At 43.5% G+C, this 72,089-nt stretch overlaps 1 protein-coding gene across 2 annotated transcripts; it reads left to right on the top strand.

Moving 5' to 3' along the window:
* The first annotated feature begins 42,075 nt into the window (after positions 1–42,075).
* LOC116953613 (uncharacterized) lies at positions 42,076–67,894 on the top strand. 2 transcript variants are annotated; one of them, XM_032973978.2, is made up of 9 exons: positions 42,076–42,276; positions 43,265–43,443; positions 52,480–52,596; positions 56,102–56,224; positions 57,068–57,274; positions 59,356–59,435; positions 62,655–62,872; positions 65,153–65,294; positions 67,709–67,894. In XM_032973978.2, exons 1-9 carry the CDS (start codon positions 42,128–42,130, stop codon positions 67,811–67,813), a joined length of 1,320 nt encoding a protein of 439 aa, XP_032829869.2. In that variant the 5' UTR covers positions 42,076–42,127; the 3' UTR covers positions 67,814–67,894. The 2 variants fall into 2 exon arrangements, with proteins under 2 accessions (XP_032829869.2, XP_075930156.1); XM_076074041.1 differs by lacking the exons at positions 42,076–42,276; positions 43,265–43,443 and adding an exon at positions 47,286–47,407.
* Positions 67,895–72,089: the final 4,195 nt, after the last annotated feature.

Raw genomic sequence — 72,089 nt, 5'->3', positions numbered from 1 at the left:
GAGAACGGCGAGGGATGACAGCGCTGAGCTGGTGCGTGTGAACTATAAGCTGTCCTCTGGGGGCTGCATATCAGCTGTGAGGACTTGCGATTGAGCTCCATTGGCCGCAGCGTTGAATAATTGAGGGACGTCGCTGCTACGTCGCACTTCGCTTGCGCTTTCGCGGGAGCTGGCGCTATCAAGTGTTTGCTCATTCGTTATTTGTGAAATTTGCATTCGGTGTAACGTTACTGCCAATGTTAACCGCGGTGATGGCATTCGTGACAGGAATAATTAATCGCCGACGGGCTTTTATTGTTCATTTTAGCGCACGATGTCTATGAGTGGACAAAAGTCGTCGGGGGTTGACAATGTCGAGGCGCCAATGACTATAAGCATGACAAGGACGAGACGGAATGAACTACTCCGAACGAAGACAACAAGGTCTATCACAATGCATGATTCACACTTGAACTTTTGGTGAGGTCACGTAATGAATCATGATATTGGCTGCGAAAAACCTACGTGTAACGTTATGAGGGACATCCCTGCACGGAGGTAGACGAACACGGTAATTGGCTATACGTGTATGTTACTAAAATTGACCGAGTTCACCGATTGGCTGGCCTTACAGTATTTGGGAAGTTGGGGAGGGAATTGCTTACCTATCACACCAACATTTAATAATAGAGAGCAGATTGAATTTTGATGTAAAGCTTTCATGACTGCAGTAATTCATATTCTTAGCTCTTTCGGTAAAAGTCACGTTCGAAAGAAGTTTCGGTTTGCAAACCGCCACTTCTTTCAAATGTTTCTTGCCGTTGATTTTCACACCTGATGACGACCGTTTGTGTTATGGTCGAAACGTCGTGAGAATTTTTTTTATTGTTTTATATATATTTTATTATTTTATTGTTTCCCTTCAACGTGACTTTACCGAAAGAGCTAAGAATAAGAGAGCAGATTGCTTTTTTTGACTGCTTGTGTCGACTAGACTGACGATGACCAAAACAAGAAACGTTCACTAAACTAGCACTGATTGCTATAAAACACCGCTGAGCTGTTCCCCTCTCTGTGGCAATGCTCCTTCTCCTTCATTCCCAGCATCTGTTTTTCAACAAATGACACAACTAGACGGCTTTATAATTAATCTTCGAAATGCATTCGGCATACACAGTTTTCTTGCATTAAAAAGGTCACGTGGTGCCGTGGTACGGTTTGTTAGAATACTGCTCTGTGAACATGACGACTTGATACACTTTGGTTTTTTGGTTCTAACCAGTGTAAAAAAGGCACCTGATGAAGGAAGCTTGTGTTGCCTCCGAAACGTCGTGATTTAATATAGTTGTTTTCATTTATTTTATTTTTTTGCCTACATAACTTTACCGAAAAAAACAAAGAGTATGAATCCTTGCAGTCACGAAAGCTTCAAATCTAGAATGGCGACTTGAGTTCGATTTCCAGCCAAAGCTAAAGTCGGTGGCCATGGTGAAGAGATGTTATTTACCTCGCCTGTTATGCAGGAGGTAGTGGGTTCGATTCTGACCCTGACGCCTGGATATTTGTAATGTGCATGTCTCTCTCCCCGTGGTCATGCCCAGTTTTCTCCAGGTCCTCTGGGTTTTCCCTCCACATTTAGAAGCAACTGTTTAGCGTATTTGGCTACGCTATACATTTTTAACCTGATAAGCCACATCGTTGAGCTGTCATTTGTGGCCAGTCGGCCTTACCTGGTAAAACAGAAATAGTTTCGTTTAGTTTTATGTTAGGTGGTGAGCAATATTTGAACCGGTGATGCCCCTTCCCCCACAACTCTTCACCAAACCACGTGGTGAAGAATGGACAAAAATTATTGCAAGGCCTGAGGAGGCCTTTGTCCGGTAAAGGACGAACAAAGGCCCGAGGATGATCATGACCATTAACATTAAAATATTAGGCAGCCAGAAATATTACAATTTACAATTATGTAATTATAAACTCTTGCATTGAAATGTAAAAAATGCAAATTAACATTAGTTTTGACCATCATAATACATTTTATTTTTACTTAGTAAGCTTGAGTGCCACAAAACATGGTGAACGATCAGCAGTGGTCACCCTCAGGACAGGCTGGCTCCCGCCATAGTAATATGGAATATACACTTCTAGCCAAGGGCTGCCAATAGAAATGAGCAGCACTACATTTTAATTTGAACAGGGGCACACTTTGCACTCAAAACTTAATCAGACCAAATAAAACTGATTTATATGCATTCACAAGAGTAAAAAAACGCTACACATAATCGTAAAACAATTGACTTAGTAATGTCAGAACGGTAAAGGCGCAGCCCTGCAATGGGTTACTCACGCCACTGCTGGCAGAAGGGCTTCCACGAGAAGGAGCTCTGCAGCATCCCGTTAAACTGACGTCTTTGGAGTACTCACACTTTGCCGCACCACACACAGGACCTGCCGATGGACTCACAATAATAATTACGTCAGATAATTATATTCTTGCGAATGGCAATATGTTCAGGCGCTAAATGCTGCTGTCGTAGTCTGATAGCCATGAAGAGGGCTTCAGGAGAAAGTTTGTGTGGTTTTGCTCTTCCATATGCATTATAGGAGTACAGACCAAGGTGGTTTACTATACGGTCTATAGTTTGAGTTGAATGGCCACAGTCGCATTGTGGTTTGTCTCTTTAAGTTTGCATTCATGAATGAGACGTGCGCATTGGCCGGCTCATATTCTGATACCAGCAGACCAGTGTCTTCGAGGAATGTCAAAGCCAGACGGTGCGATGTTTGGGTCTCGAATGAGGCGTTTATTCTGGACGTCCGCGTTGTTACACTCTATTCACCAGTGTTCTTCCAGATACGATGAAACATTCATTAAGCCACAGCTGCAGTCTGCACATAAGCCCTGTCATGTCGGGAACATGTTCAGCAAGGCCCACTGACTGCATGGAAAGTTTATACAATAGCAGAATGCTGTGGGTGCATACGATAGGGTGAGGCTACGAACAAGGAGTTAATATGAACCTTTAAAAAAAGTGCCGCAGATCTATTTTCACGGCAGACTCTGATGTCATGCCAATCTCTCAATGAGAGGAACAGGGGGCCTTGGAAGAGTTGAAGTAGCCAGAAGGAGTCACGGCACAGGAAGCCATGATTGGTTCCGGATCAGTGCAGAACGCTACCCGAAATTATAGCATCTGGTGTCGCCCACCCGCCCCTACAAATTGATCCATTAAATGCCGGCGCTTTGTGCTCTTTTTCCACCCCCGTGTTTAAAAATAGACAAGATGCCCTCCGGTGTTGCCCAATGTAATTATTTGAATATATTCTGTGACCTGACAGAAACAAAGATTTGTATTGTGGTGCCAAGGCGATTGGCAAGGAAGCGTTCCGCTCAGCCGCGCTATTTGCGGGAGCATTTTTTTTTTCTCAGAGACTAAATTTTGCCCCTGGGAACTTGGGTGGCCTTTGGGTCATCCTATTTTTACTTAAACGGTAAGGTAATTTCATTAGTGAAACAGATGACCACACAGCCGACTGCCCTTCCACAGCATTATACCTAATCATCCATTTGTCCATTAATGAGGGATGACTCTATTTAATCTTTCTCAGTGAATGTCTATTTTCTCTTTGCACAAAGCCATGTTACTTATCACGCTTTGAAAGAAGTTGTCTCTTCCCCGGGAACTGTGTCACAATTGTGTGCACAGACATCACGTTGTCATCAGACAAAGGAACGTCCGTTCGGAAACTTTTGCTGAAATCAGTGGAACATCACACCTTGTTGAAGGACATCACAGCTGAGCTTCTTATGAGCTCCATTTAATTTATTATTTGAAATGGGGATCAGAACTTTCCCACGTGCCCCGCTACAGAGTTGCTCGTCGCATGGCAGTAAAACTGGACTTTTGTCAAGTTAACTGAATTTTTTTTTAAAATCCATGTAATTAGGATATTTATGTGCAGTCATTGGTGGCTGGGCTAAAATTGAGAAATTGGTTAATTTCACCATTCGGTGGCTGAAACCCAGGTTCGAACCCAGGACCTCAGCAGTGACGGATCAGCGAGCCAAGCTTATTCGCATATTTATTTTAAAGAATGTCAATTATTTCTAAACGTTAAATAAAAATGCAATAAATGTGTAGCTTCAAACTAAACTTAAGATCAATACGTTACTCCTAATATAGGGTATTTAACGATGGTTTCCATTCTTATTATAGCTGGAGAACCAACAGCGGTTTAGCATACAAAGGTTACCTGCGTTTCTCAGGTCGGTCACAAATAACTGCAGAAAAAATGACATTAAATTCGATTTTCAACTTAGTTTGGCTAAATCTCACCGCTGAGAATTAACAACATTAGTTTTGACCATCATGTGATGGACAATCTCATAGCAGCTTGCGTGGGAAAGTGAGACACCCATCGTGTGAAGGATAACGAGGCCACTTTTTGTCCGGAGGCATTCTGTTGAATATCTCTTTCCACAGCCAGCGTGTGACACACAGAGTGCACTGCCGCGCGAGACTTGTCAATTGATTCTTTGTCCCATGGTACGATGCCGATAGCACAATTGAAATAATTTAGGTGAAGCGGGGGGGGGGGGGGGGGAAAGACAAAAATAGAAAACATAAATAATGAATTTGTACAATGAACCAATGTGGTTATTACGCATTGAGCATTGAGCCTTTCTTGGGAAAAGCCTTTCTGTGACACGTGCACTTACAGCGTGACTCAACTGAGTGACAGCACGCAACAGCGCATGTGACTGCACGGATCGCCCTCCGGGACTGCCAGACAGCGACATTTTGCTATTTCGCGATATAACATCACCGACGCCTCGGACCGTTATGGCACCGAGCCCAGAATGCAACCCTCGTGACCGAACACCCGAGACCAATTACGGCGCGGGTGAAAGTGTAAAGCCACCACCATGAGTGAATTCAAAGCGGCGCGACTTTCATGACACCACTGCTTAAAAATCACTCCCGAGTCATTGCCAACTCGTTCTTTTGATCAACTCGTATGGTTAAGAGGTCCGGGACGACTCCGTGTGCAGTCGGGCAGCCTTCGATCAACGTTTAAATTACCGTGCACCATTCCTAAGTAATTATTTGGCGTTGGAAATGTCCCAATGTGCTGTTACAACCGCACAGCGGAATTCTGTATGTGGCGGGCTGTATGTAGAGATTGGAAGCAGTGAAAAGTTTATGTGAGGGCAGGAACGTAGTAATTTCTTTGAAAAGAGACTTACTTGAGTGACTGGCTTCACAGTAAAGACTCGGGTCACACAAGGTTTCAGATTGTCTCACCTTCAATAGTGTTTGTTATTTAATTTCAGAGGTTTGTCACACAAGAGTACATATACCACGTGTTTAAAAATGCAAGAAAGACCGAGGCAAAAGTTCTGGCCACGTGGTGAAGATGCGACTGCCATAAATCTGACTCTGGAAACAACTCATAAAATTCTGACACGTTTGACACTAATTGTAAGACGTATGTAATGTGATTTAGCATAGCGAAGACAAATGGAATGGCCACTGAAGGAAACATGATGAATGTGAACTGTAAGCTGCAAGAAATGTAGACTTTAAGAAGGCAGGTTTGCCATGCCTCAGATTAACCTTCAGCAATCGTAAAAAAATATATACAAGTAGGATCTTTAGAAGCATAAAACATTTCGTGTTGAAGGCTGCTGTGAATATTCGAGGATCCTAGCAAGTCGCACTGAGATAACATTCTGCTTGGGAGCTGCTAACAATGACTAAATGGGATTTAAGTTGCACACACGATGGCTGTATGGTCCACAGGAAATTATGGAAATAAAGATACAATGAATGTTAACCATTTGCTCATTTATCAAAACCGTGAACAACCTCTAATGGACAGTGAAGTGTCCTCTCTTGACATGCAGCCAAACTCAGGGCTCTCTCAGGGCTAATTCTCACGCTCTCTGGGTCGCCGGAGTCTGCCCCATCGACTCATTAGTGCTCCTTTTGGCTTTCATAATCTATTCTAATGCGCCACGATGGCTAGGAGATGTTAACTACCTCGCCTGGTATACAGGAGGTTGTGGGTGCAATCCCGACCCTGACGCCTGCTGTATATTTGGAGTTTGCGTGTTCTCCCCATGGTCGTGTGGATTTTTCTCCGAGTCCTACAGTTTTTCCCTCCACGATAAGCCGCTTCGTTGAGCTCTCATTTGTGGCCAGGTCACTTCTGAAAAAGAGCTATACGGCTCAGTGGATCTTAACTGGTAGAATAAAAAAAATAGTTTGGTAATAAACTGTACATGCTTTATACTGCACGTATACACACAAAGGCACGTATAGCCGACACAGCCTGTTTGGGAAATAGCTCTAAACGAGCACCTATGAGGACCGGCCCAACCACCTTTGTTCCCCCCCAGTACTAATGTTTACACACCACACCAGGAACTCATTTAAATGTAGGAGAGGCCCAGATCAAATCCAGATCAGCAGATTCTTAAGTGAACTAATCTCTACGGTGCCACCTTAGTAGAGTATTAGCACATTGCACTGTGAACCTATCCGCCTGAGTTTAATTTCTGGCCACCTCAATCAAAGTGATATTGAAGCAGTCCTAGTTCTCTCCTTAACCAATTTACACTGACCAGCGTGGAGAAGTATGGTCAAACAACACACCTCGTAAGGAACATGATGCCGGTAGGCCTTTACCCAGAGACTGATTGACAATTATGATAGTGACTATTATTTTATATTTAAAATAGAGCGCATTATTTGACTGCACTCTGAAAAACACAATATCATAGACTTGATTTGATTTTGAAAGGCTGCTAAAATGCACTCCATGTATTTAACTTATTCAATGGAAGTGTACTGGACCTAGTTGAAAGACGAATTGAAGCCTGCAGTCCTTCCATTGCAACGCATGTATCCAGGGTGTAGTTACGCACAATGATGAGAAAATATACATTTGCATGTGCAAACTGCTGCAAAATTAGGATTCTATTAATTTTAGGGAAAAAATGTTGGTTTGCTTGTCTGTCATTTCACATATAACTCCAGAAGAAATATATTGTACAAGGATGAGTGATAAACCAAGAATCTGCACAAATAAGTATCCCCTTACCAAGATGCAATTGGGTATTGGGAGGTGGACAAAAATGTTTAATGAAACAAATAACTCAGCGCTCACCACCTCACTGCCATCTGCGAGTCGCAGAACAACGAATGTTCAGCGAACACCAGAGTGTAACGGTAGCTGTTTGGACAAGGGCGATACAGGGAGTGGGGATTGCATGCCACACATCATCCATCCACGGTGGTCAATGCTAGGATCACGATATCATTTTTTACAGGTACCGCCAACATTATAGGAACAAATCTTATTTAAATAGTTGATGGATGAGTTATTGCTTTATTCAAAAGAAGGAAATTAGAAATACAACAAATGTTAATTTTTAAAGTTTCTCGGTCACACGACTACTGCTAATACACCAAACTTCACCGCTAAAGAGCTAAGTCGAAAGATTGGCCATTCAAAACCTTTATTTATAACCAGCTGAGCACCCACCGAGGCGACATCTCGTATTCAAGCGAGGCCGGAGGAAAAAACAAAGGGGTGGGTTATAGGGCAGGCTGCAATATATAAATACACACAGCACACGGGTCAAAACGAACTACCATACCTGTGTTTTAAAAACACTCAGCCGTGCCGTGTTACATTTTATGACGCCCAAGGTCCCTCCGAGCATGTGCACTCAATTCTGTGGCGGCGTGAACCCTCCCTGCATGGATTTCCAGCAATTTTCCAGTTCTGAGCAGGGGCTCTTTCCTTGTTATTTATTTGTTCCTTATATTCGCGCGGCAGACAGAGGAGCCCCTGTTGCAAGTGAGCTCCGTAAACGTACACCGCACCGAGGGAAAGAGCCGGATTTTCCTGATACATTTTTTTTGTATAAAAAAAAATCTTGCGCTTGTGGGTTTCTGAGCACCACACAGGGGAGTAGAGGAACGAGACCTGGGCCTCTGTTCTCCCCAATCCCCCACCACCAGCCCTTCCCCAACAGCCACGGCATTTTTTTTTAAATGTTTCAGCGCGGCCCGCAGAGAATTGCGTATAAGGTGCTCGAATTGAACGCAGATGGCGCAGAGAGAGTGAGAGTTCAAGAACTCCTCTCGCACAATGAGGCAGTTTGTAATTTAGGCGCCTCTGTGCCGGCGAATGTATATTTCTGTTGCTTTATCTGAAGTGGATAACAACACCATCAGTGCAGAAAACAAGCCCCCTTGTTTAGGAGTTCAAAGCATTGCTTATTTAGTTACAATTACAACAACTAATTATGGGCAAGAAATAATAATTTAGGAACAACTTATACACCAAGGGCAAAAAATTGACTTCGGTCTGACTTCAACTTTCTTCCCCGTAACAAAGCTGTTGAATGACCGTAATTATCTGATTACATTTTTTACACCAAATTATCTAACTTTTCACCTGATAATTATGAAAACATGACGATAATAGTGGTGTAAGCCAACCCGTTACTGGTTTGATCGTTTCCCCTAGTGTGCACTTTCCGCCAGCCACTCCCTCTGCTCTCCTTTTCCTGTCATTTCCCGTTTCTCTCTCTCTCTATCTCTCTCTCTCTCTGCTCTATCTTGCCTTAGATTAGTGCATTGGCAATGGTGTGTCAATAACATTGTGGCCTTATAAGGAAACATTTATTACAGGTGAAGTTTCGGGCAATGGCCCTTCTTCATTGCATACATTTGTCCATATCACACGAGGAAATCCTCTGTAGCCTGCTTCTGATTTTCTACGTTTGCTTTGTTGAAAAAATGTTTTTTTTTTTTAAACCAGCGGTGTAAGCCAGCACTGGGAGCTACATTTGAGGTGGCCAAAACCTAACAAAGAGCATCGAAGGCCGAAGCAGCAAAAAAGGAATCCCACACACACTGGAGAGTAAAAAAATGCCCGCATTACACCCCGCTCGCTTCTCAGTCAAACGAAAAAAAAATAGTATAAAAATGTTGATGCGTGTAATTACATTAGGCAGAAAGGGATTGAATGTACTCTTACACCACGAGGGGCAAATCGTTGTCAGCTTGATAGAGTGGAGGGGCTTTGCTCTTTCGCAGTTGCACGAGTGCTCCCGAGGTGTGGCCACTGTGCACCAGCAAAACGTCCCAACGCGACCGCGTCTGCGTCAACACGTGGACACTGTGTACGAACGTAGCCAGCTCGTGTCCCTGGTACCAGTTGGATTTCTGAAGTGGTGTAAAATTGCAGCGGGGGGCATCTCAAGACGCGGAATGTTGCGTGGATATCGCTGTACGATTGTGGCAAGCTTGTCGGCGATAGACTAAACTTTAGATTTCTATCGCGTCTAAATGCGATTGCAGGGGCAGCTATGCCGAAGTGGCATAGCGCACTACACTATGAACCCCGTGGGTTCCGATTCCCAGCCACAATTAACACCACTGGATATTAGCAATGTCTCAAGCAGTCCTGGGAAATATCTGAAGTGCTCCTGGTCGAGGAAACACACGCACACACCCTTCACAAAAGTAACAAAAAGGTGCAGCCCTGCAACGTCTTGTTCACGCCACTGCAGGCAAGATCGGTCTGCGCTAGAAGGAGCTTTAGAAAACCTCCTATCGAGTATACTTTGGCCTACTTTCCAGGCTGGCCAGACATCTTGGAACACGTGTGAGTAGCCACAATTTATTCCACCACACAACACAACGTGACTTTTACCCGAAAGAACCAAGAATATGAATGACTGCAGTCACGAAAGCTTTAAATCAAAATTAGGTGGTGTACCCATCGATACTGCTGGTTGGACAGACTTTTGGGGAAATTTGAGAAAATTGTGCACTGTTTCAACCGCAGCGTTGGGAAATTTAACCAGAGACCTCGGGATTGCTCACCGTTACACGACGGCAAGTGCGCCCACATTCTCCTTTAAGAGCTGGAGGTAAAAGCTTTGTTGGAGACAAACACGTGCTTAAAATTTAAATAATGAACACACCAAACTTCATCCGTCTATAAACAAAAATAACACAAAATAATACAAAGCACCATGCTTAGGCATGTTATTCACATTCTTGGTTCTTTCGGTAAAGTCAAAAAATATAAAACATATTTTTTATTATTTTATTGTTCCCCTCCTACGTGACTTATGTTTTATATTTTCATTATTTTATTGTTTCCCTTCTACGTGACTTTACCGAAAGAACCAAGAATGTGAATCCCTGCAGTCACGAAAGCTTTAAATCATGTAATTCACGTGAAGATCAATTGAGATGTATTATGATAACATTTACTTTTTTTTTTACAATTGACCATTAATATTGTCAGCATATGATGTCACGTACTCTAAATGCATTTAAACAAATGTCGTGTGAAGGGAACAATTAAAACATGTGTTCATAACCCATTTGGCGAGAGATTATAGCTAAACGAAGTAATGCCAGTGTCGTATAATTACGAAGCAAAATGAAATGCCCTCTTGAGCCTCGATTGTCAGCTTTGATCACTCCCTGAACACTCATGATCTCATCAACCACAACAGCTAGCTATAAAATATGTAACCCGTGTGAATACACTTTCTGGAACTATTTAACTGCAGACCAAGGTGTTCCACAAATGGCAGGTATTGTGCCCCTTCCCGCATCTACACAAATTGTCTTCACCCATGCGCGATATTTAAAAAAGTCAGAATGGTTTTCCGCTCAATTGAACACCAGGGCCTGAGCCAGTGGTGTAGATTCCACATTCCTATGGTAGGAGAGAGGTTTCCTATAGGACGACCACTGTTGACTTAGATATATTTAGAGGAGAGTAGTTTACAGTGTTTGTCTGCTAAACATTTCCACGTGACAAGCCACTTCGTTGAGCTATCATTTGTGACCAGGTCGCTTCTAAAAAAAAGCTATATCGTTCAGTGGGCCTTACCTGGTAAAATAAAAAAAAAATTGCTACAAAAATAGTAAATTAGTGAGTAGTTATATAGTTTAGTTTTTAGACTTCCCAATATAGTGGTACTCAGTTCATCGAGTTAGCCTGGTAGTTCAAAAGTTAAATAAATATGCAGCCACTGCTGAGATCCTGGGGTCGAATCCAGGTTTCATCCACCCGTCATTAAATCAGGCTCTGAAGTGTGCTGAGTTGTTGGTCTCAGCCCATTAAAAAAAATACTAGGCACAAAAAAAACACGTTCAACTTGGATTTTAAACTAATTTGACTAAATGTCAACCCTGACAATGCAGAAATATGTTTGACTGCCATGTGTCATTTCTATGTAGCAGGGCATATGGGAATATACACAAAATAGAATACTTTTTTACTCATATTTTTTTGCCATTTGTCGGGATGAAAGGCTCCACAGGCCACGTCAGCCATGGCGGTTGACCATACTTCCCCACTCTGGTTCCTGAGGGTTGGTCTAGGGAGGGCCAGCTCAGATATCACTCACCACTGATGTTAGCCGTAGTCTGGAATTGCACTTACGGTACTAGGTGCATAGCCCATTACATCAAGTGCTGTGACACCATTACCCTGGAGGAAAGTGATACGTGTACAAGGGACCCGAAGTAGTTCTAAAACACGAAGGTCATTCACTGCTGTGGGAGAGTTCTGATGAGATACTTCGTCTAGTGACACGATGTCGAAAACACAATTGGAACACAATAATAATAATAGTGCAATGTGCCCCTGCACTCACGAGCCAGGATGTAGCTCAGGTGGCAGAACAGCAGGGCTCTACAATCATAAGGTCAAGAGTTCAATACTCAACCCATGTCAACTCAGCTCATCATCCATTATGGGGCTGATAAAATCAGAACCACCAGCTGACTACCATGTGGTGGTAGCTCAACAGTAACTGTTCTATGGACAAACTGGTCCCCACCATGGGAATGTGGATGTTTTTTTCTCCCATCAAAGCAGATGTAATATATAATGTAAAATGAGCATGATTGCCACTCATCCTGGCCATTAATAATGCAACTAAGCATTTACAGCCCAATCGAATGATCAACTGAGCTTATTTAAAGGCCACTCCATGCCTAGTCAGTCACGGGAGTTGTTTGACTATACTTCACCACCCTTGTCAGTGCGTATTAGTGAAGGAGGGGGGATCGGTTCAGACATCACTGATATTAGCCATGGCTGGGAATCTAACTCAAGACAGCCAGATTTATCCTGGTCATTAATACACGTCAATTCGCGCACCTGGCCACAATGTGTGTTGGCAGTGGTTTTAATGAACACGATCCAATGAAAGACTGAGTGCTCAACGCAGCTGTTAGGGGTAATGAAGTAAGGCTGATGTACGGTGGCACAGTGGGGCTTGTCGAATCTCTTTGCCAATGAAGGTCTCTTAAGCGGGCAGAGATCATGTTCAATGAAGCCACTGAGCAGAATTCCCAGGTGCTAATGGCTAAAATGGGCTTACGCAAATATCAATGGCAAATCTGCATTAATTCTGAAAAAACTCCAAATCATATGAATTTCGACTTAAAACTTTCGTGACTGCAGGAATTCATATTCTTGGTTCTTTCGGTAAAGTCACGTAGATAGAAAACAATCAAAAATAAAATAAACAACCCCACGACGTTTAGATCGCAACACAAGCGGTCTTGATGAAGACCACTTGTGATCGCAACACAAACGGTCTTGATGATTGAAACGTCGTGGGTTTTTTTAATTTACGTGACTTTACCGAAAGAACCAAGAATACATGTGAATTTCCACTAATTTATTTGTAAATTTCAAGTATGTTGCCCTATGATGTCACGCACCTTAACAATGATTGTAAGAATGCTTTTGTCGTCAAAGCTGCTCCCCATAGGGTTCGAAGTAAAGGTGTGACCCTGAAAATTGCTTGCCCGCATCACTGCCAGCATGAGGACCTCCACTCCAGGAAGCTCCAGATAACCCCTCTAGAGGGTATTTGGCCTACTCTTCCATGCTGGCGGAACGTCTTGAAAGAGGTGGGGCTACCTACACTCTACCCGATCACGTGACCTGCCGATTGACTATGGTGTACACAATTTTCACTTCTGGGTGGACAGATGTGGGGGAGAGAAGGGGAGCAAATTGAGAACCTTGCCCCTATTGTTTCAGCTGCCACACTGGGAGAGAGAATCGAAACTGCAGCCTACAGATTGCCAGTCTCGCGTGCGAACCATTACACCATGGCAAGATCCGCACTCTCTCCATACAACAGCTAAAAACTATTTTAAAAGTACAGCGTTGGATGTTTGTCTCTCTGGTTCCATGCAAATATAAGAATTCCAAAGATGTTTCCAAAATTTAGTGGAACTGCAACATAAACAATAAGAACAAGAGCTACATTATGATATTTTTGCATTATAATAACAAAATACTAACTAAATCTTGACACTCTTCTTCAGGAGAATATTGCACGAGGATGGTTAGCCAATTATTTTCACGAGTCTTTGGGTTCATGTGGAAGGAATCCAGAACACCTGGAGAATACCTGGAGAATACTCACCATGCATGCAACATGTTAACACTCAGATGTCTTTACAGAGAGATACAATAATCTATGTCTGTATACTGGCATATCTTAGCACCCTTAGAGCCCCATCTGAATACTAATCATGCTCAAACTTGAGATCTGAGAAGATCAGGCGCATGCATGATGAGTTTGTCATAGATGTTGAGATAATGAAGCGAAAGCTCAAAGGTGCACAAAGTATGGAGAGGCAGATGCTTGGAATTCTATCGCAGGTCCAGTGGAGATGGTCACAGCCAAGGGAGGCCATCATCCAACAGTGGATTGGCTCAGGGCTTTACACAAGAGCGCCTGTCTACCACTCGCCTCGGTGGGAACCAACTTCAGATTATGTTGTATCACTGATTGTGATGCTTTAACCGAGATTAATTAAATATGGATAGGAAACAATAAAAATACAACGCTCTTGCCAGGTATCATATTCCACAGAAAGGAAGGAAATTATGGGCCTCGCACATGCCGTGGAGGTAAGGCACTTTGGCACATTATTTCGTGCAAAAGATGACAAAATAGTCACTGTGTTCTAGTCGTTTGGCAATTTTTTGTTATTTTTGGCAAAATTTGTAAAAAAAAAAATTATGAATAAAAACAATACACCTCCTTCCCATATCCATCTCCCCACTAAACAAATAAAATTAATATTTTTACACGTACCATTGATGATGCAAGTGTTTATTTTGTCGCTGTTTATCGATATGTGCATCAGGCCATACACGTATATGTAAAAAGATAATTACGTACATTTTCGATGTATTTATGCAAATAAATGTATTTGGAAAATAGATTGCGTACCTTCAAATACAAGTGAAATATATATTCACATACAAAGGTCCATGATAGCTTGTTATTTTTTCTTCACATTTTCAGACTGAATGCATACCCGATCATGCTGACACCAAGCAAAGTTCAAGCTGGTTAGTTCTTGGGTGGGCAATTGCCAGAAGTTGTCAGTCCAGTAATGTATTTCTAAATATAATCTGTACAGTTGCATATGTGTGGATTGTCTGGTTTGCTCCCACATGCCAACCACTCATTAATGGTACTGAGAAAACATTATAAACAGAACTCTCATGAAATATGGTCTTGGGACTCAGTGAAGCTTTCCTGGATATAAAAAAAAACTATTATATTTATGTATACATGTAGAATTGTCTTAAACGAGCAACACAAAATTATTCTATTTTGCGGCCAGCTTAACAACTTTTAATGCCACTGTTTGGCAAAGAAAGAAATCTATACTTTTTTCAACAAAGAATATATTTTTTCCACACACTTGAAAAAACCCTTGTCCAACCTCCATTTAGCGCAGACGTTCTGGATGCCATTACACCTAACCGGTTTAATAATAGCCCCATGCAAGCAGAGTTCAAAACATGCAAGAAAAAGAGAAGCCAAAAAAAAACCCGGCAATGCTCGGAGAGCAAATGAAACGGTTAACAATTAACACATGGCAAATGAAGGCGGCAGTCATACTGCTAGCAGGGTGGAGGTCATATCTCTGCCCCAAGGAGAGTTTCCAACTTCCCGTCACGAGCCCTGGGTTCTCGTGTCGTTGTTTCACAAGGGCCCTATCTCTGGAGGGCCTGGGGGAGGAGATGGCCCAGCACGAGGGATCGTAACCTCGCCCACCCCGCTCGCCCTTGTTTATGGAAGAGGGCCTGACCTGGATCTGTTTGCTGTAGCGGAGCCAGAGGTCATCTGTGCCCAACCCTTCCTCCCCAAGCTCAACCCATTCGTTGAGCTCAGATTCAAATCTATCTCTTATGGATTTAGATGATCCCAATTGCAACTATCCTCAATGTATACGTAAATATGATAGAAAATAAATATAAATATATATAATAGCTTTTGATGAGTATTAGCAGTGGTGGATGAACATAGTGACCTGCAGGGCTGTGGGGTGGCCAGCAGATGAAAATATTAAAAGTGGGGTTTCTGATGATGTAACTTAATTTTTTACTATTTCATTTTCTCAGGCTATTTTTGTTTTTCCATAAAAACCCTCTGAAAAATAATCACAAGTCTCTCCTGGAAATATAAATGACTGCTATCTGGTAGTAGAATGTAAGGCTTTTGCAATTGGAAGGTTGTGGTCATAACCGACCCAGCCCTTCATGCTATCAGGGTTGACAAAATGAGTTTGACTATTGTCTATGGAAACATTCACCCCCCACCATCAGAATGTGGAATTTCCACCTCTAGCTCAGGGCTGCAAGCAGGAGATTAGCACCACCCATTCTCGACTGAGCAGAAAATCCCCTTGACATTTTTAAATGATTGTACATGCACAGCCCTTTGTCAATCCACTGCTTGATGATGGCCTAACCACACCGTGGTAATATTGTTCAATGCCAAAACAATAAAACTATAAAAACACACACTTCACGGTCTCTCTGGTTCCAGAAATATGGAATTCCACAGTAAAGGTGGATGCGTGACAAAATTGCTCGGGAAGCTCCTTAGACGCTAAAGCTGATATGCATAGTCTTGGGATTGTTGTGGGGTCTTTAGTGTCAACGGGCTGATGGACACTGGGTTTGGTCGTGCTCCTCGAAGCGTGGAAAATGTTAGATCCTGCCTCCCCACAACATAGCACCAGGGGGGTGGCATCCAGGACCAAATCAGGCGACCTTCGGTCACCCGGTCAACCTGTCACTCAAAGGCCAACACTCCTCCTTTGATCCAGAAGCCACTTATTTATTTATTGATTGACTTTTGTACCGATGGAACAATAGAATGGTGGCATTTAAAGAAGCCACCCACAATTACAATTATAATGCAGATGGGAAAAAAATAACTGAATCAAACTGATGTCAATGCCAAGCAAGAGGGTATCTTATATATAAGAGATGGCCGAAAGGTTTGAAGGGTTGTACAAATAAAATAAATATACGTCATGCTTGCTTGTAAAGCTGTAACACTTTGAAATCTGGCGAGAAATGTTTTACTACAACTAAGTCAATGATTGACGTGTAAGTGCATTTAGCTTTTAAAAGGTATATCAAGCTGCACAGCAATTTAATTTACCATATATAATTTAATGCAGACACACAGTGTCGCATCAGCAGAGTCAGACATTCTTCAACCAATACCAGTGAACCTGCTCGTGTAGATTATAGGCAAGGGCCGTCTCTGTTAAATATGGGTCCACTGCTAGATGAAGGCCTCCCTATGCAGTCACTGTAACTCATTGCCATGCAATATGACAATCCATTACAAATACTGCACGTGAGCTCATCTCATCACTCCATGTCCGCGGGGAAATGCTCTTGAGCATATTCCATTCTTGAATTCGATTATGTTACCAGTCTCGTCCATCGGCCATCATCCCTTCAAGCCATTGGGTGTTCTGCTCAATCCCACTTACTTTGCATAACAGTCAATGGCATCTATGATTTACATTACTCCCCTTGCAAATGTGCAAATTAAACAGTATTTATGAAATAAAAAAAAATCTGCAAAGCTGTTCAATTCACAATGAGCCACTGCACTTGATAATGTAATTAAGCATATCAAGAAAACATTAAAACAGCAGACATGCGCTCAATATGCATAGCGTGCCGTGGTGGTGAAACCTTAACTACCTTGCCTGGTATAGAAGAGGTTGTGGGTTTGATCCCAGCCCTGACGCCTGTATATTTAGAGTTTGCGCGTTCTCCCCCTGGTCGTGTGGATATTTCCATGGGTCCTCCAGTTTTTCCCCACAACATTTAGAAACATGCGTTTAGACGATTTTCCTGCTATACATGTCCACATGATGAACTGCTTCGTTGAACTCTCAAGATGTGGCCAGGTCGCTTCTGACAAAGAGCTACATAGCTCAGTGGGCCTCACCTAGTAAAATAAAAAATAGTCGTTATATATATTTTTTTACAACGCAATCACGTCGGCCATTGTGTGAGTTGAATATTTGCAATACTTGCAGCGTCTGCCTCTTCCTATCCCCAACCACCCCTCCCATTCCCACCCCGCACTCCCGCTCGGCACAGAACAGATCACCTTCCGGCAGAAACACGCGATGAGAGGACTTCCTCCAACTGCCCTTATCTCGCTGCTCATCGTGGAATGGCAAGAATGTCTGCCACCATTTGTACTAATTGGAGCTCAGCCTGCAGGGCCCTGGGTACATGGCAATAAGCCGCACTAATCGATGGTGTCAATAGCTCCTCCTCCTTGGGTAAAACACTGGGGAATGGAGACAACGTTCTCTCCTCTTCCACTATAACTACTCACGAATTTACTATTTTTGCAACAAATTTTTTTTTTATTGTACCAGGTAAGGCCCACGAAGCTATATAGCTCTTTTTCACAAGCGACCTGACCATAAATGATAGCCAAATTAAGTGGCTTATTGCGCGGAAAGTTATAGCAGCCAAATACTCTAAACGCATATTTCTAAATGTGGACGGGAAAATCAAGTGTCCATCATGACGTTGCCGACATAGGAGTATTATTGCGGTATTCTCAGGATTATAAAACACACCAGCACCCAGAATTGTGCTTGTCAATAAAGTTATCAACTAGGGAGGGCTTCATCCACGGTGGCGAGATGTTAACTTTTTTGCCTGGTATACAGGAGCTCGTGGGTTCAATCCCGACTCTGACGCCTGTATATTTGGAGTTTGCATGGTCACGTGGATTTTTCTCCGGCTCCTTCGGTTTTTCCCTCCACATATAGAATCGAAATGTGTTGAGAGTATTTGGCTGCTATACATTTCCGCACGATAAGCCACTTCGTTGAGCCATTGTTTGTAGCCAGGTCGCTTCTCAAAAAGAGCTACACAGTTCAGTGGGCCTTACCTAGATAAATAAAAAATATATAGTTTCATTTATGGTGAACGATGGGCTTTTTGGACAATGGTAATTCTTAAGAGGAGCAAGAAGGCATGGAGATGCATTTACTTTATTCTGTAGTGAGACATCATCTACCTATCCTTTCTCTCTGCTCTGAAGTACTGATATTGCTCAAAACATCAATGTAGTGCTTTATGCGTTTTTCTGTATTAAGGCAGCATTAGTTAACATGTGGTTGTTTATTTATTTACACGTCTTACAGATAACTGCCTATTGCAATCCATTATATATTTTCACATCATCAGAATTCACTAAGCAGTGACCATTTGGCGGGCACGAGCATGTGGCAAAGTGACAACCGGTTTGTGTAAGGGCTACTTCAGTGTTCCACCCATGGTTGCAGCTAATAAAAAGGGGTCCTTGCAAACAAACAAAAAAATAAAACGTCCAAAGGACGACCATCTGTCTCCCGTTGTTTTGAGAGTGCCACCTCTTCAGGGCTGGGTGGCATTCGCCTGCCAACAGTTTGGGAGGAGATCTGCTTGAGATAGCGATCACCAGCAGCTCATCCCTCCGCCAGGGCCTGGCAGACGAAACAGGGGCCACTTTAAGCGCTACAGGGAACGGGCCGGTGGCTCCAGCTTTAAGGAGAACTCCCTGGAGAGCCGCCACATCAAAGACCACCCACTAAAAGGTGACGGGAGAGCGCAAGCACCATTCTCGAGCGTGTGATTGTAGCTAAGATCACCACTCCAACCCGCGCACCGGGGACAATTTGTTATCAAGAGAGGCGACCAGGGCCCCTTTTTCCTGGCAAATCCTCAGCGTGAAGGGTTGAAAACAAACTGATTTTTTTTTTTATCTAGAGCCTCTTGCAAGAACAAAAGGATTTAAGTTCGTCAGGAAGTCCTTAGCTGGCCATTGAATCCAAGGAGGTTACAGGCATACCCGTCTAGGTAATAATTAATTCTTGCAAGATTGCATAGAACATTTAAACTGCTTATTGATTTACGGTAAAACCCGCTGTCAATCAGTATGCTGAGCACCTGGGCCGCGAAAGACATGTTTTATTTATTATTTGTCCCCAACATACCCCCATTGTATTGATGACACTGCCTCTAAGCGTTGAGTGAATGAGTCAAACACCAGATTTTAACCCTGAGGCACGAAGCTCGGATTTATGAGTACCGTATTGTAAATGAGGCTTTATGGTGGAACAATAGTTTTAATGACGACCCTTGCTGCTCGGCAGACTGGTTTACAGCCAGTTAGGACACAGTGTACAAGACAAAAAACAAGTGGCACGTAAAACTTCTGCTACAATTTATTGAAACATTTGCTCAGGCGGTTGACGGGACAGCTTTACACGTTCTGCAATTAGACATCTTGTACCGAGTCAGAGGCATCGACTCCCAACACCACAGCGGTGCAGCCGAGAACTCGCGACTTACATTTACCGCAAAGTGAGCATAAAAGACGCCGTTGTGTCATTCACAAGAGTGGAAGAACACTAAGAACCAATGTTACAACCCGAATCACAAATCTGAAAGCTAAACGTGCTTAAAAATGTTTACATTCATCATTAACGCTGCCTTTTAACAGAAATATACTTTGCTGCACAGTAATATGCTAAAGTTTTGGACAATGGCCTTTGAGAGCAAGGCAGGAGCAGAGAGATTGTACTTTTTTACAGAGATGCTTATTTCAACGCAATACATTACGTTTTAAGTTGGTTTAACACAGTAAACAATGTTATCTGCTATCTTACGTGGTCCCAAATTATTTTCTCATTACGTTACATGCATGTTGCAGAGATAAAACGAATGAGCTGGATATTATGGTATATTCATCCAATTATCCTCTTTGTTTTTGCAAATAAGTCATCTGAACACCAAAAATTAGGATTAAAACAAATCAAGGTTTCAGTGCTTTTGGAAATATGAACTTGACAATGAAAAGAAACATAGCAATACGCCTAAATAGTGAAGGCTTTAATCAGTGTTTACCACCTGATATAACATATGGTGATTAAACATTGTCATTGACGAAAAATACAGACCAAAAACAATTAAGCGAAAGAAGCATGCAGATATGCAAGCTTGTAAATACATTGCTGCTTAGAGAACATGCACATGTAACTTACATCATTAAAAACTATTGATGAAAGTGGCCAGAAGGGATGAAGGCCAATGGTCAATAATAATAATAACGGAGTGGCAGCCAAGGAATGGACACATCTGAGAGGACGTCCACCAAGGAGATGGAGCCACTAAATTCATTCACGAGTCGGCCAACGCGGCCCACAATACTGGGGCGTTACACTGTGTGAGGCGGTGTTACTGACGGATGTAGAGGGCCTCTTCCTCTTCGTACTTGTACATCACTGGCAAATACGGTCCCTTAATTCTGATTTTATTTCGTTGATTTCAAAAGTCACGAAATTTGAAAATACACGTGCAACTTTAATTTCCCCAGCAGATCCACTCCTGGCCATCATGCACGCATCACCAGACCGAGACCCTGGCAAGCCCCAACGTTTGGATGCTAATTTCCCCAAATTCCAGAGTGAGCCAATGGGCCCGGATGGAGTTAAGAAGGTAACAGCAGGACCCAGGGTCACGCAAGGCAAGCGGTGAAAGGGGTCCTGCCTACCTTTAAACCGGAATGACCCTAATCTACACATAATTCATGAAATGGGTAATTTAGAAGAGGTTTGTAAACTAATTAGTGTGCAAATAACTATTACATTTCCAATTAATGGAGATAATCTCTGGAGAGCGGTAGGCATTTGCTAATGAGGGCAGTCACTCAGGTTGTATTTGTGAGTCACTCTCATAACAAAGTCTCATTAACCTTCTCACACACTGTGCACACATAAATGATGTTCGCTATTAGCCTTGCAATCTTAAGCAAGAGTTTTTTGTTCGTTTGTCATGAAATGCTAAAAGCTATTACTACAGCAGTGCGTAGCACAACGATTGGCTTGATTCGTCAGCGAGTAATTTCCTGAAGCTGTTTAGCACATCTGTGCGCGAGGAATGTCGGGACTGTAGCCATCTTCCCCCCTCAGATAGAGAGTTCCAGAGGCAAGATTGATGAACGGCTATTTGCAATGAAGTGGCAGTTTATCTGTCATCTTAATCTGCCGTCTTTGTTGTCGCAGGAAGTCTAAATTTCAGCACTCAGTGCCCGGGAGCAACCGATATGTGAGGTTATTGGATTCCTGAGAAAACTCGCTTTGATGCAAGGTGGGAGGAGACTATCGCCAAACAACATTATGCAATGGAAGAACAACGCGCACACGTGCGCGCGACTGCTCACTGATATGCGTGCGTCGACATTATAATATTGAGTCTCACCGCTGATCATTGCAGTGCCGCAAAGGCTGCGTTGAAGAAAGCAGATTTGGGCTCGCTCACAAGGCCGTAACTGACTTTGGAAATCCACAAATCCTTTGTTGTCCCTGTGCCTACCAACATTATTTTTGCATACTATATTTCAGCAATGCTGTGGGTGAATACGCATCAACAACAACAAAAAACGAATTAAGACTTCTGAGGTCCTAACCTTACCAAGGTCGCATCCTTGCTCTTTATCGCAAACAAAGCAAAAGCCGTTGGCAAAGCCTTTTGATGGGCATGCCCTCTGTGCACATTTATCAGTTTTAATCTGGTGTTGGCTGGGGCTCAGTGGAATGGCAGGGCCACCTCTGCTCTCCCAGCACAGGGGTGAGCAAACACTCCCTTGATAGCGGAAAGGAGGGCTGGGGATTAGCCGTACTGACATGCAAAGGCAAATGGCCCAAAGCCCAATAACAAACTACTACTTTAATTATGTATTATCCACCACTGCATGTCTGTAGCAACCTCTCTGTTGCCATCTGCACCGGTGATTTGTCCCACTTCTCCAATCCGGGGCACCAAATGTGACGAATGTAAATTGCATATTATCCGTCATACCAAATTTCGTATGAATGAGTTTATTCATGAAACTGCTTTTTTTTGCGTTGAACAGGGCCCCACCGTTCACATGGAGTGCTTTTGCATCGGGAAACCAAGAAACATTTGTTTAACAGGTCTGACTCAGCTGAAGAGACCCAGAAGATCGAATCGGGTTCAGAATTGGCTTGCTTAAAAAATGCTGCTGGATCCTAGTATTGGTCTGGAAAGCTAATTAGGCCAATTGACTAATCACATGTTTTATGTATATGTGGAGAGACAAAACTGAGTTCTTGCTTAAATGTATAATATATGCGCAACATTGTAATTACAGTAATTTAGTATATGAGACCACTTTGAATAAATTAGAGGGCAGAGCAGTACATTCCATCACCAACTCACACTAAACCAGCAGGGAAAAATATGCGGATGTGCGAATTAATTGTGGATAATCTGAAAATTGGGACCGTTGATAGCAAGGGGTTTTGCGGATACAACCGGCTGTCTTAAAGTATCTGTGACAAATGGTAACACAGCAGAGGTCTGCCCTTCAGACAGTGTGGTGTACACTCCTGCGTGTGCTAAACAACCAAGCAAAGTCTTAATCCCGGACGGCTGCCAAGGCAAAATGAGCATTGCTAAATTGGGAACAATAAGAGGAAATCCAGGACACATTTCCTATGAAGGAGGGCTGTCTGTCTACACCCCATGCATTATAATTGAGAGGGTGCCACCATGCATCCTTCCAAAGTGCTTATTAAACGGCCAAGTCGGAGCGACCCACATGCACTTTGCTTTCTGCTCCGAGCACAATAAATCTACACACTTCCTGCAGTTATGTCATCTGTATCCGTTAAGCCTACACACACACACGCGCTACATATATCTCTTCACTCATGACGTAAGCGGTTATGAGACACGATTAAAAAATGTTAGGTTATGATTCAAAAAACACTAATACATTCATTTATTCAGAAAAGCCTGAGTACTCGGGTTATTTTACAGGAGGTTCCTGCATGAAATAGTTGGCAAATTTATTTTATTGAGTCATCATCATTACCAACAATGATATATTCACTGTTGGATGAAGGTCTCACCAAGGCTTTCGCCATCTCTCATAGCCTCACAGTGCAACAACTCATCCAGCTTTGGTGCACAAACTGATTTCACTGCTCCATCTCCGTACTCTCGCGTGTACTATCTCTTTTGGCTGCCACTCTGCCGTTAGTCTTGACCGCCGGCGATCATGATTCATCCCTTCCTGGCCAGGCTCGCTTACTTTTGTGAACAGTCCACATGATGAGAGGTGCATGTTTGGAATTAGACTGTGAAACAGGAAGAAGAGCACATGGTCCTGAGAACATGTGCAAGTTAAAGACATCCTTTTTGAGTACTGTACTAGATGTGTGTGTGTGCGTGGGGAGCGATAGCGTTGCGATTTGCGCGCTGTGCTGCAAACCCGGTGACCCGAGTTCGATTCCCGCTCATAACCAACACCAGTAACTATTATCTGAACTGATCCTGGGCCTCCCCTAGGTCGACTCAGCCTAAAATAAGTACCTGGTGTGGTGTGTGAACATCTCTACAAAGGTGGCCGGGCGTGGTCCTGGCCATCCACCCCCTCGTGTGCTGTGCCGGCCTTCATAGGTGCTCCCTACCAGCACTTGGCCCCAATAGTCTGTTGTGGGAAAAAGAGTGGATTGTAAAAACACGAATACGAAGGAATAACAATTAAAAATAACACACACTGCCAGCAACCTACTTGTTGTACTGCCTCGAGCAAATTTCTCACTTCTCTGCAAAACAGCATAAGCAATAAAATTTACAAGTAAACAGGATAATGAAGCCAGCAAATGCGCCTCAGCTATGTCTTTCTGGCACTTAAATTGGGGCCTACGCTGAAACAATAAGTGATTGTTCAGCAGAGACATTTTTTTCCCCAGACCCTGACTTGTCCTTGCTATTTCTTTCACGTTACCACGCCAGGAACTCATCAAGATAACTTGCGTCTTTCTCCACGTCAGTCTCCCCTGGAATGTTGGCCCATTCCACAAATGCCTGTGCAGCCTCGAATCCTTGCGGCCTCCGAGTACTGTAACCCTCTTCACAAGCGGGATGAGAGAGCCACCGCTGGTGTGTTGTTGCAGCCACCTTGACCCCAACTCCAAAGCCGTGAACTGGTAAGCATGCCAACGTTGGGCCCAACGGTTCTTTGCCACATGCCAACGTTGGCCTAACGTTGGCATGTGGCTGGAACCGTTTGGCCAACTTTGGCCCAACGTTCCGTGTTTACTGGGTATTTATGAAGTAACAAGCCAGACTTTCCAATGACAATAATTACCTAGAAATGCTCCAAATCTCGTCAGGTCTCGGGGGTCAATCCTGGAGAGTGTATGAGTGTATGGATGAATGAGTGGCTACGATGCACCAACAGGTGGATCTGCACTTCAGCCAACTCTCAGAAGAAAGCAAACGGAATGCCTCCAATCACTCTGAGCTGAGTCTCTATTATAGCTGCTCCACATCGGCCGCACGAAATCACCATCACGAACAGGTTGTCATGGGGCCACTTTGTGGGCAACAGAACGCAGTGCATCAAAAGCCATTGTACGGTCCAAGTGTTACCCCGATTTACGTCTCCCACTTTTACGTCGTTTCGCAAATACGTCGTCACTTTATACTGGTAGGAAACGTAGTGGACTGGAAGCCCAACCGGGATTAATTCACAGGAGGCAGGGGATTAATTGTGTATGTCTGTGGATGTCTGTCCACGTGGGAGGGGTGGGGCTGGGTGGAGAGGGGAGGGTAGGGAGGGGCTGGGTGGGTAGGGGAGGGTGGGGAGGGGCTGGGTGGGAAGGGGAGGCTAGGGAGGGGCTGGGTGGGAAGGGGCTGGGTGGGGTGGGGCTGGGTGGGGAGGGGCTGGTCACCCCGTGGTGCCCTTATATGGACTGGAAGCCCAACCGGGATTAATCACAGGAGGCAGGGGATTAATTGTGTATGTCTGTGGATGTCTGTTCACGTGGGAGGGATGGGTCTTGGTGGAGAGGGGAGGGTAGGGAGGGGCTGGGTGGGGTGGAGCTGGGTGGGGAGGGGAGGGGCTGGGTGGGGAGGGTGGGGCTGGGTGGGGAGGGGCTGGTCACCCCGTGGTGCCCTTATAAAACTCAACGTTTAACCTACTCACGCCGGCTTGTGCCCGCCCTCACAGTCTGGCATATTTGCGGAATACACCACCTGCCGCCGTTGACCCTGGCCATTGACCGAGCAACCCAACGTTCCTACCAGCTCCCTCCGCAGGAATGTGTTTCGACAGAGACGATGCACCGGCGCCCTCTGCTAGCACGTGAGAGCCCATTGAGAACAGCGGATATCCCTCACGATAGATAAGTATGCAAACTAGATTTGAATTGAAGCCCCGTAGACTTCCACAGATTTACATTGGCACCCACGATGAAGCCCACAGACAAAAAGAACCACAGACTTAAAGTCATAAAAACCAATAGATTTGCATTGAGACTCCCAGACTTATATAGACCCGCAGATACTGTATACAGTAACAACCAGATCTCTTCCCCCCCCCCCCACCCCCTTTTCACGTTGTTGCGCAATGCGCAAATACGTCGACACTTCATTAACACCACCAACGGATTTGCGTCGCGTCAACCCACACTTACGTCGCTGACAGCATCGTCCGCCGCCTCTCAGCCTTCGGCTCGACCTGCCTACCCTGTGCACGAAACACTTTACGTCGCGCATGCAGAAACGTGCCGTGCTGCAGATGTACGTGGGGTATTCTGCTGATCTTGGAACAAAAAATGCTTTTGATGTACGTCGGTTTCGATATTCGTCGCACATTTTCAGGAACGCATCCCCACACGTAAACCGGGGCATGACTGTACGTATGTATGTGATCCCGCGCCAATGCTTGTCGCCTTTACTAACCTGCATTGACCAGCGTGGTGAAGCATTTCCAAAACCACCCACATCCCGCACAAAACAACAATTAAAATGTGTCCATTTCTCACAATGTCCTTGACAATATCATAACAAATACAGTACTGCACATATATAATATACAGTGAGGGAAAAAAAGTATTTGATCCCCTGCTGGTTTTGTACGTTTGCTCACTGACGAATAAATGATCAGTCTATAATTTTAATGGTAGGTATATTTGAACATTTAGAGACAGAATAACAACAACAAAATCCAGAAAAACGGATGTCAAAAATATTATAAATTGATTTGCATTTTAATGAGGGAAATAAGTATTTGACCCCTCTGCAAAAACATGACTTAGTACTTGGTGGCAAAACGCTTGTTGGCAATCACAGAGGTCAGACGTTTCTTGTAGTTGGCCACCAGGTTTGCACACATCTCAGGAGGGATTTTGTCCCACTCCTCTTTGCAGATCTTCTCCAAGTCATTAAGGTTTCGAGGCTGACGTTTGGCAACTCGAACCTTCAGCTCCCTCCACAGATTTTCTATGGGATTAAGGTCTGGAGACTGGCTAGGCCACTTCAGGACCTTAATGTGCTTCTTCTTGAGTCACTTCTTTGTTGCCTTGGCCGTGTGTTTTGGGTCATTGTCATGCTGGAATACCCATCCACGACCCATTTTCAATGCCCTGGCTGAGGGAAGGAGATTCTCACCCAAGATTTAACGGTACATGGCCCCGTCCATCGTCCCTTTGATGCGGTGAAGTTGTCCTGTCCCCTTAGCATAAAAACACCTCCAAAGCATAATGTTTCCACCTCCATGTTTGACGGTGGGGATGGTGTTCTTGGGGTCATAGGCAGCATTCCTCCTGCTCCAAACACGGCGAGCTGAGTTGATGCCAAAGAGCTCAATTTTGGTATCATCTGACCACAGCACTTTCACCCAGTTGTCATCTGAATCATTCAGATGTTCATTGGCAAACTTCAGACGGGCATGTATATGTGCTATCTTGAGCAGGGGGACCTTGCGGGCACTGCAGGATTTCAGTCCTTCACGGCGTAGTGTGTTACCAATTGTTTTCTTGGTGACTATGGTCCCAGCTGCCTTGAGATCATTGACAAGATCCTCCCGTGTAGTTCTGGGCTGATTCCTCACCGTCCTCATGATCATTGCAACTCCACGAGGTGAGATCTTGCATGGAGCCCCAGGCCGAGGGAGATTGACAGTTCTTTTGTGTTTCTTCCATTTGCGAATAATCGCACCAACTATTGTCACCTTCTCACCAAGCTGCTTGGCAATGGTCTTGTAGCCCATTCCAGCCTTGTGTAGGTCTACAATCTTGTCCCTGACATCCTTGGAGAGCTCTCTGGTCTTGGCCATGGTGGAGAGTTTGGAATCTGATTGATTGCTTCTGTGGACAGGTGTCTTTTATACAGGTAACAAGCTGATATTAGGAGCACTCCCTTTAAGAGTGTGCTTCTAATCTCAGCTCGTTACCTGTATAAAAGACACCTGGGAGCCAGAAATCTTTCTGATTGAGAGGGGGTCAAATACTTATTTCCCTCAATAAAATGCATATCAATTTATAACATTTTTGACATGCGTTTTTCTGGATTTTGTTGTTGTTATTCTGTCTCTCACTGTTCAAATAAACCTACCATTAAAATTATAGACTGATCATTTCTTTGTCAGTGGGCAAACGTACAAAATCAGCAGGAGATCAAATACTTTTTTCCCTCACTGTACATGTAAGAGATTGCCTCCATCAATTCAAACATCTACACGAATTTAAGCACTTATTTTGCAGAAGACAAACGCAATTTGGGGTCAGACAATGAAACAATCAAGTGTTAGTGGTACACGTGGTACTTTATCTGCTTTTTGTAACAAAAACAGTACGGCAATACTGTAATTCATCAATGTGGTACCAGCTTTTTCATGCTTTCCTTCAGGTCTTGCCTCTTCGGTTTCAAAACATGTTGATGGCTTCGTCCCATTTCACTGCAACGAATTGTGTTCGTGAAAAAAAATCACTTTGTTAATGAATCTTTTCTATAAATTGAATGCGGACTGCCATGTAATAATATCACCTGGAAGAATGCAGGACCGCACGTGGATTTTCGCAATCGTCACTGTTGGATGGTGGTTGAATAATGGCTAGATGTTGCCCTCTGCTGTGAAATGTTGGAACTTATTGTCAAAGCCTCGTTTGCTTCAGATTTCAGGCCGTTCGTTTTTGCACAGTCTCCCTATGTGTGTGAGCTACTCTCCTCGAAGGCGATGAGCTGGTCAGTGGGATTGCAGTACAATAAGTAGGCTTGTTGCCTGTTGAACAATATATATTTTTAAAATACCTTTCATTCCATCCTCGCTCAAGAGCGCTTTACGTACTAAAATAATTGGCCAAACATCCCATTGCAAGACCCTCTTGTGAAAATAATCTCGAGATTATGTGAGGCGTTCCTGGATAAATAAAGGTAATTACTTTTATTATATTGTGGGTTTTCTCCTGATATTCCAGTTTCTTCCCGCACAAACAAATACTGTACTCATAATAAAATTGGCTCAACGTTACATCCAGGGAACTCTTGAAAAAGATTGTCATAAGTGAAACACGAGTCAAACTTGTGAAATCTCACAAGGAAAGGGTGTTTTTCATTCAGGGTGACCGATTTACAACAACAGGGTATAAGGGAAAAAGAGACCTTAAAGAGACCTTCAATCCCACATGGAATTTTGTTTTCTCAGATCAAGCTGGATTTATTCCGACCCATGTAATGGAAAAAAACCTCCTTCCTTGCTGTCAAAATCACGCTTTAGTCGATCCCATATGCATGAGATATGCATCCCTGACAATACACAAACCCTTGATGAACACAGATTGTGTTAAATGTGCGCGTCTCCATATGTGGCACTAAATTACGTTTTAAATGACACTCAGACGTAACTGGAAGATAATTTCATAATGACCGCCAGAAGGCACATTTCTAAAGGACAACGATTCCAAAATGGGATCTACATCAGATGAACATTTGGGAATCTTCCTTAATTTACCATTAGGTCCTTCTTACCAGGAAACCATCTGGTCCACGGTAATTAGCTTTGCATGCATTTGGCAGCCGTCTGTTAAACTTGAACTGTACCGCATTGCTGTGAATTAAACAAAAAAAAACCCCAAGGGCTTTGAAGCACTGTACATTTATCCAGGCATAGTGGGACCACAATCCTTACCCTGTCGTTGCCCATATTTTAGCTGGTGAAGGAGAGACCTGATTTCATATGAATAGAGCAGGGGAAAAGGATACAAAACGTTCAGTGTGGGGGGAAAGTGACAAAAATCCTGCAAATTCGTGCAGGTAATAGTGTACAACAGAGTGCAGTGATGGGGGAGCAGTTAATGCACTCCACTATGAAGCAGACAAGCTGACCTCAATTCCTGGCCATGACAATCATCAACTGCAAGTAAATATTGTAACCAGTCCCGGGCCATCCCTTTCCTTATTCCGCACCTCCGATTAGCACGGTTGGCTACGTACGGTACAAAATAAGTTAAAACGAAACTTTTTTTTATTTTACCAGGTAAGGCCCACTAAGCTATATCGCTTTTTCATAAGCGACCTGGCTACAAATGATAGCTCAAGAAGTTACTTATCATGTGGACAATACTCTAAACTCATGATTCTAAATAGGAAGGGAAAAACCAGAGGACCCGGATAATAATGCATGCGACCACAGGGAGAACACGCAAACTTCAAATATATAGGAGTTAGGGTCAGGATCGAACCCACGACCTCCATCATACCAGGTGAGGAAGTTAACATTCCACCACCATGACAGGATGTTAAGTTCAAAATATGTACATCCTGCACTAAATAACATGGTGAAGTATGGTACAACATTACCTATGGCCAAAGGATGTGAGGAGGCATCCATCTACCAGTGACTTGACAAAGGGCTGACCATCAATAATACATTATCATACATTATATGGTATTGCAATGTAAATAAAAAAATATATACCAAGTACACATTTAAGACGTATACAGTATTATGCAAATGAATGTGGTAAAACTGCATTATGTGTAAAATCAAATCCTTGCGTTTAAAATAATATAAACATTCTGAAGCTGTTTCTTATTGGTTTCTTGTAGCAACGTATCATCAGCTTTATTTTCGGTGATTTCACGTGCACTGTAAATTTGTTTGATATTTGACGACATTTTTTTCAAACGTGATTTCACGTAATACCTACCATGAATACAGTCACGCTCTCTGTCACTGTGTCGATTTTCTTTGCTTCCTCCCCCTGCTTGAGAAATCGCAGGACTTCCGCCGAATTTCAGAAGCTTGGGAGCTCTTTATGAGAAAACGGGGTTGCCGAGAGGTCAAACGGGGCAGGATCAGAAGGCATCCCAGCTGTGAATCATTTTCTTCATTTCCCCAGCCTTGTACTGGCCCCAGGGTCTTTGGTCAACTTTTAGCAGAGTGTGGAGAGAGAGTGGCTAAATTAGATTTTTTTTTTTTGGGCTCGGCGATTTCATTCTGATAAAAAAAAACATCATTGTCATATCAGCAGTGGGATGTTCAAATTTTAATCCTCACTGCAGGTGAATGACGTCCGTCTGGAATATAAATGTACAGCCCACAGTAAATCATGACGGCCAATTGATGGACTTTATGGAATGTCATAATGGCATTGCACAATGGCTTTTTCCTGCTCTAGCAATCGTCTAAACAATGGATCATTATCGGCATATATTCCAGATGCTTGGATGATGCCGTGTGGTGTCCTGGTGAGCACGCTGGACTTGCAATCCAGAGGCTGCAAGTTAAATTTTTAAAATTGCTTTTAATGTTTAGCTAAGTTTGATGTGTTTTTAGTGTTTTTACCATTTTATGTTGTTTTTTGCTGCTTTTATGATTTTATGTAAAGTGTCTTTGAGTATTCAGAAAAGCGCTCACAAATCAAATGTATATATTATAAATTCATTCCCTGGCGTGTCAGTGAGCTGACCCCTCCTCCACCTTTGTACACCCAGCAATGTAAATGGATACACTACATAAGTGGCACATCTTCTTGGTTCTTTCGGTAAAGTCACGTAGAAGGGAAATAATAAAATAATAAAAATAGAACATAATAAAATAAAATTCTCACGAACTGTCGCAAAGACAGCGCTCCATTGGAGCGCTGCTCCATTGGAGCGCTGTCTTTGCATATCCAAGGCTGCACTTTGCGATAAAAAAAGATGTGAAGTTAAGCTTCAGTTCAATGTTCACTGTGTAATAGATTTCAAACATGTGATGGAGCATTACCACATGATACCATCAAACATATGAACTGCTCTATATATTATAATTCAAGAATGAGGACTTAAAATATATAAATTGCTTCCAACATGTATTTATTAAAATGTTTTAATTGAAATTGAACAATCAAACATAAAGTTAGAATAATAAAAAAGTAATAGAAATTCCAATAAGAAAGTAATTGGACTTTTCAAATCGCAAAAAAAATCGCAGCCATTGCGATTTGCTAATCACATTGTTTCAAATTTCGATTTGAAATCGATTAATCGTTCAGCCCTACTATACTGTACACGTTAAGTACTCAGCGCTATCTGTTGTTTTACGTACGAATTCTTCGTCGCGGATTTTTAATTTGCCATCAGCCGTAACGAGAATTGTTCTAAACTTATTCTGATTTGTCTGGAGATTCACGAACAATATTTTGCGACCCATACAATATATATTGGCCAATATATATACAGGAGCATGTGCAAGTGGTGGCAGGGCTTCAAGCCATCAAACCCATATGACCTCCTTTATGGTGAATGTTCCAACCAGAGTAACAACTTCAGCTATGCTTTCAAACCAAATCTAGGTATATACTATATATTTATACATACAGTACATTCACAACCTTCAGGCAGTACGTTACTTGTATTGCCAATAAATGTATGCAGAGCAACAAATTACCTCTGACAATGTGTTTTTTTAATTGATAGAGCTTTATCAGAATAATATCCCCATATAAAAAAACCAGTGCAGTCAGTTATCCTATAACACATATTTTCATAACGTGAATTGGATATAAAACGATTAATGTATTTGGGAAAAACTATAAAATGTGGATGCGAATTGGATATAACGTGAACGAGCGAACAAAAGTACGTCGCGCAAGTAGGAATAAGCGGTTGTACGGCTGCCTTGGCGTAGCATCACAGACGGTGGGATGCTGCTGGATGCTTCTAGATGCTACCCACGCGAATCAGTCTTTGTTCAGCCTTCATCCGCATTGCGCGTGTTATCACGGACTGTGCTTTACGCTATATATATTATAACGCGATTTTTTTCCATCACGCGGTGTTCCTTAGGAATGCAACTACTACTGCGTTATAGAAGAACAGACTGTATTGTTCATATTTACGTACGCTTGAAAACAACATCTGGCAGCTTCGATGCTAAACATATCTCGTGCAGGTGGTTCAAATACATTGAAACACTTGAGTGCACAGAGTGCCCACTGCACAGTCTGAATCATAATTTGTAGCCCTTTGTCTATCCCAGGGTTGGGCATCCTTTTCAAAGAAAAGGAGCCATTTCTCTGTTTTCGTCTTTGACCAAAATAGTTCGAGAGCCGCATCACACGCAGAGCTACTTGTACACAAACACAGCAGTAGGTCTTCTTCTTTCTTCTGGGATCCCTCGTAGTCGAGTATGATTTCCCTCCAGGTGTCACTTGTCTGTGTTGTGAGGTAGACCTGGCTGTCCATGGGTCCGGAGATGGCTGAATAGGCCAATCCGTGACCTGCAGATCTTGGCACAGTGGGGGCACGGATGGTCCATCCTGGAGCTCCCACTCGTTGTTGTCTCTGTCTCTGGTGTATGTGCTTTGCGGCATGCTCTTCTCCTGCCTATCAACTCTCTTCGCTCGGCCTCAAAATGCTGAATTACATTGTTTATTTTGGCCCTCCATGATGGTCTATCAAGAGCATAGCTTTCCCAGTTGTTTGGATCTATGTGGCTTCGCTTGAGGTGCATTTTAAGGTTGTCACGGAAACGTTTGGAATTGATAAAAGCTACTATACTGCCTCTACTTCATTACTGTGACATCGTGTATAAATCAGCCCCAAGTACTGTACTGAAGAAGCTTGATTCCATCTATCACTCGGCCTTAAGATTTGCATTGAACTGCCCAGATAGGACTCACCACTGTGATCTCTACATTGGGTCAAACTTAACATCTCTTAAAGTTCGACGGCTTGTGCACCAGATCTTATTTATTCACGATGTACTTACAGAAAAATCCGCAGACTACCTGCTGGATCTCCTCTCTGTTTCAAAGAACAAATTTGACCTCAGGTCTTCGCTCATTTACCAGCTTCACATTCCCTATTGCCGTACAAAACACGGAGGAAGGGCCTTTGCTATTGATGCCCCCAGGGTCTGGAATGCTATTGCCAATAAACTGCAACTTGAATCACTACCTATGAGATCTTCACTCAAAACTGCTCGAGAGGAGTTGTACACTCCTAACTGCCACTGCTATTCAGTGGGCTAAAATAAAATAAAAATTTTCGCTCCGGATGACCGCTGCAAAGTATTATCTGTATTTTGATTTAATGTGCTGATCTTAAAGGTGCATTGAAAAATGTGATACTCCGACTGATGCTCCTGTTTTTGTGGAGTGACTCATGCAGCCAGATATGGCTCTAGGGTTTGGTGTTACATGTTATTTCTGTAGTTTAATGTTAAAAATTCGGTCACAGTCCCTATGATCGCTGTTACATTGCATTTATGGCTTTATTTTGGTGATTTCGAAAAGTTTTTTGGTTTGTCCATGTTTTTGTTTATTGTAGTACGGAGTTAGACTGATGGCCTTAATCTAAGTTGTCTTGTGGTTGTTGTTGTTGTTTGACTTGCATCCCACTGGGATTTTTGCACACAGCGTTGGTGTACGGTGCATTTTCAGGAATATTTTGATGTCTTTTCCTGGATTTTCTGTTTGCACAGTCACACATAGTCACTTTAAGATGTTTTCTTGTTCATGTTTTTGTTTTTTTTGTTTGTTGCGGTTGCTCCCGATTCAAGAGCCGAATGGCTCACAGGGCTATACCAAATAAATGGAACTGAACTGCTTCCTTTGACCTCTGGGGGCACGTGATCCATCGCTGAGCTCGGAAGATTTGCTTAGGAAGCCTCGAGTCATTCATGCTCATAAGGTGACCTGCCCATCTGAGTTGATACTTCATCATGATGGCCTCTATGCTGGATAAGTTGGATCGCTCCAGGACACTATATTAGTTTGTCTTTCTTCCCAGGTGATGTTGAGTATTTTCCTGAGACAGCGATGATGAAACATTTCGAGACATTTAACGTGTTTACGATAAGTGGTCCAGGTTTCTGCACCATATAAGAGGGTTGGAATGATCAGCATTATACACAGCCACTTTGGTCTTGGTGGCAATATCGTGGTCCTCAAAGACCCTGTTCTTAAGTTTTCCAAAGGCAGCACTAGCTCGGGCAATCCGATGTTGGATTTCATAATCAATTAAGACATTGCTAGAGAGATGGCTGCCTAAGTATGGGAAACTGGGAACGTTTTCTGGTATTGCATTGTTGGTAATGAGTGTAGGGGGTGGTAGGTGTCCTCTTGGAGCTTGTTGAAAAAGGATCACTGTTTTGCTGGTATTCAATGTTAGACCCATCCTGCTGTAAGCATCTGTAAATATGTTGACGATGACCTGAAGGTCAGCTTCTGAGCAGGCACTTACTTGGGCATCATCAGCATATTGGAATTCAATAACGGATGTGATTGATGTTTTTGACTTGCCTCTGAAACGGTTGATGTTCAATATGTTCCTGTCTGTCCTATATGTGATATTTATGCCTCTGGGAAGTCTGTTATCTGTCAGATGAAGCATTCCCGCCAGGAAGATGGAAAAAAAGAGTTGGTGCAATAACGCAGCCTTGCTTCACACCGGTCCTTACTTCGATTGGCTCTGAGGTTTCACCATCAGAGAGGATGACAGCCTTCATACCGTCATGCAACAGATGGAGGACGTTAACAAATTTTGTTGGGCAGCCATATCTCAGAAGGATTCTCCATAGTGCCTCACGATTAACAGAATCAAAAGCTTTAGTCAAATCAAAGAAGGCCATGTACAATGGTAGTCTCTGCTCCTGGCACTTCTCTTGGAGTTCACGGGCTGAGAGGTTCCCCTGCCAGGTCGAAAACCACTCTGCGATTCAGGAAGGAGTTTTTCAGCAAGTGGTAGAAGTCTGTTTAGTAGGTTTCTTGCCAGTATTTTTCCAGCAGTGGCAAGAAGAGATATTCCTCCATAGTTGTCACAGTCTGACTTGTCACCTTTTGTGAAGATAGTGACAATGATCGCATTTTTCAGTTCGTTGGAAAGGTCTTCATCATTCCAGATCCTGGCCATGAGGGAGTGCAGGTGTTCTAGTAGGCGTTGTCCTCCATGTTTGTAAATCTCAGCAGGAATCTGGTCTAGACCACTAGCTTTCGATTTAAAGCTTTCGTGACTGCAAGGATTCATCTTCTTTGGTTCTTTCGGTAAAGTCACGTAGAATGAGAATAAAATAATAAATTAATAAAATAAAATAACACAATAAAATTCTCACGACTTTTCGGCCACAACACAAGTGGCCTTCATCAGGTGAAGGGACGAGACTGTCTGGAGGACAGCGCTGGAGCAAGCTCGTCCCTTCACCTGATGAAGGCCACTTGTGTTGTGGCCGAGACGTCGTGAGAATGTTATTGTGTTATTTTATTTTATTAATTTATTATTTTATTATAATTTATTATTTTATTCTCATTCTACGTGCCTTTACCGAAAGAACCAAAGAAGACCACTAGCTTTGTTCTCTTTCATCTGCTTGATAGCTTTAGCCACTTCAAGCATCGTTGGTTCTCCAGTTAAATCCTCAGTGGTAGAGTGTTGCAGAATCTCACTGAATATAGAAGCGTCTACAACAGCGTTGCAGTTGAAAAGAGTGCTGAAGTGTTCCTGCCAGTGGGAGATGATTTCATTTTTGTCTTTGAAGATTTCTGTCCCATCCTTAGACTGAAGTGGTGCAAGTCCCTCTTTTGATGGTCCATATAAGGCTTTGGTTGCTTTTAAAAAGTTAATGTGGGTTATTGAAATCTGCAACATGTTGTATTTCTTCTGCTTTGTTTCTGAACCAGTTGTTCTCCAGTTCCCGGATGTTAGCTTGTACTTCCGATTTGGCCTCCTTATATGATTGTTTTTTTTCTGTCTCGAGTGTTTGTGCTGTTGCCAGGCGATGAATGCTTTCTGCTTATTGTCTACTAGCTTTACTACCCGGCATCGCCTGGGACTTGGATCCTTATCTTGGATTAATACACGGCCTAAGCGGAGGGTGGGGATGCGTGACGTCAGCAGGCACACTGCGTGACGCTGCTGCATGCGGGTGACATCACATGAATATTTCCTGAAGCCTGGTTGGTTGCTGAGTCTTTGAGCAAGTTGTTCTTTCAGTCGGGCCTGTACTTCTGGGTCTTTTAGTCTGGTCACATTGAGTCTTTTCCTCTGTAGTTTTAGTCGGTTGATGTGTTTATGGTTTAGTTTGAGAGTCATCACTGATCGAATTAGTCTGTGGTCAGTCCAGCAATCATCCGCATTGATCATGGCACGAGTGACGCGGACGTCTGTGCTGTCAAGCTTCCTAACAATCACGTAGTCCAGTAAATGCCATTGGTGTGATCGAGGGTGGCACCAGGAGGTCTTAAGGCTGTTCTTCTGCCTGAATAGGGTGTTGGTGATTGTCAGGTCGTGCTCAGAACAGGTTGTAAGAAGAAGGTGACCAATGCAGTTGGACTTTCCAATTCCCCTCTTTACCAATTACACCGTTCCACATTTGATGGTCTCTCCCAACTCCAACATTGAAGTCGCCGAGCAGAATCAGCTTGTCAGTTTTTGTTGTACTCTGAAGGATTCGGTTGAGTTGGCTGTAGTGTAGTAGGTCTCCTTCGTGTCTTCTTCAGAGGCCAGTGTTGGTGCTTAGGTGCTGGTGACGGTTGCATGTTGGTCTTTTGCGAGTTTCAGGCTTAGGGTCATAAAACGCTCATTGTTACCAATTGGTAGCTCACTTGAGCTGTCGATGAGTATATTGTCTCTTGCAAACCCTAAACCATGCAGGCGTCGTTCATGCGCTGGTTTACTCTTCCAAAAGAAGGTATAGCCTCCACTTAGCTCGGTTAGTTGGCCTTCATCCGCCAGACGGGTTTCTCTGAGGGCGGCAACATGGATATTAAATCGTCTCAGCTCGCGTGCCACGAGAGCTGTTCGGCGCTCTGGACGTTGCGAGTTTGGGTTGTCTGTGAGGGTCCTGACATTCCAGGATCCAATGTTCAGGTTATATTTCTTTTTTGTTTCGACCGCAATTATTGATGCCCCCTCTGGTCGCGGTAAGCCAGACAGGATGTTGCTAGGCAGGCTATGTTTAGGGCACATTTTCTAGCCCACTTCCCATTTGGGGTGAGCAGAGTGGATCCTGGTGGGTCTGCTCAGTCACAGCTACAGCTGCCGGGATGCACTCCTGCCTAATCCGAGTGCATGCCGTCTTGGTGCTGGGTTGTGACTAGGAGCTTCTAGCTGCATAGGCCTGCCCCGCTCGTCACTTGCCAATCGCCCAAGGGCTTTGGGTGTGTAGTGTGGTGGTGCGATGGCACAATTTCCCTGGAGGGTGCCAGTGCATTAATTAATTTACGTGCAGTGTCTGTTGCACACCAGCTACCGCACGGTGCTTAACCAGGAACCAAGCCTGGGTCCAATGGCGAGGCAGAAAACCAAGACGATTGGAAGGCTTGTCCTGAAGCACCAGACATCCAGTGGCTTCTCCGCCATGTGCCTTTGGCCATCTGGACTGTAGCTCAGTTGCCCCACCGAGGTGGGCCGTTGGCCACTTGGCATCCACTCGGGATTTTATCAGGGTTTACTCCCTTAACCTGAGTGGCTAACCAGAGCCCCGTTAGCCAGCGCGTTTCCAGGTGAGTCCAGACAGGCCTTCTTGGTTACCGAAGCGGCCCAGGTGGTCGAACCACCGACCATACTTCGCCCTGTCTGGCAATCCTGTACTTTACCTGCTGTTACCACCTGCCACGACGTGGATGAGTTTGTAACTAAACCCGGGGGTTTAGTTACAAACTCATCCTAAAATAATGCAGTGCAGCCACCGAACTTGACATAAATGCTCGACAGTTCTGAAGTGCTACAATTACACATTAAAATGTAACTATCGATACACGGGTAAGGATCAAAGTAACAAATTTAATTTGCAAATGTGGTTGTATCGAGCACTCATTTTCTGCTTCAGGTTTGTAACGAGGTGCAAGTTTTAATCGAGTGATATTAGCCATGATATTAGCCCATGGCAATTCCACCGACCACTATGCTACTGCTCGACACACAAGCACAGAGGGTTAGGGATATAAATACAAACTGTACTGTACCACTGTGTCACAGTTGCCAATCGAAGACACAACGGCAGACTGCCGTGCATGCAAATTCAATTCCGATTTGACGAGGGTCAGAAGCAAAGTGGAATGCAAAATGTTGTACACCATATCTGGTGTCATTGTCATTATCAAGGTCACTGCCTTGGCTCATGTCATCGCATACTGAGCAGATACTTATGAATTGTTGATAGGGTATCTTACCAACAGCAAGAATTCCTTTGGGCACCTGCTGGATGGAACATTCACAGTAAATATTGTAGGGCGAGGGGTGGGAGTGTGGTGGCTGGGTGTGGGGAGTGGCGGTGCAGTGGTTAGCGCGTTGCCCGACGAACTCGGCAAATCAAATTCGATTGCCGCTCGCGGTCAACACCAGTGGCGATTATTTGAACTGGTCCTCGGCATACCCTCAAACGAGCATCTGGTGTGGTGTGTAATTATTATTTTTCTGACCAAAGCACCCTCAAAGCACCCAATTACATCAGATCTCGGGAGCCAAGCAGAGTTATTAGTCGGATGGATGAACTCCAGGGCTTGCCAGGTATTGTAGTTTTGAGGCTGTGAAGTGATGGTCAGGTGATGCCAGCGCTGAGTGTTACCCCATCATATGTATAGAGTTTTTTTCTCAATCACTCATCAATGGACTCGGCTGAACACTCCCAACACAAGACCCTCCTGAAAAAAGTCTTCATAAATAACTGTTTTTTTGTTGTTGTTTTGTATCGTTTTGTATCGTATTGTTATTATTCATAATGCACAGATTAAATGAATACTTATTTCACATTATTATGCCTACATAGCCTGAGCTCTGAATGTAAATTATCAATAAAGTAACCATTGTCCATATGTCTGGAAAATAATGTATTCTGGTTGATTAGCGCAATAGAAAAGAGCCCAAATAAATATCTACAGATGGCCCTGACTTAAGTTCATAATATTATTGGGAATTTCCGGAATTAAAAGCAGAGGCTGAGGATGCCCAAAAGCAGAGGAAATTGGCTCTGTAAAGCTACTTCTGTATTAAGTTAAAGGATAACCATCCGCTCCCAGATGTCTCCTGACCCTGATTATATCGTATCGTCCACACCTGCTTTGACAGTTTGACATCATTACTGCGGCCAGCATTTCCAACCGATCTTGACCGCGAACTTCGGGCGTCACGTTTCAAAATATGATTTGCAACTGCTCAATATGTTTTATAATGCAAAAACTGTGATCGACGGACAACCACAATGGATGCTGTCACACACCAGCTTATTGATATTCGCGATGCGTGGGAACGCAGTCATCTGATGTTGTGTCCTATTCAAATTTCTGACGTGCACTGGAGTGGTTGGGTTGCAGAGATAACATTCTGCAGGAGAATTACTCCACACGTGCATTATCAAGAAGGATCTGTGGGTGCATCGATCACGCATGGGGCCCACTGTCGTCTCTGCTGAGAAGAAAGGAGGGCCGATGCCTGGAACATTCACCGGCTGTGTATATTGCTGCTGTAAGGCGGTGCGTCTTGTACTGAGGATGGTGGTGAGGTTGTTATCAGCCTATGCTAGCATAGTACACGATGGCCAGTGCAGTGACTAAAGTGGTTACGCCATTTTATATCGCAGCTTGAGGCTTCACGGGAAAATATCTGTAGGAGATATCACAGCAAGATGTTTTTTTTTCTTCCCCCCCCCCCCCCTCTGCGGCGTTCGAGTCGTCTTGAGCGTACTTCTTGAGTGCTCACCAGCTTATTCAGATTCAATCACACGCTGACGAGTTATCAAAAAAATAAATCCGTGACACATCCAAAGCAATAAACCCTACTGAATAACAGTCTTGAGACTCCGCGATGGTTCCCTAGATAAACACATTGACGAGGCGATTAAAAACAAAACTGACTCGAGCAAAGAGCCGGCGTTGGCAGGCTTCCTTCTTGCGAGCATCACGGCACGATGCAGGCTGCTTGCACTATTTAATGATGCAACGGTTCCTTTGAGTAGTTTTTTTGTTTCGTGTGAAAACGACAAGAGTGACTTTCGTCAACCAGATGTGTCCTCACACAGGTGAACGCTGAGCGAGGTGCAATTGTTGTCGAGATCGATACATTTAACTTATCGCAGACTTAACAATGTTTGCCAAATAGAATGGCGGTGATCAATAACTGCTATTGGTGTTTGCCTACAGCTCATTACATTCTGAACCAATCAAGGATCAGCATGTGTCCCTGATCAGTGTCAACATCGTCCAAACCAGCTGTCTTTTGTTGAAAGTTTTCATGTATAGTAGCGTATGTGTGCTTGGCACAAAGTGGGATGTATTAGTGTACGCTTTCGCGAACTCTCATTTTGGTTAAATTTGCTCTGTCAAAAAAGCATACTTAGTTTGCAGTCGATGCCACATTGGGAAGTGAGTTAAAATTGAGTTACAAGATTCGAGGATACAACAACAACAACAGACAGAGTGAGTTAATAGAAAGCGTGCAAGAAGCACACTGGTGTTTTGAATATTTTGTAACGATATGAAATAATATCTTTTAACATTTTTTTTTGCAGCAAATTTCATATATTGTACAATGCAACCACATATCTCAAGTTTATAACTGGGGCACGTCCAAGTCTGGTTATCTGCAACAAATACGCATGCGGATAATCGTCTCCATCTGTCTCAAACAATTGGAAACCATTTCAGGCCACAATCGACGACTCTAATGCTCTGCGGCTATAGCCTTGTAAAGCAGGGCACAGAAGAGGCCAAGGCTCATGTGTCACGGGAGGTTCACGACACAGGGTGTGTGTGCGTGTGTATCTGCCCGTATGTTGTGGATTCTATTGAAGCGATACAAGCAATGTGCTATGATCTCAGGGAGCCGGGTTCAATATCAGGTCACGAGGCACTACGCCGACAGCAATTTGTGTCTCGCTCTCACTTGCTTTCGCGTGAAAGTTTGATGATACCTCACTGTTACCCTTCCATGATGCCGGTGAAGCAGAAACAGCCTCGACAAGAAATGCAATGACACACCTGTATTTGTGTGTAATGTACCGTCACGAACGGATGTATTCGTGAAAGTGCATCAACGCAACTTCTGGAAATAGTTTTACGTCAAGGGGATTTGAGATGGGTTTAATTATGCATATTTTTTACAGTAAAAGTTACATTAATTAAACGATTTATTGTAGTGTAAATGCATGTTACATTTTAATAACTTTTACAGCATTGTATAACTGGGAACATTGTGCTTTCGTACCAAACATCTCCTCCTGAACTCAATTTCAACTCGGAAAAAAATGTCGAATGGTCAGTTGATACACAGTGTTAATGTCCACATTTCGGGAACTCAAAATAACGAGTGTAAACATTGTGCAACGTTGCTGGCTGATAACATTTACTGGAATCAATAATCTGAAATACGATAAAAGGGCTGGAAGGAAGCCCTCGGCTATCATCGGGCGTGCAGGCCCAGAGCTATAGCTGCTAAAATGACGAAGTTCCTCCTCCTGTTGCTCACTCTGAGCGCATTCGGAGTAATTTATCTCAGCTCTGCCGTGGAATTTCCCAGGCTGCTCTACACCCGCACTGTCGACTGTCAAGTGGGATTCCTCAACGTTCTGCACAACCCCGTGCCAAGGTGGTAACCAATTCTGTGTGAATAACCGACGAGATAAACAACGCTTGTCGACTGCTTTTTCAGAGGCACTCGCCACAAATTCACCGTTGTGTACTGCTTTAATCTGAGCTTTGGAGGTGGGTTTTGTGGATTGGACACAGACCATCTTGTGTAAGCAACAAAAACGGTTCAACACTGACCATTCGATTGTCACAAACTGTTACAATTGGCCTTGCATTGATCGATCACAGTGTGATGATGATTGTGATTGGCTGAGTCTACAACCAACTAAGAGTGAACTTTCAACCTCCTATGAGCCTGGCATTCAACCTTCTGTGAGGCTGGCATAACCACAATTCCGTATGTAAGAAAAGAAAACGTGGTAGAGGTGCAGCACTGCAAATCCTTGCTCCCACCACTGTTGGTGGAAGGGCCCTCCACTCGAGAGAGCTCCAGAGAACACCTTTGGAGGGTATTTTGGCCGACGCCTTGAAAGAGGTGGAAATACTCGTACTGTACTTTACCACACACGACCTACCAATCAACTAACTTCGATGTAACCATTTATATTGCTGGATGGACAGAGGAGGGGGCATTTAAGAAACGTGCCCATTGGTTTTCAACTCCCAGCGACAGGCAATTGAACCGATGGCCCCTGGATTGCAGATGGAGCGTGCTATCCATTTAACGCGTTGGCTTTTGCGACCAATATTATTCATAACAAATGTTTTTTTTTAGGTTAGATTGTGTAATAATAAGTGTGTCGTTCACCTACCACCACCCGACACAGACAATTAGTAAAGTTTGTCACGTAAACAAAACGTGCCACTTAGTTACTACTTCAGCACCCCCAGGTGTGTTTGACAATAAACCCACAAAATGTACAACTTCAGTGCGACGTTTCGCTGGTCATTTTCAACCGGCTTCATCAGGCGATTGTGACATTGCACCACGGCAAATTGAACGCGCGAAGGAGATTGAGCGCTCAAACATTCACCTCCTTTTGTAGCACGGACGGCCGCAACGTGTACGACCTGTCGTTCTCCTGCTTCTCGAGCTTCTCCAAGCACCCGGACAATGTGTCCGTCATCTTGGATGTTGGGCAGAAATTCCACGACGCTTCCCTCATGACACCCAAGCCGGTCACGACCCACGTCGCTTGGCCCAACGAAGTCGAACAAGTGCCGGGTAAGGCCAGACCTCCGTGCCTTTCGATCTCTCACGCTGACACGGTTGTTTTTTGCTCTCATTTCTATTTGCTTCATTTGCTGTACTTTGTCTAATCTTATTATTTTTTCGTGTCACTTTTGGTGATCCAGACTACTCTCGCAAATGCGACTCATGCTGGTCTCTTTGGGTTCTCACACCTGGTTAATCAAAATAAACGAGAAACGTATCTTCAAACAGATTCAGAAATGATTTTGGCATGCCACATCCATCTCGCCACATTTTGTCCTCATTCGATTCGTAAAAATATATATATACTGTATAAACCTGTTCACGCGATTATAGGAATCTTTAGTGTGTGTGTGTGTATGCCTCCCATCCCACAGTGGATTGTAAAATGGCCACACATGCACTTTATCACATTGTCAATTCCAGTCAAGGCTCATCACATGTCACTTTAACAGCCCTAAACTACCTTCTTGCATGCCGGTCAAACCAGTGATGTAGCGATAGAGTTTGCAGGTGTGCAATTGCACCAAGGCCCACTGGAAATTGGATAGGGGGCCTCATTTAATGTCTTACACCAGGACCCATTCCAACCACGCTATGCCACTGGGCCAAACAAAGCATATTCAATAATAGGGTTTTCCCCCTTTTTTCTGGCAACAAAACTAAACCTTTTTCAAAGGATTCATGTCTGCATTAACCACAATGCCTGCAGTCAAAATGCAAACAAAAAACATACTATGATAATATATGCATTGTCCTTGAAACTGATTGGTCCACACCAAGGGATGGCTTTCTTTTGAGCCTCGACCCAATTGGTGCTCGACCAGATGACGCCAAAAGCATATTCAGTTTTAGAGAAAGCGACTTATGTACCATTCGTGTTAAGTATAATCACATGGAGTGCAAATGTCAATTCTGTTGGGATAAGTGACCCATATGAATCCATAAAAAGGTGAGAATAAGTCTTCCAGACAGGCGAAGGCAGTGTTCATTTTTTGCTTGCTTGCCTTGGGGCATGGGGGATGCACAAGTCTCAGAAGTTATCTTGGCATTCTAACATAATTTCTTCACAGACATTAGACCCCTGGGCCAGTCGGTCATCTAACAGTGGTCTATAATTCCCTTTAAAGTGTGAGCTCGCCGAGGTCAAGAGTAAGGGTCAATGTCGAAATTACTTCCCAAGAAATGGCAGGATCAAAACACCGAAAGCTAAGAGTCCTAAGCTCTCTTTCTATAAACTGCTTTTATGTAGGAAATGAGTGGGTGCATGGCTTATCGACTTCTTGCAGAGCAGCACAGCTACAATCGCAGCTCTCGATCAACATAATGCTAATAACAGAGTACTGCCAAACTCTATGCTGGGCAGAGGTTAAGCGGTGTCATGAAAATGAAAAGTAAAGTCTCCCTACTCTTTTGTTCTTTCGGTAAAGTCACGTAGGTAGAAATAATTTATAATTTATTTTATTTCTACCTACGTGGCTTTTATGTGACTTTACCGAAAGAACCAAAGAGTATGGATTCCTGCGGTCACGAAAGCTTAAAATCAAGATTAAAGTCTCCCTGTTGAAATGAGCAATAGGATGGTCCGTAAATTCCTCAGCCTTGCGCCATCCTCATTAGTCATGATCTATCCACCGCTGGATGAAGTGCTCCCCTAGCTCTTGCGATTCCCCCCCCCCCGCCCTCCATTGACTACTGTTGACTTTCCACGTAGTAGTATCCATTGAAACTAGCATGGGTGAGGGCGGGGGGTGATGGGCTGAGTCAACCCCTGATTTGTGTGTCAAGTACTCTAATGAGAGCGCATTTCGGCACCGACCTATCTACTGACCTTTTTTTTTCGCCAAGATAGTGCAGTCCGTGACACTCTGGGACAAAGCAAAAAAAATGTAACGCTAAACTTTGTTGGCATTTCATTAACCCCCACAGTCCACCGCTGCTATTGATCTTCTCAGCCCTTATTTAGCGAGCAGCCTGTAAGCAATAAAGCAGTACCAGTGAAGCGCTGTTCTATAGGATTGATCTCTTAACCTCCTTCAGCAACAGCAATTGTGAGTAATCACAATCCAAACTGACATGTCCAGTGCCCTTGTATTGAGAAACCCGAATGTGAAAAGTACCGCCTGGATTGATGAACGGCTCCATACTTTACCTGTGAGTGATTGAGTCGGAATCATTGCATTGCCTTTTGTTATTAAAGTGCATAGCTATCATTTTTGTTGGTGCATCCACCGAATTTTAAGTTGTCCAAAGTAAAGCAAAATTTCAAGGGTAATTATATGCAAGCAATTGTGAGGCGATACTTATTGTATTAGGCCATTTTTTTGCCATTCTACATTGTTCTGAAAGGGACAGGGGCTTGTCTTTTTACATGAAAATCACTGGTGACTTCGAAAAAAGTGGCAGTTGATTCATTCGTCGTGACGGTATGATTGGCTGAGTTGATGCAGATCTTTACATCATCTCTTGAGAGTAATGTTTTTGAAGTTCCTTACAGAAAGTTACAAAAATATCTCGTAAAATTAAACTTCTGAATTTGTTTTAAAGAATCTTTCACCGCTGCAGAAGGCTTATAATAATCAGTTGGCTGCATGAGTCAACATCATGCAATCAAATCAACATTAGCACACGCAATCTCAACAGATCTTGGAAGCTAATCAGGTTTTAAGCCTGGTTATTACTTGGATGGGTGGCCAACAGGGCTTGCCAGGTGTTGCAGGCATGGGGCTCAGAGGTGGACGGGAGATGTCAGTGCTGAGTGTTACCCCCACATATGCGTGATGGGTATTTTCCAGATACTGCGGTTTCCTCCCAGGAGAAGCCAAATTAACTCGTTAATGGAATTGACCAAACATCCCAATGTAGCAGAACTCTCCTGAAAATTCATTGATGCATTTTCGCGTACGCATTGCAGATGCGAGAGTGAACTCCACACACTGGTCAGTTTTCTTCTGTGAGCTTTAGGCTAACGTCGCCCTCTTGTGGGGCATGGCGTGATAGCCTCTCATGGTGGTCCCAGGAGGCACGATTTTCACCCGTCCCTGGTGATTCGATGCATTATCAGGATTCAATACTCTTCTGATATAAATAGATATTTCAGTGAATGGCAGTGCCTGTAGTGGCTGCATGGGTGACACTAAACCATAACAAGCAATAGGCACTAATTGAAACATGCTGATTTTTTTTTACAAATTATTTTAATCAAGTATCATGAACTTTAGAACGTATATTAGCGTAGTTGATTATTTTATATATTGCCCGATCCATATCAGTCTCAATCTACTTCATGTCGACAAACAACAAATTGATACAATTGCTTAGGTGGGATTTGGGTCGTGACATTCGCGCGTGATGCAATGCCCTTAAAAGTATCCAAAATCTCCCTTGAAAAGTGAACTGGTGTCTCAGTGGGTTCACATCCAAGGAAAACAAGAGTCTACCTATTTAGCACACATGTAAATAAAGAAAATTAAATTTCTTCACTATTCAATCATATTTGTGTTCAAGTTCGTCAACCATCAGCACAGTTTGTTCGATCGGCAGGTCGTGTGCGGCGAGATAATATGCGGGTACTCCCTCGCCTTCCAAGACGCCTGGCCAGCATTGAAGAGTGGGCCCCCCATATACCCTCGGCTTGAAGCCTTTCTGCCAGCAGTGCAATCAGTAAGGAATTGTGCAGGGCTCCGCCATTACTTTTACTGACGCGTTAACCGCTGACAAAAAAAGCCCAGCAAACCAAAGTTACCCCTAAACGCAACTCTCGCACGTTAAACTGCGATCATGCTCCACAGCATTGGCCTTCACCAACGTGGGGGATAATTACTGCAAAGGGGTTGTAGCTATCGAGGGCGAAGGCGTTGTGACTGCACAGGGGGCACATGGGCAGGAGAGACCCAAGGTGGCGGACCACGACGAGGGGGAGAAGCTGCACAGAAGGGAGTCCCGTTTCATTTCTGTGCACCAGGGAGCATGCCAGGTACGCTCGGCCGCTGATTGCTGCATTGCACAGTCGGAGTGTTCATTGAGCAGCATGTCTGGTTCAAACGCAGTGTATGTTTTTTTTTGTTTGTTAAATAACCACAACAATGTAATTGCGGTAATCTAGGTAAATGATTTTGATTTAAAGCTTTCGTGACTGCGGGGATTCATATTCTTGGTTCTTTCGGGAAAGTCACCACGTAGAAGGGAAACAATAAAATAATGAAAATATAAAACATAAGTCACGTAGGAGGGAAATAATAAAACAATAAAATAATAAAAATGTTTTCTATTTTTGACTTTACAGAAAGAACCAAGAATGTGAATAACATGCCTAAGCATGGTGCTTTGTAGCCTTGAAAATGTATTTCACAAGCACGCACTGTGTTAATTTTTTGTTTATAGACGGATGAAGTTTGGTGTGTTCATTATTTAAATCTTAAGCACGTGTTTGAAAAAAGTGGCTGTGGTTTTCACACGTGGTGATGATGATTGCTTGTGTTGCAGTCGAAACGTCGTGAGAATTTTATAGTTTTTTTATTGTTTCCCTTCTACGTGACTTTACCGAAAGAACCAAGAATAGGTAAATGATGCCTGGAATAATCGTCGTGATTATTTAATGGCGATGAGCTGGTTGATGGCAGGTCTCAGGCGATCTCGCGACGGCGCTGATTACGATGCAGAGCACAACAACAATGCTCTGAATCGCGGCATTTGAAGCCGCATTCGTTTTATTGGCCCACGCAGTAGTTTAGGAATTTCATATATTATCTCATTGTCATCATCAGCCACGGTTAATCTACTGCTGGAGTGAAGGCCTCGCAAAGCTGCCGCCGAACATGAGATGTAATAAGGCACCTGGCACCTGCACACGAGGTGATTTCAGAGCTCCACCTCTATTCCGTGGGTGTACATTTGGACGCGTTCCATCGCTTGGCTGCCACTGTCATTATTTCTTGACCATTGGCCAACATGCCTTGTAACGTTTTTCTTCAGCAAGAAAAAATTGCTGAAGTGGGCTGTGGTTGTCCCACCTGATGAAGATTGCTTGTGTTGCAATCGAAACGTCGTGATTCGTTTTATTTTATTTCTAACTACGTGCCTTTACCGAAAGAACCAAAAAGTATGGATTCCTGCAGTCACGAAAGCTTCAAATCAAGTTCCCATTGGTTGATAAATCACAGGAACAAAAAAATGTTTTTTTCTCTCAGGCGATCTGGGGAGGAAGTGTTATTTTCTTATTGCTTATTCCTCAAAAGTACAGAACATGGCTATTATTCCCCACAAACTTTTCTTTTGTGACCAGGACAGTGATATTTTTAAAATTACCTTTTTTCAATGAGAAAACGCGGTGTGCATTTGTGTCATACCTTCACGTAAAGTCCTGGTCACAAAAGCGAAGTTTGTGGGGAATAATAGCCATTTTTTTTATACTTTTGAGGCATAAGCAATTAGAAAATAACACTTACTACCCAGGGACAAAACTTGTGTTACATCATGAACGTGTTTCATTTTGGGAGGCGCAAGGACTTCAAACTACGTGTCATGTAAAATGGCTATTTAATAATGCAATTATAAACTCAGTACACAGTTATAGCAAATAAATATACTTGCAAAAAGCCCCACAGGCATCTTTAGTATAACAGATTATCTGTTTGGGCTCTTACTGATAAAATAAAAGAGATTAACATGACATGTATTTACACGTGTAATCCACTGGTGAAAAAAATACTGCCTGTCACCTACATCCATTCCATCTGGAATCCAAAAACCCCCCTGTGCGTTTGCTAGCTTCCTTTAATTCACACTCGTGACTGCACTTAATTGGATTTGTGAAGGGTGCAACAGAATTACAGAACAGGCCAAATATGTGCATCTCACCCTCCCAAGTGTTTACACCATCTCCCTTCGCGCATGAAGATAATTTGTTCTCTTTATATCCAGAGCTGGGACAAACGAGTCAAAGAAGTTTGATTAAGCTACAAATTATTGCAATTGACAGCTTATCTGTGCTCGATTACTCGGGTTCCTTTAAAAATGGCGGCCAACCCACATCCTACTTACAGAAGGCTGGAAACCCCCAAGCCACACCCATCATGACGTGCCTGATGAATCCGATGTCATCACCAAGCCCCGCCCATCATCTCCATGTGTTGGCAACAGAGAAGAAACTTTCCCCCCCGACTATTTTCGTGTTATCCAATGACTCGAGTAATTAAACGGTTAATCGGTAGAGTAATCGATTACTTAAGGCATCGGATATCCCAACTCGACTTGTTACACACCCATATTTGCTGGAAGCATCCCATTTGTATATCCTATGATCCAAATACCCATGCGGGAACTCCAACCTCCTACGTTGAACATTAGTCGTCATCGCCGCCACGACCACCTCCCCATCACTGTTGACAGTTGATAGCTATCAATGACTCTAGTCATTGTAAAAAACATTTTAAACCGAGTCTTCATTTCCATTTCATTCGGAAAATATGATGGAAACTGTGCTATCTCGCAGATAATTGCATCATCTCCCTCATGTAAAGGTCACTTATGCTTAACCCAATGTGAATATGTTCATTATCATCAGCAGCAGCAGCCATGATCTTGCCACTAATAGATGAAGGCCTCCCTGAGCAGTTGCCTCCTCTCACAGTCTTGCTGTGTGAGAATAAATGTAGCTTCGACACGTGAGAGAGCTTTCACCGCACACAATCCTAACTGGATTTCTTGTTGTGTCTGTTCACTCCTTTGGCTGACGCTCCATTGTTAGTCTCACCCACCGGCCATCGTCTCTTCTAACCACGTGGCCTGGACCAAGGCCACTTTTCTGAATTCAATATATCTCCAACGTGTGCGTGTTCTCTGATCCACGTGTTACTCTGCCCATCTCTCGATATAATTCCAAGCATGCATTCTTCTTCATCCTGCTTTAAACACTTCTCAGGTCCAGCTTACATTTTAATCAATCACATATAATAATACTGACAATAAATAAACCAATCACCACAGCCAATAAATAGGGTGTTATAAATTCTGCTCACACATTTAATGAAAACGTAACTGTCAAAGATATTTCACTACCTTAACGTGTTTAAACCGCATGATAGAGTGGCTCTCGTAATCCCAAGACTCTCTTGCATTAGTTGACAGAAAATTATTTATAATGAAGGTTTTTGGATAAGTTAGATCACGTAAGTATAAATGTGTCGTAACCCTCCACCACCCAACACAGTCAGTAAGGTTTGTCACGTAAACAACGCGCCAATTAGTTACCACTTCAGCCCACCGGTGTGTTGGAGAGTAAATCCACAATATTTACCATTTGAGTACGACATTTCGCTCGTAATTGCATCCAGCATCATCGGGCGATTTGGCAGAATATTCTGGGACCCCCGGTGTGTATGTGCGTGTACTTGTGTATGTCACGTGTGTATGTCACGTGTGTATGTCATGGGTAAAGAAATCTCGCAGGGGTTAGCTCACTGCTGAACCGATGTGTCAACCTGTCTTCGATTCCCAGCCAGCCACGATCAACTGAACCGGTCCTGGGCTTCCCCCTAAATCAACTCAGTCTTACATGAGTTCCTCTTTAATAATACACAAACAGTGGTACTGGCCAGGCGTGGTACTGACCACACCGCCCACTGATACACCATGCCAGTCTTCATAGGTGCTCACAAACAGTACTTTATCCAAAGAGGGGGATATTTACCTGTGTGTGTATGTTGCTGGCCACCTACCCCCTCGCCTACGGTGGAGGCCTTCATAGGGGCTGCCTAACAGCACTCGCCCCAACAGTCTGTTAAAGGCTATACGGGAATATTTGTCTTTGTTTGCATGTCTATATATTTTGATTTAAAGCTTTCGTGACTGCAGGGATTCATATTATTGGTTCTTTCGGTAAAGTCACGTCGAAGGGAAACAATAAAATAATAAAAATATAAAACAATAAAATTAACACGTTTCGACTGCAACAAAAGCAATCATCATCACGTGTGAAAACCACAGCCACTTTTTTCAAATTTTCTTCCTGTGGTTTTCACACCTGATGATGATTGCTTGTTTTGCAGTCGAAACGTCGTGAGAATTTTACTGTTTTATATTTGTATTATTTTATTGTTTCCCATCTACGTGACTTTACCGAAAGAACCAACAATATCTATATATTTGTTTACATACTTTATGCTACATTATTTAGAAGTATTACGAAAGCATCGTGTTATGTAAGTCACCTTCGCAGTGCGGAGGACAATTGAGTGTGAATCGCAGGTGTCCAAAACAGTTACAGAAAAAATAATCTCCAGTGGCTATCACAGTCCTTGCGACAGAGTGAAGTTGACGACGAACACAAAGGTCACTTAGTCATTTATAGTCGCATGAGCTAAGTTCAAATCCCAGCCGCCACTTACGTTAGTGGTGAACGATATATGAACTGGTCATATGGGTGCCCCGTTCACCAACTCACAATAACCAACGTGGTGACGTACTGGAGAATCAAACAACCCACGACTGACACGGCATGGGGAAGCAGATTGTGACAAAGGGTTGAATCATTTTTTTGGTACAGTACTTTGAATGAAAGGTTAACCATTTTTTTTTCATCCAGGAACGCTTCATTGAGTCTCAATACTCTGGTCTCTGAAGGCTCATATTTTCCTGAACAAGCGGAAATGAAATTGGAGTATCCAGCCAAAATCGACATGAATACCAATTGAAATAAGTCCGCAAACTACTTACTGTACCGCCATCTACTGGTCACCTCGAAGCCCTGCAGATTGCTCGTCCCACAATGTCAAATGTAATGTACCGGACAAGCATTTAAGTCAATCCACTGCTGGATGAGGGCCCTCCCCACAGCAGAGAGCCTAGAGCACACGAGTTCATAAACCCAACCCCCAAAGTGCTGGATTGGCCGGTGTGATGGATTTACCGGTGCATTTTTTTCCCCAACCAAAATGCTATCGAAGTTCATTACCAACAAACAAAAAAACCGACATCGTTTTAGCAATACATCTGCATTTTATTGAGATATATCTCACGCGCGTTGCCTTTTTCTTATTCTCTTTCCAGATGGGATATTTCCTTCCAATTATTACTGGACGTGTTCCGAAGGATTCATGGTCGGAGGCAAGGACAACGGAAGGGTTTCACTGTGGGACATGTCCAGGGGGCCCGGCGCTGTGGATGGTATGCGAGCAATGACAAAGAACCCTGTCCTCACTGCAGGTCACGCGACGGCGCAGTGCCCGCGTGGGGCGCTGGGCAGAAACTGGTTGAGCGACTTGCGGACTGAGAGCTACGTGGCCAAAATCACGTCCGCTGTTCCGCACGCAAGCGGTTGATATTTTGCAGCCATCTACTGAATTCTGCGGGTTATTAGGTTAGAATACAGTACGTGTACGTGTTCACACAAAAAGGCGCCATCTGCTGTTACATTCACGTGAATAGCCACTTTTAAGTAATCGTGATCATTTTTTTAGAGAGTTACTGAAAAAGGTTGCCACCTGCCTAGGATGGTCTCTTCTTCAAGTAGCTCCTGTTCCGGGGGGGGGGGGGGGGAATCTGTAAATTTTCCCGGGCACTGAAAAGACCAATTTTTTTGATGTTGCTCTCCTTTGCCATCGTTACATATCGTTCTTCCTATGATTTGTCCTGGATTTTGTTTGAACCTCAGAGGTGGCAACCTCTAGTTAGAGTACTAAGCCAGCACCACCGATAGCCTGGGTTTGAATCCAGGCAGCCACTGTTAATAAACCCGATTCTCAAGAGTCGTGAGTTGACGTTCTCAGCACAATCACTCATGATGATTGAACAGCATGTGTTTGTAAAGTGTGTGTTTCAATTATAATTCCCAGTGCGTCTTGAATAATAATATGCACATTGGGTGATTGTCACGCAAAAAAAAACTACGTTACAAAAGCAATGCCATCTTCCAGGGCTGCTCCCTGACACAATGTTAGACGACCAACCTGAGTCATTTCTGTGTCAAATGACATGGTTCTTACAAAACAAATAGGACAACCTTGGTGGAATTTGAACATCGACCGCAAACAAAGATATCGTATAAAACAAACTCTATGACATTTCACGACGATATGACACTGTAAGTGTCGCAGACCATATCCAACATTTGAAAAGTGCTCTGAAATAAATCTCCACCAAGGACATCAGTCTCCCCTATACAGTACGTAGTTACGCGAGTCTCCTGAGCAAGACTAATTTTGTTTCAAATCAGTCCAAACTGGTCGCGAAAATAGCAAATTTAATTAAATTTCTACTTAACAAGCCCATTCCAGCTCGAAGGGAAACAATGACTAATTATATTGAGACACTAATTTGAGTGACACCTCTTGAAACAATCCTGCGGTGTTATTTTACATAGCCATTCCCTGACGTGATGTAACACAAGCAGGGCACTTCTTTACGTTATGTACGACTCCAACAGAGTAATTGGAACAATATTGAGTTACATTAAAAACAAACAATTGCATCGATGTTGTTTGCGTATTATCATTATTGGTGGAGCGCTGAACTATGAACCCAGCAACCGAAGCTCAACTTCCAGCCACGAAGAACATCAGTGGCGAATTATAACCGAGTTATGCCCCCAACCCCCTCACTTCCCCCACTTCGCCAGCCCGCACTGAACAGCATGGTGAAGTATGGTATAAAAAAAAACATATTGACTGACATGGCACGGGGAGGCCTTCATCCATTAATGCCTAATCGATTTAAATAAAAATGCTGGAAATTACTCGTATTACATATTTAACTTTTTTTTTTACAAATAACCAATTATACCTTTAATAATTAAATACCATTGTGATAATCAAATGTCATAGACGATATCCATAATTTGATAACAATGCCCAACCAAATGAATTTGATCAGCAACAACAGTCTATCCTTCTGAAGTTGCTTGGGACTCCAAGGCAACCGTTATTATATCCTTGATGTCTCATTTGTGAGAATTTTATTGTTTTATATATTTTTTATTATTTCATTGTTTCCCTTCAACGTGACTTTACCGAAAGAACCAAGAATATGTCTCACTATTGTAGATAATCGAAAAATGTTATTGGAAAAAAGTATCTTAAATTCACCTTAAAAAGAAACTGGCACCTGCTTAATCTTCTATTTGTGTAAATGTTTTGTCAGATCACGAACAACGCCCAATTTACATTTATGCGTCTTTCACAAGCGTTGCATTTTTCATGCGTGAAATTGCAATAAGTTTGCTCATTACATACAAGTTAAGTAATATGCGACTTCATCACCATGTCATCATGCACACACCAGCTTAGGAAGTAATTTCTCTCTTTGCAATTATTCTGACTCATTTGAAGAAACATTTGGATCATCATAATGGACAGATCCATGACTTTCACTGTAAAAAATTTCTAAGGGATCACGTGAAGGGTATAGAAAGCTAACTACGAGATGCATGTGTGGAGACAGTTGGCTGCTAACCTATTTTGTGTAGAATTGTGAGTGTTATATCCTTTTACTGCATGGGAAAGGCTCTGGGAATAATATTTTCCATCTGCATACCTAATAAGCAATTTATCCACCATCTCAATTCAGGACCCTACACCATTATTCTATTTCGTCTTTTTTGAATTAATTTTCCGTGACTAAATAACCCTTAAGCACCCAATTACATAAGATCTCAGGAGCTAAGCAGAGTTGAGCCTGGTTATTACTCAGATGGGTGACCTCCAGGGCCGGCCATGTATTGTAGTTGTTAGTCTGCGAGCTGTGTCCAGGAGATGACTGTGCTGAGTGTTATCCCCGCGTAAAACATTGTGGGTTTTCTCAAGGCACTCCAGTTTCCTTCCACAGGAAGCCAAACACTTATTAATCGAATTGGCCAATCATATCGATGCAGGACCCTTCTGACGCTGTTCTTGGTCAATACAAGGAAACATTATGAATGATGAAAATAAAGTGAATAAAAAATATTAACTTTATTTTTCATTTTTATTTTTATTATTTTATTGTTGTTCTTTTTTTATATCTACGTGACTTTACCGAACGAACCAAAGAATATGAGTTCCTGCAGTCACGAAAGCTTTAAGTGAATAATTATTAATCATTGTTATTAAAATATGGCTAGGCAGGGCGTGTGACATGGCCATGACAATTATCCTGGGCAAAGGTTAATTCAACCCATCATTCCTCTGGAATAACTCAAATGGTTCAGGACTGCCAATGAAGATGAGCAATTGCCTCATGCTTGTTTGAGCATGCAAACACTTTCTGACCACTTTTCGCTTCCCAAAAAACAGTACTCAAATTAAATTTTGATTTAAAGCTTTCGTGACTGCAGTAATTCATATTCTTAGTTTTTTCGGTAAAGTCACGTTGAAGAGAAACAACAAAATAACAAAATATATATAAAACAATAAAAAATTCTCACGACGTTTCGACCATAACTCAAACGGTCATCATCAGGTGATGATGATGTTTCTCTTCAACGTGACTTTACCGAAAAAACTAAGAATATAATATATAGTACTCAAATTATTGACCCCAGAGGGACGATGGGACGAATCAATCCCTGACCAAGTCATTTGAACTCACAACCTTCCCGCTTGTGAGTTGATCTCTTTAACCACAGTGTCACGCGACAAGATACAAATGACAGTATGTATCTGTGTGATATATTGCTTTGTTTTTGTGTTTCTCTTAGGTGTTTTGACGCTGACCGTGGACGAGACTGGGAATAAGTGGTTCTACCACCGCGTGGAATGGGTCGACATGGACAACGATGGCCTGAAGGACGCCCTGACCGCTCGAGCCCAGAGCACAGGACGTATGTGGCAACGCAGCCAGGACATAATGCAGCCAGTCGAGTCAATCACCGTCAGACTGTCTCGCGCCTCGGAGGGAAGCGTTCATTTTATTACTTCAGTGTGTGTTTTTTTTCAAGACAAACGGTCGTCTTGCCAAGTGGAGGCGTGCTTCGTTATATTCAACGTTCGCTCATTATTTGAAAGCAACTCTCTCCGTGTATGAGCTAGACACCACGACTTGCAGAGGCTTTCGCGGCTGTATCATACAGCTCTCCGAAGTGGGGTTTCTTTCTTTATATGTGGTGCAGCGCGTTGTTCGGCATCATGTTCCACGTTTTGCTCCAAGTGCTTTCTTTCTCCACAGCAGGTGGGGAAAAAGGTCTAACGTCATGCCGTGCAATGCACGGTACAACCCGACAGACACCTGTTTCCGTAGAGCTGACCAATACATCATTTCTCTCCATGATAGAGTTTTCTTGGGGGTTAGGAAACAAAGCATGTCAATTAGTTACTGGTACAGCACACCGGTGTGTTGGAGAGTAAAGCCACAACATTTATCCATCGGTTACCGAAACAGGAGGATTTCCTCCACACTTCTGCCTGTCGTCTGATGAGGCTGGTTGTAACTACCGCTGAAACGTTGTACTCGAATTGTCAATGTTGTGGGTTTACTCTCCAACACACCGGTATGCTCAACTAGTGACTCAAATCTTACTAATCTTACTAATTGGCAGTGTCGGGTTGTGGCGGGTTTAACGATGCAGTTATATCCACCCCCCCCCCCCCCAATTTTTTCCCCTATTGTGTAGAATATTGGTCGCGAAAGCCTACGTGGTGTTAACAATCCCTCTCCTTCATTCCAGCGACGGGAAACGGCCAGCTGATCTGGTTCAAAAACCCGGGGCTGATGGGCGGCCAAGTGCAGGAGTTCTGGAAGGAGAACATCCTTCACGCGGGCCCTGACGTGTATTTCCGTGCCGTGCGGCTCCCGCTGCCAAACGGCGGCACCAAAATGGCTATCGTCAGCACCGTCTTCTGGGGACAGCAGCTCACCGTCACCTGGACGTCCGGCAAGTTACCGTCCGGATCACAATACGTGTTATTTGCCTGTCAGTCACGGCACTTGGTTAAGCGATTTTCAGCGTAAAAAAAACACAAACTGTCCAGTCAGGGCTTATTCTGACTGGAAGAAGCCTCGGATCATTTATGGCAGTGATGATGAGTCATATGCAGCCTTTGCCCCCCCCCCCCCCAAAAAAACACACCAGACCGAAACATATACGTTTTAACTGATGTCCAGTACATATGTATGTTGAACTTCTTTCGCACCGCATGTAGCCAACCGTGCTAAAGAGAAGGACACCATCTCTAATACAACTCGGTACCAGGCTGGACGATGAAAGGAGTTCGTTGGTTGCTGTAGTAGTACTATCTACTTCATGAGAACTTCATTGTCCACGTGTGAATCAGTGGGTAGCCAAATAATGAGGCAAAAAATGACCAGTTGGGTGGAGCTCCAAGGCACTAATGAGGTTTTCAGGTTGCTTACGCAATAACGAATGTGGTTGAGAATAAATTGTCTAGCAAGGGCTGGTGCTGGCTTGTATTCTACAAATGCCACTGTCGCACAATCACCCACCATACCTCGTGTGCGTTTTAATGCCACACCACTGTTTTCACATGCCTTGTTTCCCTCAGGCCAGGTGACTCTGTAGCAGTGCATGGGCTGACAATCAGTATATTGGTAAAAATCCTGGTTGCGGGCCAACTTAATCCATCATCGTCAACCCCCTGACGTAAATAAAATGAGCACCAATTTTAGAGAAGTCAACTTTGATTGTCTTTTAGTTACGAATGGTCCTCGTTCTCGGACGGTGCAATTCCCAACACAACAGAGATAGGCGGTAATAACGGTCTGCCATACGACAGACGTTTCTCTGCAGAAGCGAATGTTGGACAGTGCAATCCCTAAGAGTGCAGAGATAAAGCCACTGGAAAATAGTTCCATAATATCTCCTTCTGCGGAGCATTCTCAAACACATGGGGGTTAAATGCACTCCTGACTGTGAGGGTTCTGAATGGATCCATTTCATGACATGGATGCCAGTATTGCAATTGGAATAAAATTTGGAAGAACACTTTTTAATGAATGCCCGCTTGCACGAGGAGACAGTTTGACTGACGTGACTAAATTCCTTGCCTTGTATTTTCTCCTCATATGTCTCTGTGTACAAGAGGCATGCAGACTTGATAATGGGCTCTCGTTGAGTTTTAATACAGGGATTTGATTGACCGGTTGATTGAGTAATGAGCTACACCCACACTATTAAAACCTGCTCATGTATATAGGCGCATGATATTTTGTAATTGCACCTTTTTCATCACGCAAGAAGGTGCGAGATATTCCATACGTGCGAGATTTGCAAACACGTAACGTTGGGGATAAAGTAGACCTGAAAATGAAATTGTAAAAAATGGGATGATATCATTACAGCATATTTCCTGCGCAACTTATAATCCCCCCAAAAAACCATGAGCATATTAACTTTATATATGCTTGTTTGAGCATGTTATAATTATATCATTTTCAAACTGATACTTCAAATGCGAATATATATATTTGGTATGCAGACTACATACGATACTAAGAATTTACAGCGTTTGTAAATCCAAAGCTAAAAGGAGTTCTCTCCACACCATTTTGGTAATAATAGTTGTTCTGACCATACTTCACCAGGCTAGTCAGTTCCGGTAGGTGAATGGGGGTGGGCCCAGGACTGGTTCCGATACCAATTTCTATCAATGTTAGCCATGGCCCAGCATCGAACTTAGATAGCCGGGTTCATATAGCACATTTTGCTTAATAACCACCATGCCATTATCACTCCCTCCCACATACTACATATATTGTATGCATTAACATAATATAGAAGGCGGCGATAATGAGTAAGAGGAGTGAACTTCATAAGCCAGAACTCTCATTGCATTCACTTCGTAATTATTATTATTATATATAAATTGAATACTGGAGGATACTGAGCGTGAGTTAATTAGCGTAAGATTTAATCAAGCCGCACTTTGTGAGCTTGTCACGTTTGTGATATTCTAATGCACTGTGACATGAACGTCTTTTTCTCTCCGAATTGTTTAGACCCCAATGACAACTGGAGTGACTCATCCAAGACCATGTCTCGCGTTATTGACACAGAGGGCTGGTATTTTGATCTTAAGGCAAGTACACACACCTGTCTCTGGCCTTCTCTAAAGTCATGGGATTGTTTTTTTTACTCAGTGATTCATTGCCACGATTCAGGGTAATTATTTAATTCAATAATCAATAATAGCGTCTAGTGTTCACCGTGTCGTCCGTGTTCTGTTTCCACATTCATTCTATCTCATTTATAAATCAAATAATATGCAGGCAATATCCCTTCTTCCCATACCTATCCCTTCACGTTAACAAAACATACAAGTGGTTTTTAACACATCCTATCGGTCACACCAAGTTTTAACATCCAATGCCTGGTCAGCAATCAGGCTCTGCTTGAACCAATGACAGATAACTGCCAGATGTTTATAGGCAAGGACCCTATTAGATACAGGATCTTAGTTGAATGCAACATATAATACATGTATACAGTTGTGTTTGCTCCATTAGCTTAATTGCAACATTAATTTAGCCTTTGCATATAATCATTTGTAATTAATTGATGTATTTTCCGATCTATTTTAATTGACGCAGCATTTACAAGCATCTCCCCAATGCTACTGTGCAATATAATACAATGCAGCATCTAAATGCCACCGCATTTCAAGACACTGTATGCAAATAGTGGGCATATTTATTTCATGTTTACAGAGAGGCAGTTTACAGAGAGGCAGTCTGCAGTTGCAGATCCATAGTATTGACACTTGGGTGTAAATATTCCCTACCTTCATCTGCTCATAATGTCCCTCCCTGTGATGACATATTCCTTGTCCCATTCCCACCAATTAAGCAATCTCTACCCTCGTTATATTAGTCTGTGTTAGTGTTGTACTCAAAGACTTGTGGACGTTCATTATAACAAGTTATAATATATTTTTTAACAGTGCTCGTTATGATTGTGATATTTAACAATGACGATAATTGTGATCGTCGTGTAAATATTATTATTGGTGATGGTGTTTAATAATTTTCACTATTGATATTGGACAATTATGATAATGGTTAATATTGAATGATAATTGATGGTATTGACGTAGAATGACATGTACACATTATCATTGATATTTCATTAATTGTATTTTGGATGTCAAATGACGACGACGACGACGATGATGATGATGGTAATTATGATGAGTATATATGGCGACAATTCTTTGGGGGCTTTTCAACTCAATTCCGTGGACATTCGGCGGCCTTTATTTTCACCTGGTGAGAGCCAATTGATTCCTGGATACAGGTACAGTGCAGGTAATGATGTTCCTGTATCCTACAGCAACCGGTAAGCAGATACACCCAGTGGGCTCTCGCCCAGAGACAGCCCTCCACAATCATGACAGCAGGCATATATACAGTATCGGGTTCTTGTTTTTTTTTACAGCCATTTCACACTTGTATTTCATTTATGGCACACACAAGTTGACCTATTTTTGCACACAGCGTTGGTGTACGGTGCTATTACAGGAATACTTTGATGTTTTTTTTTCCTGGATTTTCTGTTTGCACAGTCACAGTCACTTTAAGATGTTTTCTTGTTCATGTTTTTTGTTTGTTGCGGTTGCACCCGATTCAAGAGCCGAATGGCTCACAGGGCTATACCAAAATAAGTGGAACTATGAACTATTTTGTTTACCTAGTTATTGTTGCAAAAGCTGACGTCGATTATTTTTCTTCTTCTTCTTCATATCCTGTGAAAAAGACGAGGCACAGAAAGGAACGCGTGGGAAATCGAACCGCCAACGGCTCGCACACCGGCTCAGTGCTGAGCACAGAGAGAGCTGGCCTACACAGTCACCAAACGCATTCATCGAAAGCAAATCAATATCATTATCATCAGCCATGATCGATCCACTGCTGGATAAAGACATACCCAAGCCGCCGCCTCTTATGATCAAACTGATTGCATTTTTTCCATCTGCTCGCTGGATGTCCTCCCATTGTGCTCCTTGTAAATGGGTTATTTATTCGAAGAGCAGCGCGAAAAATTGATGGGTGTTACTTCAGCTATTGGAGAAAGATTGTACTCCAACGATGGATTGATGCATATATAGAACACTTCACTGACCTTTTGTCAATGCATTGCTGGATGAAGCCCTCTGCATACCGTGTCGGTCATACAGGGTATTTGGCCATACTTCACCACGCTGGGGGGGGGGGGGTGCAGGGCCAGTACAGATGTCATTCGTCACTGATGTTAGCCATGACCGGGAAATCGAACTCGGGTAACCCGCGTTCACGGCCGTGCCACCACTTAACCCTTAAAACAAATGCCGCAACACAATGCGTGCAGCAGGAGGTGAATTCAATGAGCATCTCGAATGCGCCGACAGTGGTGGCAGACCGGCGGAAGCAGCCAAAGCAGCTTCCCACGATGGAGCCGTGGTGGTGGGTACCCAGCACTTTTGCAGCAACAGCGGCATCCTTCATCATTATCGCCACACGCCGCATTTGTGTCTTCACAATCAATGAAGTCCACCTGCTCACGTTATCACCTGAGACTGGAAAAAACCTGAAGCGCACTCTAAATGTGGAGCCACAAACAACTCACTGAGGTGTCTACGCTTAGGGCCGCACATAGTTTTCCTGGAGGTTGCCGGGGCAGAATGTCACGCATGGACCCGGCCACAAATTATAAGTCAACGAAGTTGGCTCATCACGTGGAAATGCACAGCAGCCAAATACTTTAAATGCATGTTTCCAAACGCGGAGGGAAACACCGGAGGACCCGGAGAAAAATCCATTGTAAGGGTCGTCAGGGTCGGAATCGAACACACTACCCCCCTCTGTACCAGGCGTGGTAGTTAAAATTTCGCCCCCGTGGCGAGACAATGGGGGGGGGGACTGCCTGCCCCTCACACCAATATATACATAACCAAGGGTGTTTGACAAAAAAATGCGGTTGCTTTCGCGGACTTGACTAAAATAATTTACTTCCTGAAATCCGCCAAGACTTAAGCAAGCTTCCACAGGTTGTCGTCGATACAGAGGAAGGCTACGGCTGGAATTGCACGGCCTTTTGTCGTCGACTGCAACGAGAGATGCCGACTAAATTAAACTAAACAATGTTTTTTTTTATTTTACCAGGTAAGGCCCACTGAGCAATACAGCTCTTTTTCAGAAACGACCTGGCCACAAATGATTTTGCTCAACGAAGTGGCGTGTCATCGCGTGCAAACGCATGGCAGCCAACTACCCTTCAAGCCACATTTGTCCTATCTATTGACACCGTATGGTGGGCCCGGCAGTTCGTGGACCTGAACGGAGACGGCCGCAAGGACATCCTGGCCACCACGTGGTCCCAGCAGGGCAAGGACGGCAAAGTCCTCGCCTACGAGATCCCCGACGACTTCATGGAGGGCACCTGGACGAAGCACGTCCTCGCGAGCGGCTACACGGTGCACTCCATCTTCCCGGGGAACGGATCTCCCGGAGCGGCAAAGACGTTCTTCCCGAGGGCTGGCAGGTATGGGCGCTGCGCGGCTACATGGGGCGAATGCGCGTGACTTTACCGAAAGAACCAAAGAAGATGCACGGACGTTGTTCTCTGGGCTACTGCTGCTGCTGCTGCCGCTGTCGGTGCCGGTGCCGCACCGCGGTGTCGTTCGGCGCGATGTTGCGACGTTCTCGCTCCGCGTGATCGGGAGCTTGTCTCTTGAGGGGGAACTCAAGTTGAGCAGCTGGCGTTTCTCCCTCGGGTTACACAGAGAGAGCGTCGCCCGGCCGCTGCTTGCTGGTTTGTTGTTGTTGTTGTCTCTGGACTCAAGCTCTTCGACGACGGCCGCCCCCGGTGTTGTAGTCGCTTTGTCTGGGAGGAAACCGCAAGTGCCCGGAGGAGGCTCACTCGCCACGTGTGCATGCGACGGAAACAACGCGTGGTTACAACCTGAAAGCGCATCGCACAACTGGGACTACCGCATCTCCGATCGTATACAGGGCGCTTCAAAAAAAGATGTTAACACTTCGGAGAATTTTCAATAATATCTCAATAAATGTGCTGCCGCCTCCGGGCTCTGGAGACCACCTGGGGAAGATTCCAGGCCACGTGTTGACAACGATGGCGAACAAGTGGAGATTCTTTGACTTTTTGAAGCTATTAACATACATTTGTTATCATGTCTCATTGTATTTTCCGTTATTTTTTTCATTAAAAAAATTATAGTCCCAATTAAGTGTTAACATTTATTTAAAGTACCCTGTATATAATCTTTCAGGCCAGACACTAGTTGGTGTGGTGAGTGATGTCAGATACCAGTCCTGTGGCTCCCCCAGGTTGGCTCAGCCTTAAATGGTTTATGTCTTGCGATATGTAGACATCAGTATCAAGGATTAAAAAGGTGATGGGGCATTGTGAGTGTTAAAAGGCGCTCTCTCGCGGCACCTGCCCCGACAATGTATACAACGATATTTGGGATCTTTAATGTGTTGTAGTACAGCATACGAGTGTGTGCACGTGTGCACCTGTCCAGCGAGCTGTGGTGAAATTGTTTGTGTACTGTGCTATGATTGAAGCAATGCGGGTTTCATTCCCAGCTGTGCACAACGCACCCATGGACAATTGGAATCTGAAGCTGAACTTTGCCCTCTCCTTGCTGACTCACGGAAAGCCTAAAATGAGGCCCTGGTATTTGTTGCGCGCCAATATCGTGCGTGGTTCTGGCCACACCGCCCACCAATGTGCCGCGCTCCGCTTGACACGCATCGGCTGAGCTGCAACGGCAGAGCATGAGTTAAATAGGAGACGTTTGTCTTTGTGTGCGCACACATCTTTGTGCAAACCTGTGGACATGTTCGGCGTATTAAAACAAACAAACAAACAAAACTATAGCGGTGATCGTACAGAACTCTGCACTATGACCTTTTCCGCCTGCATTTGATTATAATTTGTGCTATCTCTTTTTTTGAGTCCAATGTATCAACAAACACCACCGGGGAGATAAAGGTGGCTTGGGTTATTTTTGTCCAGCTTACACCCCTCAAACTTTTTGTGGCACGATAAATGCTCGCAAATAGCAATTTCCTCATAGCCCAGGCAACGCAAAGCGAGGTCCGTGTTTTTGTCTTTAAGTTTGTGAGAATTAATGGACATGTTTTTTTAATCCACCTGAAAGCTGTTCTTAAGTATAATCCTAGTAATACTTTACAACCCCCTTGGTCAATCCCCTTCTGGGTGAAGGTCCAGGACAGTTTCAGATATCACTCACCACTGACGTGAGCTGTGGTCGGGAATCAAACTCAAGCCGCTTCGTTTATAGCACCACGTGCTAACCACTGCACCACCATTGCACACCCGTACTCTTGAATTGTGGCATGGAATTTAATAACTTAATTTGCATGTTTTTATTTTCCATTTTTCACATGTTAACTTACGAACATTTTCTATGTTTCATCAGCATCATCATCATCGTCGTCAATCCACTGCTCGATAATGCCTCCCCAAGCCGCCCCCATCTTTTGCGATCCTGTGATGTAATAATCCCTCTAGCACCTGCGCACGACTTGATCTCATCGTGCCAACGCCTTGGTGGACTTCCTCTGAGATGCATTCCACTTCTTTGGTTGCCAATATTGTTCTATTCCTAACAGCTTGAATGATGTTATTTGCGTATGCTCTGTCATCCATGTGATCCTGTCTCCATCCCTCAATGTAATTCCAACCAGGCATCTCGGCCATGATTCTTCACTCACTTTTCAGCTTTCGTTCAATAACCCACTTGGTAAACAGATGCGCATTGTGCTTGTTCAGCTCGCAGAAGAAGCCCACGATTGTCCTCGCTGGAGATGACGACGGCAAGGCGTACATTCTGGAGTCCGTGAATGACATCGATTCCAACCAGTGGGCTTACAGCAATCACACACTGTTCGATGCCGGCGGTATTGTGGGAGAGGTACGGCTCATCCGCATTCAATCATTTCATCATGTTTCTCTCTTCATTGTGTACGCTGATGAACCGTAGGCGTGGTGGCGGGCACCAGTGATTTCCGTCGTCTGCCACACGCCACACGTAATAAAACTAAAAAACTAAACTTTTCTTTTTACTATTTTTATTTTACAAGGTAAGGCCCACTGAGCTATATAGCTCTTTTTTCAGAAGCCACCTGGCCACAAATGAAAGCTCTATTGCAGACAAATACTCGAAACGCATGTTTATAAATGCGGAAGCAAAAACCGGTGGACCCGGAGAAAAATCCACACGACCACAGGGAGAACACGCAAACTCCAAATGTACAGGCGTCAGGGTTAGAATCGAACCCACTACCTCCTGTATACCAGGTGAAGTAGTTAAAGTCTCGCCACCGTGGCCCCCTATTGACTAGGACATGCCTGATTAATAATAATTTAATACTGGCAAAGGAGATCTAATGATATTACATGCCTGTTTCAATGCACGTATAATTAACATGCAATTTGATTTCAGCCTGGACTGTCCAGGTCAGCGACCCAGAAAATATTTTCCCACCTGGCATATCACATTCAATGTTATACCTTTCGCTGTGCCTACTAGTCACCTGTCTTCCTGTCACGAGTGAACATTGCCTCATATTTCCTCTCCACCTCATCCGTGGTGACATCCCATTTAGATTCAAGACTTGCTTCATAAAGAAGACCTCTGAAACTATACTGTATTTAGATCGGGACGGTTAAAGTATCGTCATGTACGTGTGGGTAATTTTTCAGAATGTAAAATTGTACTTTGACACCGGGATGCAGTGGATGACGTCAGAGCATCAGGACAAAACACCACAAGACTTAATATTGCCTTAAAGCTTTCGTGACTGCAGGAATTCGCATTCTTTGGGTCTTTCGGTAAAGTCACGGAGATCACGATGACTGCTTGTGTTGCGATCGAAACGTCGTAGTTTTTGGTTTATTTTCTTTGAACCCATCTACGTGACTTCACCGAAAGACCCAAAGAATACTTGATATTGCCATGTTAAAAAAAATAACCAGGTGGGTACAGGAATGAAATCACCCACTGACCAGCATATCATGGGGCAGCGAAAGAGATCTTGAAGATGCCTCCAACGTCGGAGGCGAAACGTCGCGAAGGCGAAAAGAACATCGCCCTGCTACAGCTATCCCAAAAGAGTAGCCCGTAAGAGCATTTCTCATACATCGAGCCGTGTGAGAAAAAAAAACAAACATCGACATCAATATACTGGCCATTAGTTTTACGGGAGCACTTCCACAAAACTGATTTTTATAAGCGGTTCCTAAAGTTCTTCGTCGTGTCAGCCTGCTGCTATACAGTAGGAAAGTGCCAATTGCAGATCGTGGACATTACAATGTCCTGAATGCCTCGCGACCTCTTTAAATGTGGGATGTGCTGAAAGAGATGCGCACAATTGTTGACTGGTGGATGCAAAAAACTAACTTTAGGAGCAATGCAGCAAATTCAAAGTAACAAATTGAATTGACATGACGCTATTAGGTAAATTATAATTTCCTTAATAGCACCATGTCAATTCAAACATGTACCGCCACTATCATCACTGAGAAACACTGTGCAATGCCCTGATTGAGGGTCTTAACCCAGGATGCTCACTTGTTATTCATAAGTACAGTAATAGTAAATATGGACAGCCCTTTGTCACTCCTTTGCTGGATGAGGGCCTCAGCATACCATGTCATCATGGGACTATACATTATACATTTTAAGGGTAAATACATTTCCAGCCCTTTGTTAATCCACGACTGTATTCCCCACAATCATGTTGGTCATGGGCGTTGTTTGACCGTACTTCACCATGCTGATCAGTGAGGATTTTGTGAAGGGGGGAAGCCAGGACAGGTTCAGACATCATGGACAAAGTGATGTTAGTCGTGGCTAGGAATCTAGCTCAGGCCACCAGGTTCATCGCGCAGTGCTCTAACCACTGCACCAACACTATAACATTAATTATTTTTTTTAAAAAAACGCTGGCAGTATGTTTTCGGTGATAACAGGCTTGTCGGCAGTATACTTCCATAGAGCAATTAACATTGATTAAGGACACATGCATGATTGCATTATCACTGTGAAACCCTGAGCAATGCATCGTCAAACGCATTGAAACAGCACTCCATCAAATCAAACGATTCTCGCGAGGGCAAGAATGTCCATTCTGGGGTCCCAGCGAAGCCCCATAAATTGCGGTGGCTTTCCGCCCAGCTCGTGAGTGAACTGGACAGTCAATATTGAAACAAGTGAACTCCTCTGACCTGTTGGCAATCAAGTCACACCGCTCGCTTGCGCAATCTCTTTTCTCTTTCGCCCCTCCTCGACGTAATTGCCCCGACGCGCGCTCGTGTCGAATGCAGATCGCGGTGGAGGACGTGGACGGAGATGGATTCATGGAGATATTCATCCCCGAGTACAGCAAGCAGCTCATCGCTGTGTTTTCCTACAAGCCGGCGGAGCAATGAGCAATTGCATTGACCTCTCCTGTTTTGGAATTGTGTAATAAACATACAGTGATAAGGAAAATAAACAAAACAGAAAAATTATTGATGCAATCTTCACCGTCTTTATCATTAGCCACGACCTATTCCCTGCTGGATGAAGGACTTCCGAAGCCGTCGCCATTTCTTGTGGTTACGCGATGCAATAATCGCTCTTGTTCCTACACACGAGCCGATGTCATCACTCCATCTCCACGGATAACGAACCTCTCGGGCGTGTTTTGTATTTTTGGCTGCCACTGATGTTGGTCTTGACCAATGGCCATCATCCCTCCCAGCAACAGAAATATTAGAGGCATATAAATGTTTGTTGCTTGAGAAAGTCTTTGCAAACAATGACAACAAAGTTCGTCTAGAACGTTCCAAGAAATGCTCAAATGAAACTCACACATTAAATTATACAACTTCAGTGAATGCATAATCATCTGAGTCTGATTCGGTAATGCCAGTCATGCAATAACAATACAAAACCAGCAATTCTTTTTTAAGAAATATTTTTTATTCTGTACATGAATGTTCGACATCATATTTCCCTCTAGGTTTAGTTGTAAAATCATCAACACGTCACGGACTGCGCCATAAAAAAAACTATACCATGTAAAATATTATTGCCATTTATTTTATATTGCACGGTGCAATGTGCAAATAACTGCTCGTGGCAATAAGCTAATAATAGTGTTTTGGAACGTATGCCACAAAAGGAAATTAGCCTTTAACGATGATGGATTATTTTACACAAACTCAACAAAATGCCTCCAATCGGGTTTTGATACGAGTGTGAAATCATTAAGAGTACGTGCCCAGAGGGCACCGTGGAGCAAGTGTGCGAGTCTATGAAGGCCACAAACTCTTTGCCCAAACGCGTACACAAACTCATTATGCGCAGCCGTGGAGCGTCGTGGGTAACAACAAACACAAGCACATTTCCACCATTGTGCCTCTTTATGCACACGCACGAAGAAATATGTTGAAGTCCATTTGCCTATTGACTTCCAGGACCAATATCAGCGAACAGCATTTGTTTAAGCAAGCAAACGTTGGACCGGTTTCGACCTTCTGGGTCTCATGAGCAGCATTGAACAAGCACAACTCTGCTGATGAGACCCGTAAGGTCAAACCGACCCAGGGAGTGCTTGCTTTTCAACAAATGCTGCTTGATAATATCGATCTGGAAAGGCAATTGGCTGATGGACTAAATGTATATGAATTGCTATGTGGCGACACATAATGGAGTTGTGATTACATGTGCTTTACCGAATTTATAGTTCAGTTTGCAGAGCAGCAGAGCTCTCTAAAACTGAGCCCATCATATCTCCTGAGTTGGTAAAACGAGCACCACCTTGAAAATCGCATCACAAGGTGGGACGTCAACAATGATTGTCTTATGGATATGCTAGGTACTGGTATTCGAATGTGGAATTTTCACTACTATGGCAGGACCGTAAAAATGAGTGGCTAAAATAATAAAAACAATGTATTTGTCTAGATTTAAAGCTTTCGTGACTGCTAGGATCCATACTCTTTGGTTCTATTGGGTAAAGTCACGTAGGTGAAAATAAAATAGGAAAAAATCACGACGTTTCGGCCACAACACAAGCGGCCTTCATCACCGGCCTTCATCACCTGATGAAGGCCGCTTGTGTTGTGGCCGAAACGTCGTGAATTTTTGTTATTTTATTTTCACCTACGTGACTTTACCCAATAGAACCAAAGAGAATGTATTTGTCGACAAAAGTATCACCGACTCTTCAGACTTGTGGGAGGAAATCCGAGAATTCAGAGAAAAACTATATGAAGGGATAACACTCAAAGCTCCACACAGACAGATTCAATAATCCATTGCTTTACTGCCATTCCCAGGCCACTTCACAGCCCGAGTTAACAATACGAGGCTCAAACTGGCTTAGCTTCTGAGATTTGAAGGGTAGCAGGTTCCAGCTTAGACATTTTGTCCTCAACATATCTACAACACGTACCCACCATGTTCACTTGGAGACTTTCGTATTGCTTATCCTGCCTTGTCACAAATTTTCTAGCATCTGCCCTCAGACACCTGTGCACAAATGTCAACATCAACTGAAGCCATCTCCTGGCAAACGTACCTAGACATAAACGTCTATGTTGCAATGCATCCCACTATACATAGACGTATCGGTTGCTATGCTCCAGAAGGAGATTTACAAATGAAGGGGCTCAGCCATGGTTGTTTTTTTTACGCACAAATGAGCAACTAGGCGAGCACTGGTCATACGGGGATTGTGTGTGTGCGCGTAGAAGTGAAAACGTCAGTTGTTGCACTTGAAAACAAATATTCTTGTCTCGACTCAAACCCCATAGCTGTACATCTTTTGGAAGGGCATGAATTTTTTGTTTAAGTTCACGGGTCATATTTACCAGAGGATCTCCGGAGTTTACTCAGTATGACTAAGCCACGTATATCCTCACACAAACACAGCCACACGTAATGCAGCTCATTACTTGACCAAAGCCAATCGACCAATACGAAGAACTTAGATATTGACTTAAATAAACTCACCCACCTCCTCATTGCATGCTGACGTGGTGCATTTATTAGTATACTGGACTCGAAATATACAAATGGTGGTTACCCATAAAGACGGTCACTGCATAGTGCTCTTTCAAATGCGCTTCTGTGGCCGTCTGGAAAGCTCTTCCGATATTAGGAAGCGACTAGAGCTTATGCACTTTTGAATCTAGATTCAAAGCCCATTTACTTAAGATAGCGCATTTGTGTTTAGATTGTTGTCCTACCCGCGTACCTCCGATGAGCATGGTTGGCTACATCCAGTACGAAAGTTCACCATGAATACATACATCCACTACCCAGGCTCAAACCTGCTTAGCTTCTGAGATTTGATTAAGTCAAGCGTATTCCAGGTTATTTGTATCCGTTGCAGGTAAAACGTACCACAAAGTAAATTCCAATTTGAGACGAGTGCTCCCCGATATGCGTTTAATTATTCATGGTAAACATTATAAAACATACATACTGCTCACCTCTTCACGTGAATATCAAACAATAGTTGCGTCCGCGGGTGCTGCAATGATATCATGGATCGCACATTATCTTACAGCGGGTGAAATAATGGGGCACATTTCTCAATCACGCTCAGGTCATGTGTTGTGGGGTAAAGGTACTCTCACTTCCTCCAAGATGTCTGGTCAGCGTGGAAGAGTAGGGCCAAATAACCCTCCAGACTCAAGAAGGGCTCTCTAGAGCCCCCTCACCTCGAGTGGAGGCCCTCTCGCCAGCAGTGGCATTAGCAAGCAAATGCACGGCTGCAGCTTTATCTTTTAATTACTGATCAGTGAGGTTATCAAACAACCTCCACGACTGGCAACGGCTGGGGGAATGCCTTCATCGGCAGTGGATACATCATGACTGTTGATAGCTCCCTCGTCTCTACCCATTCTAATTCGTGTTATATTCTACTCAAATAAACGCTTGTGATGCGTGCTTGTAATTCATAATTTCCGGGGGTTGGTGAATCATGCTAGGATTGAGCTTTAGTGTGTGTGTGTGTGTGAGACATGGATAAGGGAAACAAGGCAGTACACCAAGTAGATTATTTTTTTCTGTATGGGTCGGTAATAGGTGTGAGTGTGACCTCATCAATCCTGAGAAAAAAAAATACTCAATGGCCCAAAATGTCTATTGCAGTTCACAATGGTTAGCAATGAACTGCATGGGGAGGTCTTCAACCAGCAGTGGATTGACAAAGGTGCTGTCAATGACACACGATGATATGCGAACTTGCAAGGGTTCCCAACGCTCTTTAAATATGTCACGAATTGCAATGCGTATGATCCTTTATCCGTTCCGTTGTTGATAGACTATGCACTGTTTAGTGGGGAACTGACGGTGGTTGGAGTTGAGCAGCGAGACGTCACCATGGCTGGAATTGATAAACCGGCCACTTATTGTGAAAACTGACATTACAACGTGCTCTTACGCATTTCGCCAGAACTTACATAAGGCGCTTACTTGATTGTTTTATCGTGAAAACATTACAAAGATGACTCAACACAGGGTTAACCCTCGAGTCGTTGACTCCTTAAAATCAATATAACACGCGTCTGTCCAAACCAATTTTGACAGCAGGCTGACAACCGTGTGAACACTTGTGTCTCACAGCAAGAAGGGCCTGGGTTATATTTCCAACCTCGGGTGCCTTCATGTATGGAATTGAGGGGGGGGAGGGGGGGGGGCGCCACGGTG

This window comes from Petromyzon marinus, chromosome 3 (genome assembly GCF_048934315.1).
Source record: "Petromyzon marinus isolate PM22_M1 ecotype Great Lakes invasive population chromosome 3, UKy_Petmar_22M1.pri1.0, whole genome shotgun sequence".
NCBI classification, from domain to species: domain Eukaryota; kingdom Metazoa; phylum Chordata; class Hyperoartia; order Petromyzontiformes; family Petromyzontidae; genus Petromyzon; species Petromyzon marinus.
The sequence above is the reverse complement of the archived record's forward strand: the minus strand, read 5'-3'. Positions and strand labels throughout refer to the sequence as shown.

Excerpts from the sequence above, each read along its gene's own strand:
- LOC116953613 (XM_032973978.2), top strand. The coding sequence starts at position 42,128 with ATGACGAAGTTCCTCCTCCTGTTGCTCACTCTGAGCGCATTCGGAGTA. Across the intron at positions 43,444-52,479 it reads CGAAGTCGAACAAGTGCCGG|ATGGGATATTTCCTTCCAAT; the intron begins GTAAGGCCAGAC and ends TTCTCTTTCCAG. Across the intron at positions 52,597-56,101 it reads GGGGCCCGGCGCTGTGGATG|GTGTTTTGACGCTGACCGTG; the intron begins GTATGCGAGCAA and ends TGTTTCTCTTAG.